Source organism: Oncorhynchus keta, chromosome 12, assembly GCF_023373465.1.
Source record: "Oncorhynchus keta strain PuntledgeMale-10-30-2019 chromosome 12, Oket_V2, whole genome shotgun sequence".
NCBI lineage: Eukaryota > Metazoa > Chordata > Actinopteri > Salmoniformes > Salmonidae > Oncorhynchus > Oncorhynchus keta.
Window position 1 is genome coordinate 41,244,051 of NC_068432.1, and position 72,089 is coordinate 41,316,139.

The 72,089-nt window shown below is 42.5% G+C and overlaps 3 protein-coding genes and 1 long non-coding RNA gene across 4 annotated transcripts; 3 read left to right on the forward strand and 1 right to left on the reverse strand.

Moving 5' to 3' along the window:
* Positions 1 to 2,503: 2,503 nt before the first annotated feature.
* LOC118391505 (thrombospondin-4-B-like) lies at positions 2,504 to 24,756 on the forward strand. The gene is made up of 22 exons (XM_052458324.1): positions 2,504 to 2,811; positions 11,706 to 11,903; positions 12,384 to 12,631; positions 13,148 to 13,247; positions 13,560 to 13,642; positions 13,746 to 13,797; positions 14,036 to 14,187; positions 14,319 to 14,456; positions 17,683 to 17,760; positions 18,129 to 18,281; positions 18,454 to 18,558; positions 18,708 to 18,815; positions 19,274 to 19,433; positions 20,595 to 20,713; positions 20,870 to 20,922; positions 21,250 to 21,443; positions 21,990 to 22,168; positions 22,271 to 22,319; positions 22,433 to 22,629; positions 23,280 to 23,452; positions 23,565 to 23,704; positions 23,901 to 24,756. The coding sequence occupies exons 1-22, from the start codon at positions 2,733 to 2,735 to the stop codon at positions 23,960 to 23,962; spliced, it is 2,820 nt and encodes a 939-aa protein (XP_052314284.1). The 5' UTR covers positions 2,504 to 2,732; the 3' UTR covers positions 23,963 to 24,756.
* Positions 24,757 to 25,710: 954 nt separating this feature from the next.
* Positions 25,711 to 46,063, forward strand: LOC118391506 (fructose-1,6-bisphosphatase 1-like). The gene is made up of 7 exons (XM_035782971.2): positions 25,711 to 26,065; positions 27,708 to 27,870; positions 27,949 to 28,041; positions 43,633 to 43,773; positions 44,648 to 44,785; positions 44,964 to 45,083; positions 45,290 to 46,063. Exons 1-7 carry the CDS (start codon positions 25,896 to 25,898, stop codon positions 45,476 to 45,478), a joined length of 1,014 nt encoding a protein of 337 aa, XP_035638864.1. The 5' UTR covers positions 25,711 to 25,895; the 3' UTR covers positions 45,479 to 46,063.
* Positions 46,064 to 53,124: 7,061 nt separating this feature from the next.
* Positions 53,125 to 55,393, forward strand: LOC127906536 (uncharacterized). The gene is made up of 3 exons (XR_008061794.1): positions 53,125 to 53,781; positions 54,653 to 54,878; positions 55,046 to 55,393. It is a non-coding gene; the product is annotated as an uncharacterized LOC127906536 (long non-coding RNA).
* Positions 55,394 to 64,798: 9,405 nt separating this feature from the next.
* LOC118391507 (procathepsin L-like) lies at positions 64,799 to 68,849 on the reverse strand. Its single transcript, XM_035782973.2, has 8 exons — positions 68,681 to 68,849; positions 67,641 to 67,779; positions 67,305 to 67,427; positions 66,724 to 66,876; positions 66,269 to 66,493; positions 65,795 to 65,963; positions 65,445 to 65,562; positions 64,799 to 65,209 (listed from the first exon to the last, which is right to left on the reverse strand). Exons 2-8 carry the CDS (start codon positions 67,767 to 67,769, stop codon positions 65,110 to 65,112), a joined length of 1,017 nt encoding a protein of 338 aa, XP_035638866.1. The 5' UTR covers positions 67,770 to 67,779; positions 68,681 to 68,849; the 3' UTR covers positions 64,799 to 65,109.
* Between the last annotated feature and the right edge of the window lie 3,240 nt (positions 68,850 to 72,089).

Consider the following 72,089-nt stretch of genomic DNA (forward strand, 5'->3'; position numbering starts at 1 on the left):
TATATCCCCCCTCAAGCCGATACCACAACCGCGCTCAAAGAACTTCAATGGACTTTATGCAAACTGGTAACCACATATCCTTAGGCTGCATTTATTGTAGCTGGGAATTTTAACAAAGCAAATTTGAGGAAAAGGCTGCCAAAGTTCTATCAACATACCGACTGTAGTACTCGCGCTGCTAAAACACTCGACCACTGTTACTCCAACTTCCACGATGCCTACAAGGCCTTCCCCCGCCCTCCTTTCGGCAAATCTGACCACGACTCCATTTTGCTCCTCCTTTCCTATAGGCAGAAACTCAAACAGGAAGTACCCGTGATAAGGACTATTCAATGCTGGTCTGACCAATCGAAATCCACACTTCAAGATTGTTTTGATCACGCGGACTGTGATACGTTCCAGGTAGCTTCAGAGAATAATATCAACGAATACGCTGAGACAGCAAATTAGTTTATCGGGAACTGTATAGGAGATTATATACCCACTATGACTATTAAAACATACCCTAACCAGTTTGTCAGAATTTGTGGGGTTTTGTTTGTCCACCCGCCTCTTGAGGATTAACCACAAGTTCTCAATGGGATTACGGTCCGGGGAGTTTCCTGACCATGGACCCAAAATATCTATGTTTTGTTCCCCGAGCCACTTAGTTATCACTTTTGCTTTATGCAAGGCTCTCCATCATGCTGGAAAAGGCATTGCTCGTCACCAAACTGTTCCTGGATGGTTGGGAGAAGTTGCTCTCGGAGGATGTGTTGGTACCATTCTTTATTCATGGCTGTGTTCTTCGGCAAAAATTGTGAGTGAGCCCATTCCCTTGGCTGAGAAGCAACCCCACACATGAATGGTCTCAGGATGCTTTACTGTCATGGAAGGACAGTGGCATGACACAGGACTGATGGTAGCGCTCACCTTGTCTTCTAAGGACAAGCTTTTTTCCAGATGCCCCAAACAATCGGAAAGGGCATTCATCAGAGAAAATGACTTTACTCCAGTCCTCAGCAGTCCAATCCCTGTACCTTTTGCAGAATATCAGTCTGTCCCTGATGGATTTCCTGGAGAGAAGTGGCTCTTTGCTGCCCTTCTTGACCTCAGGCCATCCTCCAAAAGTCTTCGCCTCATTGTGCGTGCAGATGCACTCACACCTGCCAGCTGCCATTCCTGAGCAAGCTCTGTACTGGTGGTGCCCCGATCCCGCAGCTGAATCAACTTTAGGAGACGGCCCTGGCGCTTGCTGGACTTTCTTGGGCACCCTGAAGCTTCTTCACAACAATTAAACCACTCTCCTTGAAGTTCTTGATGATCCGATAAATGGTTGATTTAGGTGCAATCTTACTGGCAGCAATATCCTTGCCTGTGAAGACCTTTTTGCGCAAAGCAATGATGATGGCATGTATTTCCTCGCAGGTAACTATGGTTGACAGAAGAAGAACAATGATTCCAAGCACCACCCTCCTTCTGAAGCTTCCAGTCTGTTATTCAAACTCAATCAGCATGACAGAGTGACCTCCAGCCTTGTCCTCCTCAACACTCACACCTGTTGTTAACGAGAGAATCATTGACATGATGTCTGCTGGTCCTTTTGTGGCAGGGCTGAAATGCAGTGGAAATGTTTTTGGGGGGGTTCAGTTCATCTGCATGGCAAAGAGGGACTTTGCAATTCATCTGATCACTCTTCATAACATTCTGGAGTATTTGCAAATTGCCATCATACAAACTGAAGCAGCAGACTTTGTGAAAATTAATATTTGTGTCATTCTCAAAACTGTTGGCCTCCACTGTACAATGTAGAAAATAGTACAAATGAAGAAAAACCCTTGAATGAGTGGGTGTGTCCAAACTTTTCACAGCTCATTACATTTCTCCAGTCCCATCCCTGAGCTTTATAGCAAAACCAAGTGGCGGGGCTGCCTTTTTCCTGATAAAATGAATTTCGGATTTCAGATTTGGGTTTCAGATCGCTCATTTCCTGTCAAAAGCCTGTAGATTAAAAGGAAGTCGGGATGCAGGGGAAAGGTGTTACATCTGAAGCCCTGAAAAGCTGAAAGAATCCCTAACAGTGTTTGGGAGGAGGAGGTGTGGGCCAATAAAATGCCTCCTGACTGCCAGGAGACTGACTTTATTGCTGTACTATTAACACACGTTTTTTTCTAAAAAGTCTGAAGAGTGGCACAGATCAAAAAGTTACACATTGTTTAGTCTGGCTTACTGTAAGTACAGAATGTTCACTGCCCACAATGAGGTCGTGAACCATGGAAGAACCCCTGCATGCATATACACACACACACACACACACACACACACACACACACACACACACACACACACACACACACACACACACACACACACACACACACACACACACACACACACACACACACACACACACACACACACACAGACACACATTAATGGGAGCCAATACGGTGGAGAATGTTTTGGTCACTCCTCTGCATGTGGCTGTATGAAGAAAGCTTAAACCATCTCCGGCCCTGCTCCTCCTCCCTCAGTCAGCCTCCCGTCCTCCCCATTCAGCCACACACACACACAGACAGCAGCTGTTCCGTGCCTCACTATGACAGCCTAGCCTCACCTCTGTCTCTACTGTGAGCCATTCACACCACACACATCCCAGGCAACAAACAGTACAGGAGGACCAAGAGCACTACTCTGCCTGATAAGGATAAGTCACTCCAGAGAAACAGGTCTGGGAACAGTGAGAGGACAGAATGGGGTTGTGGACGACACTGATCGTGGCTTCGCAACTGATCTTGAACCTGTGTTCGGAAGTGGGAGCCCAGGGCTCAGGTGAGTGTAGCTGACAATGACTTTCTTAAATTATTACTGAATGTGATGCCAGTATGATCTTGATGTGGTCATTGAAGTCTATTTAAACCATGCAATTGCACCACAAAGTACTTTTAAGGTATTGCTTTGTAATCACAGGACACAACCGCTAAAAGTAAAAATTCAACAATTTGATCTTAGCCAAAGACATACAGTTTCAGCTTGACATACAAACCAACTGTGATGTCATCTTCAGATGCCTTTTATCAGTCTACTAAAGCTCTCAGCACTCTACCTCAGAGTATTCCAATCGAGAACCATGAAGCTCTGAGGTAATGATTGATCTAACAGACACTGTGATTGAGAATATCACATACATTTTTCCCCAAAAGTTTAAGGTAACAAAATCAGTCAACACAAAAATCTGTATAGCTCTTATTTGGATTGAAATCACCATTGTACAGTTGCTTTTTTACTTTGTAAAACGAGAATATCATATTCATTCACACTCAAGCCAATATACACAGAGGGCTAGACAGGACATTTGATACTCTGTTGAGTAAGAATAAATGTTCTGATAAATAGTCCTCTGTGTCCTGTGTGGTAAGAATATTGAAAATACATGCTTCATAAGAATGTTGTGTACTGACTTTAGACTGAGGAAGAGTAAGAGGTGATGACTGAGATGTGACCTCTGTATTAATTAAGTGTGTGTGTGCGTGTGTGTGCGTGTGTGTGTGTGTGTGTGTGTGTGTGTGTGTGTGTGTGTGTGTGTGTGTGTGTGTGTGTGTGTGTGTGTGTGTGTGTGTGTGTGTGTGTGTGTGTGTGTGTGTGTGTGTGTGTGTGTGTGTGTGTGTGTGTGTGTGTGTTTAGTGGGGGGTCTGGGATCTGGAGTCTGGATATGATTTAAAGTACCAGCTATAGCACACACATGGGAATAATCACTAATGGTCTGCATGCAATTTCGGAGTCTGAAAACACACACACAGACATGCACCACAACACACAGGCCTTTAAATGGCATCTACACTGAGGTACAGGCCATAACTGTCACATTATTTTACAAAATATATTCACAGCTATACTGCACACAGTTGTTGCCGTTGATAAATAGTAAACATTTGACTCACTAGCAGTTCATACAAATATAAATTATTGGCAATTATTGCATGAGGTTTCACTATAAACAAACAAAAGTTTGGACTTATTAAGTAAATTGTCAATCATATGCCTTGTGTTTACAGTACAACTTTGTTATTACTTATAATAATACAATATATACTATTTTGCAGACACTTTTATCCAAAGCAACTTACAGTCATGTATGGTATCGAACCCACAACCCTGGCACCACGCTCTACCAGCTGAGCCATACAGGACTTAAATGGATTATTTATCTATTAAGGCACAATATGCATATCAGACAACAATAATGCAGTTGTTTATTATCTACTGCATCTAGGTGATTTTACTGTCACTTTATGACTTCAATTGACTTTATGTGGTAGATCATGTCACATGTGTCATACTGTATGTGAGCTGTTCAGGTGAATTTGAGATGAATTTGGTTTTGTGTAGCTTAACAGATCATGATAGGACAAGCGGTGGCTCTGGGGATGAAATCTAACCCTTTCTCATGGAACTTTGGGAGGAGACCCTGACACACAGATGGAAGAGAGAGAGAATGTGTATAGTGTGTCTAAACAGACAGATGAGAATAGAAAAAGAGTTGGTTTGTTTAGACTGTTTTATTGGTGCACCCCCCCAGTCCCAGTTTGCAGGCCAAGTCAGGTTGGACCAAACAGAGATCTATCTGTTAGTGTTTGCCTAACCTCCCTCCTCAAGTGACGGAGACAATAGTGATGCTGAGGCCTTTCACAAACCAGGCATCAGTGTGTTTGTAAAGGTGAGATTGAGTGCAGGAAACGGCATGAAAAGGAGGCTCCAGTCACGTTTAACCACACACCTTTAAAAGCACCCGTGCTGCTCCCTGGTGAGCTGGAGCAGATTGAGGCCAGGCAGGGGGAACGGGAGGAAAGACTAGAGGCAAGAGAAAATAAGAAAGATGTCTGAAGCTGACAGACACAGATGGAAGCCCACGCACGCGTGCGCACCCACACACACACGCACACACACTGAGAAGAGAGAAGATGAGAGCAATTTTCTAGAAGCATTTGGGAGCAATTTGGTGCGTGCCTTCATTACACTGTGCCTTGTAGACGGCAGCTGGGACACTTGTGTATTCATGTACGGTCTCAGACTGGCGGGGAGGGATTCAAGGCACATCCTCCCGCGGCCTGCTGTGTCCCGGAGGGACTTTATTGGAATAGAATTGTAACCTTGAGCTTAACCGTCCACTCAAGAGAAAGCTTCTCACTGTAACCAGTGACTGTAATCTGGTTCAGGTTATTAATCAACCTACCAGGTTGTTTATAAACACTACAGGGACAAGATTATCCACATGTATCGATCACATTTTAACTAATAGTGTAGAACTTTGTTCTAAAGTTGTATCTGTACCCATTGGATGCAGTGATCATAATATAGTGGCTATATCCAGGAAGGCCAAAGTTCCAAAAGCTGGGCCTAAAATTGTGTATAAGAGATCATACAAAAGATTTTGCTGTGACTCTTATGTGGATGATGTTAAAAATATTTGTTGGTCTGATGTGATTAATAAGGAGCACCCAGACACTGCACTTGATGAATTTATGAAATTACTTCTTCCAATTATTGACAAACATGCACCTGTTAAGAAACTGACTGTTGGAACTGTTGAGGCTCCATGGATTGATGAAGAAATTAAAAACTGAATGGTTGAAAGAGACGAGGCGAAAGTAGTGGCTAATAAGTCTGGCTGCACATCTGACTGGCTGACTTATTGCAAATTGAGAAATGATGAGACTAAACTCAACAACAAAAAATAAGAAACTGTATTGTGAAGCCAAGACCATGATATAATGGGCAAAAAAAATAATTATTGGCAGAAAGACAAATTCAACTCCATATTTTATCGAATCAGATGGCTTATTCATCACAAAACCATTTGATGTTGCAAATTATTTTAATGATTACATCATTGGCAAAGTGGGCAAATTTAGGAAGGAAATGCCAACAACAAACAATGAGCCATCATATTCATGCACAAAAAACATTATAATGAAAGAAAAGCATTGCAAGATTGAATTTTGTAAAGTTAGTGTGGGAGAGGTGGAAAAATCATTGTTAACGATCAACGATGACAAACCTTCTGGCATTGACAACTTGGATGGAAAGCTACTGAGGATGGTAGCTGACTCTACAGCCACTCCTATCTGTCATATATTTAATCTGAGCCGAGAGGAAAGTATTTGTTGTCCGGCCTGGAGGGAAGCCAATGTAATTCTGCTACCCAAGAGTGGTAAAGCAGCCTTTACTGGTTCTAACAGCAGACCTTTAAGCTTGCTGCCAGCTCTTAGCAAACTGTTGGAAAGAATTGTGTTTGACCAAATACAACGCTATTTCTCAACATGTACTGCACTGAAACAAAGCTTCTTTAATGTTAAACATGTCAAGTGTGGTGTACCGCATGGCAGGTATCTAGGCCCTCTACCCTTTAAAAAAATGTTTTTTACCAATGACCGTCCACTGGCATTAAACAAAGCATGTGTGTCCATGTATGCTGATTATTCAACCTTAAAAGCATCAGCAACCACAGCTAATGAAGTCACTGAAACCCTTAACAAAGAGCATTGTATTTGGTAGCAATAGTAGACCTCAGCTGAATCTGGTAATGAATGGTGTTGCTGTTGAACAAGTTGAGGATAATAAATTACTTGGCATTACCATAGATTGTAAACTGTCATGGTCATAACATATAGATTCAATGGTTGTAAAGATGGGGAGAGCTCTGTCAGTAATAAAGAGATGCTCTGCTTTTGTGACATCACATTCCAAAAAGCAAGTCCTGCAGGCTATAGTTTTGTCTTATCTTGATAATTGTCCAGTCGTGTGGTTGAGTGCTGCAAGGAAAGACCTAGTTAAGCTGCAGCTGGCCCAGAACAGAGTGGCTGTAACGGCGTTCTTCGTTTGTCGAATGAGAGTCGGATCGAAATGCAGCATGGTTGTTACTCATGTTCTTTAATGAAGAGAATGACGATACATGAAATAACTTATAGATACAAAAAAACAACAGACGGAACGTGAAACCTAATACAGCCTATCTGGTGAACACTACAGAGAGACAGGAACAATCACCCACGAAATACAAAGTGAAACCCAGGCTACCTAAATACGGTTCCCAATCAGAGACAACGAGAATCACCTGACTCTGATTGAGAACCGCCTCAGGCAGCCAACCTATGCTACACCCCTACTCAGCCACAATCCCAATACCCACAAATCCCCCAATACGAAACACAACGTTAAGCCCATGTCACACCCTGGCCTGACCAAATATATAACGAAAACACAAAACACTATGACCAAGGTGTGACAGAACCCCCCCACCTAAGGTGCGGACTCCCGGACGCACCTCAAAACCATAGGGAGGGTCCGGGTGGGCGTCTGTCCATGGTGGCGGTTGATGATAGCGCTGAACGGACAGGAGACTCCGGCAGCGCAGGAGAGGCGAGGCGCACTGTAGGCCTGATGCGTGGTGCTGGCACTGGTGGTACTGGGCCGAGGACACGCACAGGAAGCCTGGTGCAGGGAGCTGCCACCGGAGGGCTGGTGTGTGGAGGTGGCACAGGATGGGCTAGACCGTGAAGGCGTACTGGAGATCTTGAGAGCAGTGTTGGCACAGGACGTGCAGGCTGGCACATTTTTCACCAGCCGACTAACACGCACCTCAGGACGAGTATGGAGCACTAACCCAGGTGCCATCAAATCCCCGACACGCTCCGTCGGACGAATATCGTACCTATAGCACCATACTAACAACTCCCTCATTACTCTCTCCTCCACTTTTCCCATTAGCTCCTTCACAGTCTCTGCTTCGCTCACCTCTAACACCGGCTCTGGTTCTGGCCTCCTCTTTGGCTCCTCACGATAAACAAGGAGAGTTGGCTCAGGTCTATCTCCTGACTCAGCCACTCTCCCTCTGAGCCCCCCAATACATTTTTGAGGCTGCTTTTCGGGCTTCCCTCTGCGCCATCGTGATTGCCTCTCCAACTCCATTCTCCTATAGCCCTCTTCGCACTGCTCCAGCGAATCCCAGGCGGGCGCCGGCACTCTCTCTGGGTCGACCGCCCACCTGTCTATTTCTTCCCTCGTAGTATACTCCATACTTCTGCTGTCCATAACGTCCTCCCTTCGCTGCTCCTGCTGCCTGTTACCACGCCACTCGGTCCGTGTGTGGTGGGTGATTCTGTAACGGCGTTCTTCGTTTGTCGAATGAGGGTCGGACCGAAATGCAGCGTGGTTGTTACTCATGTTCTTTAATGAAGAGAATGACGATACATGAAATAACTTATAGATACAAAAAACAACAAACGGAACGTGAAACCTAATACAGCCTATCTGGTGAACACTACACAGAGACAGGAACAAAATACGGTTCCCAATCAGAGACAACGAGAATCACCTGACTCTGATTGAGAACCGCCTCAGGCAGCCAACCTATGCTACACCCCTACTCAGCCGCAATCCCAATACCTACAAAAACCCCAATACGAAACACAACATTAAGCCCATGTCACACCCTGGCCTGACCAAATATATAACGAAAACACAAAACACTATGACCAAGGCGTGACAGTGGCACGTCTTGCTCTTCATTGTAATCAGAGGGCTGTTATCAATACTATGCATGGCAGTCTCTCTTGGCTAAGAGTTGAGGAGAGACTGACTGCATCATTTCTTCTTTTTTATAAGAAACAATGTGTTGCAAATCCCCATTTCTTTGCATAGTCAACTTACACACAGCTCTGACACACACACACACCAGACATGCCACCAGGGGTCTTTTCACAGTCCCCAAATCCAGGACAAATTCAAAAAAGCGTACTGTATTATATAGAGCCATTATTGCATGGAACTCCATTCCATCTCATTTTGCTCAAAGGAACAGCAAACCTGGTTTCAAAAAACAGATAAAGCAACACCCCACGGCACAATGCCTCCCCTATTTTTTAAAATGTTTATTTAACCTTTATTTAACTAGACAAGTCAGTTAGGAACAAATTCTTATTTACAATGACGGCCTACACCGGCCAAACCCGGACGATGCTGGGCCAATTGTGTGCCGCCCTGTGGGACACCCATTCACAGCCAGATGTGATACAGCCTGGATTCTAAACCAGGGACTGCAGTGACGGCTCTTGCACTGAGATGCAGTGCCTTAGACCGCTGCTTCACTATTTGACCTAGATAGTTTGCGTGTATGTATTGGTATTGATATATAGGCAACCTGTGACTTTAAAAAAAAGATATTGATGTAGTTCTGTCCATGAGGTATTCTTGCCTATTAATGTTTTGTATTATGACATGTTTCATGTTTTGTGTGGACCCCGGGAAGAGTGGTTGCTGCTTTTGCAACAGCTAATGGGGATCCTAATAAAATACCAAATACCAATACCACTACAATATTTGCACCGAGAAAACTCATTTTGATCTTGATCTTCCAGCCCATTCTAGTCTACTGACAAAGTATTGTCTCGGAACATCAAAACTACTAGCTCAAGATTGATCAAAATACCATACATTCTGATAAAAGGGAAAATGTTTTACCCCAAACTCATACTCTGCCTCATCTGCCTCATCAACAACTAGCCTACTCTCTCGTGACGACCAGCATCTTCTCAGCACTTTAAAACCTCTAGCTCAGCAATCCTCACCATTCAGGTTGATGTGATCAAGTGGACACTACAGGCCAGGCAATGTAACATTTCTCCCCAGCTAGCCAAACTCACTGTGATGTTCCAGCCCAGTTCAGTCTATAAAGTATTGACGTACCCTTTCCCCCCGATACATCCAAAACACTGTCGTGTCTTTACTATCATGAAATGAAGACTTTTAGTTTTTATCAAAGATTCTCTGTAATTAGTATTATGCGATTAAACTGATTATTCATGTAACTGTAATTAACTAGGAAGTTGGGGCACCAAGGAAAATATTCAGATTACAAAGTTATAATTTCCTAATATAACTTTTCAGATATTTTATATCTGATCAATTTTATCTTTGAATGAATGAATTATTTACTTTACCTCACGTTAGTCTCATTCCAAACGTTGTAAAATGTTGGTTATCTGCACGAACCCAGTCTTCACTATGAGTCATCCATACATCAATTGTCTTAAATAGTTTATTTACTAAGTAATTCACAGAAGTGCATAAACAAACAAACAAAGTAAATATGGTTACAAGAAATGATAGGGGAATGTGCCCTAGTTGGCTAAACCGGCATGGCGGCTTGTTGAATTAAAATGTAACAAATGGACCAGTTCGTAGCTGGATACTTCACCGATCTTTTATACCTTCTCCAGGAACATACATTTTGTTCGGACCTCAAGTTCTGTGAGGTGGAAGAAATTCCCTTGTTCTCTATGAAACTTCACTCTGTCGCTATACTGTGTGGCCATGAGGCAGGATCTTCCTGGAATTTACGACCTCTCTGACCACAGCAGCCTAGTTGTAGGAGGCAGGGAGAGGGGGATGGGGCTTGCTGTACCCAAAGAGGGCAATGTCATGACAACACCTTGCTCAATAACCATCTTATTCATCTACACGTGTATTTATTCTCACTGTACCGAGCAGCAGAACTTTACTTTGTTACTTTACTTCCCCTCAAAGATTACTTTATTTTACTTTAGTTTATGTTTCCTTTTACAGTTATTTTACTCTATTTTATGTTTCCCTTCACAGGTATTTCACTTTACTTTATGTTTCCTTTTACAGTCATTTTACTATACTTTGTTTCCCTTGACATTTATTTTTCCTTTATGTTTCCCTTTACATTTATTTTACTTTATGTTTCCCTTTACATTTATTTTACTTTACATTTCCGTTTACATTTATTTTACTTTACATTTCCCTTTACATTTATTTTACTTTACGTTTCCCTTTACATTTATTTTACTTTACATTTCCCTTTACATTTATTTTACTTTACATTTCCCTTTACATTAATTTTATCTTACTTTACATTTCCCTTTACATTGATTTTGCTTTACATTACCCTTTACAGTTATTTTACTTTACATTTCCCTTTACATTGATTTTATCTTACTTTACATTTCCCTTTACATTAATTATTTCTTACTTTACATTTCCCTTTACATTGATTTTACTTTACATGACCCTTTACAGTTATTTTACTTTACATTACCCTTTACATTGATTTTACTTTACATTTCCCTTTACATTGATTTTACTTTACATTTCCCTTTACAGTTATTTTACTTTACATTTCCCTTTACATTGATTTTATCCTACTTTACATTTCCCTTTACATTAATTATGTCTTACTTTACATTTCCCTTTACATTCATTTTACTTTACATTACCCTTTACATTGATTTTACTTTACATTACCCTTTACATTGATTTTACTTTACATTTCCCTTTACATTGATTTTACTTTACATTTCCCTTTACATTGATTTTACTTTACATTACCCTTTACATTGATTTTACATTACATTACCCTTTACATTTATTTTACTTTACATTTCCCTTTAGATTGATTTTACTTTACATTAACCTTTACAGTTATTTTACTTTACATTTCCCTTTACAGTTATTTTACTTTACATTTCCCTTTACAGTTATTTTACTTTACATTTCCCTTTACATTGATTTTACTTTACATTACCCTTTACATTGATTTTACTTTACATTTCCCTTTACATTGATTTTACTTTACATTACCCTTTACAGTTATTTTACTTTACATTTCCCTTTACAGTTATTTTACTTTATTTTTTCCTCTGTAGTGTATGATCTCCTCAATTCCCCGGACTGTCTGCCAGACCTGCTGCAGGGTGGCTTAGTGGAGCAGGGCGTTAATGAGGCTTTCATCCTCACCACCTTCAAGCTGCAGCCCAAGACTGGCACCACAGTGTTCGGCCTGTACAACCCACGGGACAACAGCAAGTACTTTGAGTTCACCGTGCTGGGGAAACTCAACAGAGGTAAGGGGTAGGAAGGAGAGGCAGGGGCGTCATGCCCATTGAAACAGATGGTTTATCTACTTATACTTTGAAAATATAGAAGATATTGTTTATTTTACTCATTATTAATTCAAAGATATCGATTTCTGGCCACCATTTCCCCTCAAAGAAATGAGGTGCACAACGGGGAGAGGGATGCATAATACATTGGTCTTGCTGAATGCACTTTTCTGTACTATGTCAAATTAAATAACATTTTAATTGTCACACGCTTCGTAAACAACAGGTGTAGACTTACAGTGAGAAGAGTCTTAGTTCTCTCTCTTTTAATTTAATTTTGATTTAAAAATCATTATTTTTGCTCTCTGCTTCTACATTATTCATGTATTAATTTCATTGACGCATTTGCTGTGATTCCCTTTTCATCACATGTCCTTTTCCTTTAACTATCAAGTTATTCTCTTCTCTCTCCCTCTAATTCTTTCCCTTCCTCTCTCCCAGCCGTGCTGCGTTACTTGAGGAGTGATCGGAGGATGAGCTCCGTGACCTTCAACAACATCCCGCTGGCAGACGGTCAGCGCCACCGCCTCCTTTTCCACCTGAAGGGCATGCAGCAGGGACCTGGGGGGGTGGAGCTACACCTGGACTGCAGGCTGGTGGAGACGGTCCGGGATCTCCCCTCCGTGTTTCAGGGTCTGCCTGCAGGCTACGGTGTGGTGGAGCTGAAGAGCATGCAGGGCAAAGCAGAGGTGATGTTATTAGATATGTTTCAAATGGCAACCTATTGCTTTTATAGAGCACTTATTTAGACCATTGTCAAATTGGGTGCAGTTCAAATGTAGTGCATCATATGGAATAGAGTTATTATTTACTCACAGATCCAGACAAAATCACAGAACCTTCAACCGAGGATTGGTTATCAGTCTGTTTCCATTTAAGCCATTTGACCAGAGCTACCCAGACACTCCCCAAACCATTGCTTTTGTTGACTTTGTACTCAGGGAAACTATGAGTGATGTCACTTATTTACTCCTAGATCCTCCTTCCAAATTCAAATGACCCTAACCCCCTAGCCTGGGTGCCAGATAGTCTGTTTCTGCTTTGGCCAAATGCTTGTCCATTGGAAATTAGAGTTGGCTACAGCAGGTAAACATCGGGAAACAAATTTGGTAACCACCTTGTCCTAATCTAATCAAACCCATCCATCAGCATTCAGCACTGATTCCAACTAATGTGTCCCTGTTGTTGGACTTCTTCATAAACAGGAAGAGCTGGAGGAGCTGAAACTAGTGGTGGGAGACACGTTTGAGAACGTAGCTTCTCTTCAAAACTGCCACCAACAAGGAGACTCAGTGCAGACTCTGGGTAAGAGTTTATAACAAAAAAACTAAAATAAACCAACTTCTATTCCTGTGTGTTCCCTAGTACTGTTTAGTTTATACAGACAAAAACATTTTGAGGAAAGTATTTTTCTTGAACGTCGCCCAACTGTTTTTCAATAAGCAAATAAATGGTGATATATAAAGATATATATATATATATATATGTGTGTGTCTCTACTTTCGAATTCACACAAAAATAACAGTTACTGTAGATTGATGTTAAACAAGAACCCCTCCCCCCCTCGAGTCTGTTGGTATGACTAGTGTTCTTTTCCAATGCTGCTCTCCCGTGCAGGGGTCAACACAAAGCAGCTGTCCAATCAAATGCTTGATCTCACGAAGGTGATAAATGAGCTGAAAGATGTCCTCATTCAGCAGGTAACTATAGTGCTCAAGCTCATCTGGGAGCTATTAATAAACTGTACCTCCTGACCCACTGAGTGCATAAAAACTCAAAACATGTATATGTTGCTTTCTAAAGGTCAAAGAGACATCTTTTCTAAGAAACACCATCTCTGAGTGCCAGGCTTGTGGTAAGAACATCCACCATCACCACTATATTACAAATGACGTATTAAAGTTTTGTTATATGTTATTTATAGATTGGGCAAATAGCTTTTTCCTGATCATGAGGAAAATCACTGGGTCCTAGTAATAAAACTAGTTTGAAGTATGTTCGCTTATAACACATTCATTACTAATACATGAGAAACCACTGGTATTGTGGAAACGAGTGTCATAAAAATCTATTTCCTCTGGGTGTCTTTGAAGGACTGGGTGGAAGCGAAGTCATGAAGCAGAAGTGTGCCCCTGGCGTTTGTTTCCGCGGTGACATGTGTATTGAGACAGAGGACGGGGTTGAGTGTGGACCCTGCCCTGACGGATACACAGGGGACGGCTTCAGCTGTGATGATGTGGATGAGGTAGGGTGTGTTTGTGTCTGTATGTTATATTCAGGTGCATGTGTGTTTACTGTATGTATTTATAATGGTTGTAATAATTCTGAAACACTAACCAAGCGTCTTCTTTCATCTCTCTCTCTCTCTCTCTCCAGTGTCAATTTAACCCATGCTTCCCCGGGGTGAAATGTGTGAACACGGCTCCAGGGTTCCGCTGTGACGCCTGTCCTCTGGGCTACTCTGGTCTGGCTGTGGAAGGGGTGGGAGTGGTCTACGCACAGACAAACAAACAGGTCAGTCAACATAACCAACATCACCAAATACAGTCAAGGTCACCAGGTCAGTCAGCATCACCAAATACAGTCAAGGTCTCCAGGTCAGTCAACATCACCAAATACAGTCAAGGTCACCAGGTCAGTCAGCATCACCAAATACAGTCAAGGTCTCCAGGTCAGTCAACATCACCAAATACAGTCAAGGTCACCAGGTCAGTCAGCATCACCAAATACAGTCAAGGTCTCCAGGTCAGTCAACATCACCAAATACAGTCAAGGTCTCCAGGTCAGTCAACACCACCAAATACAGTCAAGGCCTACAGGTCAGTCAACATCACCAAATACAGTCAAGGTCTCCAGGTCAGTCAACACCACCAAATACAGTCAAGGCCTCCAGGTCAGTCAACATCACCAAATACAGTCAAGGTCTCCAGGTCAGTCAACACCACCAAATACAGTCAAGGCCTCCAGGTCAGTCAACATCACCAAATACAGTCAAGGTCTCCAGGTCAGTCAACATCACCAAATACAGTCAAGGTCTCCAGGTCAGTCAACAACACCAAATACAGTCAAGGCCTCCAGGTCAGTCAACATCACCAAATACAGTCAAGGCCTCCAGGTCAGTCAACAACACCAAATACAGTCAAGGCCTCCAGGTCAGTCAACAACACCAAATACAGTCAAGGCCTCCAGGTCAGTCAACATCACCAAATACAGTCAAGGCCTACAGGTCAGTCAACACCACCAAATACAGTCAAGGCCTCCAGGTCAGTCAACATCACCAAATACAGTCAAGGCCTACAGGTCAGTCAACACCACCAAATACAGTCAAGGCCTCCAGGTCAGTCAACATCATCAAATACAGTCAAGGCCTACAGGTCAGTCAACACCACCAAATACAGTCAAGGCCTCCAGGTCAGTCAACATTACCAAATACAGTCAAGGTCTCCAGGTCAGTCAACATCACCAAATACAGTCAAGGTCACCAGGTCAGTCAGCATCACCAAATACAGTCAAGGCCTCCAGGTCAGTCAACATCACCAAATACAGTCAAGGTCTCCAGGTCAGTCAACACCACCAAATACAGTCAAGGCCTCCAGGTCAGTCAACATCACCAAATACAGTCAAGGTCTCCAGGTCAGTCAACAACACCAAATACAGTCAAGGCCTCCAGGTCAGTCAACATCACCAAATACAGTCAAGGTCTCCAGGTCAGTCAACATCACCAAATACAGTCAAGGCCTACAGGTCAGTCAACATCACCAAATACAGTCAAGATCTCCAGGTCAGTCAACATCACCAAATACAGTCAAGGTCTCCAGGTCAGTCAACACCACCAAATACAGTCAAGGCCTCCAGGTCAGTCAACATCACCAAATACAGTCAAGGTCTCCAGGTCAGTCAACACCACCAAATACAGTCAAGGCCTCCAGGTCAGTCAACAACACCAAATACAGTCAAGGCCTCCAGGTCAGTCAACATCACCAAATACAGTCAAGGCCTACAGGTCAGTCAACACCACCAAATACAGTCAAGGCCTCCAGGTCAGTCAACATCACCAAATACAGTCAAGGCCTACAGGTCAGTCAACACCACCAAATACAGTCAAGGTCTCCAGGTCAGTCAACAACACCAAATACAGTCAAGGCCTCCAGGTCAGTCAACATCACCAAATACAGTCAAGGCCTACAGGTCAGTCAACACCACCAAATACAGTCAAGGCCTCCAGGTCAGTCAACATCACCAAATACAGTCAAGGCCTACAGGTCAGTCAACACCACCAAATACAGTCAAGGCCTCCAGGTCAGTCAACATTACCAAATACAGTCAAGGTCTCCAGGTCAGTCAACATCACCAAATACAGTCAAGGTCACCAGGTCAGTCAGCATCACCAAATACAGTCAAGGTCTCCAGGTCAGTCAACATCACCAAATACAGTCAAGGTCTCCAGGTCAGTCAACACCACCAAATACAGTCAAGGCCTACAGGTCAGTCAACATCACCAAATACAGTCAAGGTCTCCAGGTCAGTCAACACCACCAAATACAGTCAAGGCCTACAGGTCAGTCAACATCACCAAATACAGTCAAGGCCTCCAGGTCAGTCAACATCACCAAATACAGTCAAGGTCTCCAGGTCAGTCAACAACACCAAATACAGTCAAGGCCTCCAGGTCAGTCAACATCACCAAATACAGTCAAGGCCTCCAGGTCAGTCAACACCACCAAATACAGTCAAGGCCTCCAGGTCAGTCAACATCACCAAATACAGTCAAGGTCTCCAGGTCAGTCAACACCACCAAATACAGTCAAGGCCTCCAGGTCAGTCAACATCACCAAATACAGTCAAGGTCTCCAGGTCAGTCAACATCACCAAATACAGTCAAGGTCACCAGGTCAGTCAGCATCACCAAATACAGTCAAGGTCTCCAGGTCAGTCAACAACACCAAATACAGTCAAGGTCTCCAGGTCAGTCAACAACACCAAATACAGTCAAGGTCTCCAGGTCAGTCAACAACACCAAATACAGTCAAGGTCTCCAGGTCAGTCAGCATCACCAAATACAGTCAAGGTCTCCAGGTCAGTCAACAACACCAAATACAGTCAAGGTCACCAGGTCAGTCAGCATCACCAAATACAGTCAAGGTCTCCAGGTCAGTCAACACCACCAAATACAGTCAAGGCCTCCAGGTCAGTCAACATCACCAAATACAGTCAAGGTCTCCAGGTCAGTCAACACCACCAAATACAGTCAAGGCCTCCAGGTCAGTCAACATCACCAAATACAGTCAAGGTCTCCAGGTCAGTCAACATCACCAAATACAGTCAAGGTCTCCAGGTCAGTCAACATCACCAAATACAGTCAAGGTCTCCAGGTCAGTCAACATCACCAAATACAGTCAAGGTCTCCAGGTCAGTCAACAACACCAAATACAGTCAAGGCCTCCAGGTCAGTCAACATTACCAAATACAGTCAAGGTCTCCAGGTCAGTCAACATCACCAAATACTGACTCCATTTTAATTGGGTAAAAGAAAAAGCTGCACACTCTAGTAGGTCTGTTGTAATAATTGATTCACCAACGTTTCGACAGGAAGGTTTAAATTCAGTCAATGGACAATTCAAGAAGATTAATTTATACCCACCCGGTGACATTGTTATTAGGATAACTAATCATGGAACACCTTTTCAAGATATGTATCATAATAATCATCTCCAGTTTTGTACTTTATACGGTCTCTTAGGTCTGTGATGACATTGACGAGTGCAAAGAACCCAACAATGGACAGTGCACCGCCAACTCTCTCTGTCACAACTCTGCGGTAAGGCCTGAGTGTGTTACTCTGTCATAAATCTGCGGTAAGGCCTGAGTGTGTTACTCTGTCATAAATCTGCGGTAAGGCCTGAGTGTCTGTCTGTCTGATAGCCTGGTGGTCGACTAGATCGGTTTGTTGCTTCAGCCAACTCCTGACCTTCGTTTCCTTCAACAGAAATTGCTTGAATCACAAATAGATCTGGCACCAGGCTAGTATCTGATAGCCTGGAATAAAAAACGGAATATTGCTCAATTTAAACAATAATGCAAGGAGGGAACAATGTTAACTGGATTCCAAGTCTCTGACTGCCTGCTACAAGTACTACATTTATTCCTATGTCTCTCATTGCCTATTACCCTACATTATCCCTGTAGGGTTCATATGTGTGTGGGGGCTGTAAGACAGGCTACACAGGGGACCAGGTGAAGGGCTGTAAGCCAGAGAGGAGCTGTGGTAACAGTTTGACCAACCCCTGTGATGTCAACGCCCAGTGTTTCCAAGAAAGAGACGGCTCCATCACCTGTCAGGTGGGGTCCTAAGGATCACAAGCTGGTCTCCATTGACAGAACTCTCCCTCACACACACAAACACACGCACACATACACACACGCACGCAAACATACACACGCAAACACACACACGCAAAAACATACAAACACGCACTGCCTCTTAAGTGTTCTCTCTTCTTTCTCCTGTCAGTGTGGGATTGGCTGGGCTGGTAATGGCTACCTATGTGGAAAGGATACAGACATTGATGGATACCCTGATGAGAAACTTAAGTGCAAGGATATGCTCTGTAAAAAGGTAACCATGACAACACAAGAAATACAACTATCCTGGGATAACCCCCCCCTCCTCCTCTCCCTTTTCCCTTCCCTCCATCTTCTTTTTATGGTGTGTCTGTTAAAGTGATAACCATAAATCGGTCAATAAATAAATCTGTCTGTTTTCAGGATAACTGCATGCGCGTTCCTAACTCTGGCCAAGAGGATGCTGACAAGGACGGACAAGGAGACGCTTGTGACACCGACGCTGATGGTGACGGTATTCTGAATGAACAGGTAGACCTTATACACACACACACACACACACACACACACACACACACACACACACACACACACACACACACACACACACACACACACACACACACACACACACACACACACACACACACACACACACATTAAATTAAATTAAATGCATTTATAAAGACCTTTTTACATCAGCAGATGTCACAAAATGCTTATTTAGAAACCCTGTCTAAAACTCCAAACAGCAAGCAATGCAGATGTAGAACCACGGTGGCTCGGAAAAACTCCCTAGAAAGGCAGGAACCTAGTAAGAAACCTAGAGAGGAACCAGGCTCTGAGGGGTGGCCAGTCCTCTTCTGGCTGTGCTGTGCTGAGAATTTGAAGGAGCATACTTAAGTTCACACAGGACACCTGTTAAGACAGGAGATTTCACCAGATAAGACAGACTGATCCTATTCCCTCTGTGCCCCTCTCCCGTGCAGGATAACTGCTGGCTGAAGCCTAACGTGGACCAGAGGAACAGTGACAAGGACAGCCATGGTGACGCCTGTGACAACTGTCGCACGGTGGAGAACCCTGATCAGAGGGACACTGACAGTGATGGGAAAGGAGACGCCTGCGATGATGACATGGATGGAGACGGTACGTACAGCGACACATCACTACCACATAGCTACAGTCCGTCACAGTAGTATGTTCCAACAGCCGCTTGTCTAGAATCCTTGAACATACAGTACCCCCAAGCACTAACCCTACCCTGACCCAATGATTTATATACTAGATGATTGACAGGGGTGCTGTTTTGAAGCCACCATCTTGGCATTCCCCCACGAACGTAAAAAAAAGTTTTGGAAGCTATAGAAATTCATTAACTCATTTCTACGTTAATTATACAGACACCTTAATGCATACTTTTAAATTATAGAATGTGAGCTAAACATGAAAAATATCTATAAAAAAAAGTGTTACTTTCCCCACAAATTTTTTCAAATGTTAAATACATGTAATTTTGTCCTTGGCACATTTAATTTAAATACTGTAGCGTTCCATTCATTCCTATGGAGGACTGCTTCTTCTGGGGGGTGTCAATATGCCCAATCTGTGGCTTCAAAGCCTCTCACTAGCCAGTACATGAGTAGCATCAGCAATCCAGGGTTTATATACATAATTGCCATAACCCCACTACTAAAATTACCTCTCAAGTTAACAGAAACATACAGTATGCCTTTATCATCCTCACTCTTTAATAATGTAGATGACTGTCTGGGTTTCTTTTTATAGACCCTGTCTACAGATGGCTTGACCTTTATGCTACAACCACAGTACTGTTGCTTTCCAGAGATAAATGAGAAATGACACACACATGGCCTACCATATTTCAACAGTTCACTCAGATGACAAATGCAACAGTGCCTCCTTGTGGCACCACTATTGAACTATTAGAAACAGCATATCAATGGAAATAGAATCAACCACATGCAGTTTGCTTTTAAATCCCAATGCATTGATTCAACGTCATTGGTTAAGCCTTCAAATCATACAAATCATGTTTTATGACTTTCTCATGGGCCACACTTAAAGTTCACTTTTTGCATGTATCCAACCGAGATTCACACATGTTCTAAATGTGAAACATCTAGAACAGCCATTGCTGGTGTTCATACATCACAAAGCAGTGCTCCTAAAGGAGTCCACTTGAAGCTGAAGCACTCATGTATTTCACCAACACTTCTGCAGAGTGGTGGGATACTATTGGTCAGATAACTTTCCAAACTCAAACTTTGTAATTGAATTGGTCTCCAGGCTTGAAGAACTTCCTTGACAACTGCCAGCAGGTGGTGAACCTGGACCAGTTGGACCGGGATGGAGACGGAGTGGGAGATGCCTGTGACAGCTGCCCTGATATCCCTAATCCTAACCAGGTCAAACTGCTTCCACAGGCCTCCTTTAGGGTTCTGAGAACTGTTCAGTTTACAGATATAAAATGGGATATGGAGCAACTGAACTGTCCTACCCTGTAATAAATATTATACTGAGTAGTCAAAAAGTGTTTTAACAAATCTGTGCTCTAATTTTAGTCCGACATTGACCATGACCTGGTTGGGGATTCTTGTGACACAAATCAAGACAGGTACAAGAAAAACATATTTTAAAAGTATCTTACTTGAGAAAACATATGCTCTTAAAATATCCACTTCATGATTTAATTTATTTTAGTCAATTCATAATTGCAGTAGTCAATATATCCCTTTATTTTGACAAATATTCCTATTTTACTGTATATTTTAGTATACAGTGCATAAAGTAGGTTGCCAGTCCAATGTTACTTAACTGCCCAGATCTGTTTATGATGTCAACTCCATTGCTGTAAGCAACACTCAGGCTAAATCCATTCATGTGATGACCTGAACCTATCTTTTCTGTCCCTCCTCCCTGTGTGTCATTACCTGGTCTGTAGTGATGGCGATGGTCACCAGGACACCAAGGACAACTGTCCCAACGTGATCAACAGCTCCCAGCTGGACACAGACAAAGACGGCCTGGGGGATGAGTGTGACGATGACGACGACAACGACAGCATCCCTGACTTCCTGCTACCAGGACCCGACAACTGCAGACTGGTGCCCAACCCCGACCAGCTGGATGAGAACAGTGAGTCTTTAATATTTCTTTCAAATAATTTACTTTACTGCTTCAAACAAATTGCAGAGCAACGGGACAATCTGAATGTGAATTCTTGAGTCATCACGTAAAACCTATTGCCTGGTGATCCAGTCTGTTTGTGCTTTGGCCAACACCTCTCTGTGTTAGTTTGTGTCCTGCCAAACAGGCAGTAAATGGTGTGACAACTGTAGAAGAGTTGACTACACCAACAGTATGGGATCAGACTAGATTTTAAGTGAAAGTAAAACACAAGAAAGTGAGCTCCTATGCATTAACAAGGTTCTCTATCAAATTACATTTTATTTGTCACATGCTTCGTAAAACAGGTGTAAATAACAATGAAATGCTTACTTCACAATGACATCTGCCAATTTGTGGCAGGTAGCCTAGTGGTTAACCCTATAGCTCCTGTATGTTGCTCTGGATAAGAGTGTCTGCTAAATGACTCAAATGTAACTCTCCACTCTACCAGTGTATTGTCCATGCTTAGAACCTTACTGGGCATAATTTCCTTTGTGTATTCTCTCCTTCCAGGTGATGGTGTTGGAGATGTGTGTGAGTCAGACTTTGACCAGGACAAGGTGATAGACAGGATAGACAACTGTCCAGAGAACGCTGAGGTCACTCTGACAGACTTCAGAGCCTATCAGACGGTGGTGTTGGACCCGGAGGGGGATGCCCAGATTGACCCCAACTGGGTGGTACTTAATCAGGTCAGATGGTAATTTACTGGATAGACTTACAACACAATAAGTTCTACATGGCAGAAATGCTTTGACTTTGTCAACATGACTGACATTTAATCTCTCAAACAGGGAATGGAGATTGTTCAGACCATGAACAGTGACCCTGGACTTGCTGTGGGTAAGAAAGACTTCCAAATCGTTATCAGGTATCGAACCATGTTAACTCATATGGTATTGTATCAAGTCGTATCCTATTTTATCGCAACATTTTTGTTGTGTATTGCTCCCTAGGTTACACTGCGTTCAGTGGAGTGGACTTTGAGGGGACATTCCATGTTAACACGGTGACTGACGATGACTACGCAGGCTTCATCTTTGGCTACCAGGACTCCTCCTCCTTCTACGTGGTCATGTGGAAACAGACTGAGCAGACCTACTGGCAGGCGACACCCTTTAGAGCAGTGGCCGAGCCTGGCATCCAGCTCAAGGTGTGTGTGTGTGTGTGTGTGTGTGTGTGTGTGTGTGTGTGTGTGTGTGTGTGTGTGTGTGTGTGTGTGTGTGTGTGTGTGTGTGTGTGTGTGTGTGTGTGTGTGTGTGTGTGTGTGTGTGTGTGTGTGTGTGTGTGTGTGTGTGTGTGTGTGTGTGTGTGTGTGTGTCACACATGTGTACTATGGAGAGCCACCCAAAACACAATCTGTCTTGAGCAGACCTACTTGCTGGCCACACCCTTCAGAGCAGTGGCTGAGCCTGGCATCCAGCTCAAGGTGTGTTTGTACGATTGTATGTAAGATTGTGTTTTTGAAGTAAGTACGAAAAATAAAGATAGATTATATTTAGGGTGGCTCTGTACTGTTTAACACACACACGTGTGCTGTGGACAGCACAGGAGGTTGGTGGCACCTTAATTGGGGAGGACGGGCCTGTGGTAATGGCTGGAGCGGAATGGGTGGAATGATATCATGACATCCATGTGGTTGATACCATTCCATTTGCTCCATTCCTGACATTATTATGAGCCGTCCTCCCCTCAGCAGCCTCCACTGATGGAGAGCCACCCTAAGCCAAATCTGTCTTTGTACTTCTTAATTACCTTCTCTCCCTCGCCATCTCCTCTCTCCATCGCTCTCTCCCTCCCCAGGCTGTGAAGTCTAAGTCAGGTCCAGGGGAGCACCTGAGGAACTCCCTGTGGCACACAGGGGACACCAACGACCAGGTGCGTCTGCTGTGGAAGGACCCCAGGAACGTGGGCTGGAAGGACAAGGTTTCCTACCGTTGGTACCTGCAGCACCGACCCCAGGTCGGATACATCAGGTGAGACAGCTGAGAGAAAAATAGAGAGAGAGAGTGTGTGTGTGATGTCATGGCTACATCTAATACACAATGGTGTACAACAATGGCTAATGTCTGTTGGGTGTTTGGACAGGGCCCGTTTCTATGAGGGGACAGAGCTGGTGGCTGACTCTGGTGTGACCATCGACACCACCATGAGAGGAGGCCGACTGGGCGTGTTCTGTTTCTCTCAGGAAAACATAATCTGGTCCAACCTAAAGTACCGTTGCAATGGTAAGCAGCATGCTTTATTCGAGTGTTCCAGCGGTCTTAGGCACTGCATCTCAGTGCTGGATAAAAACAAACAAAATTAACAATTGTTTTGAACTCAAATTAGTCAAATTCATCAACCAAAGTGGCAACCTTAATTTAACTGACTCTTGGTAGAACTTGACTTTGATCCTTAACCTCTGACCTCTAACCTACACAGATACCATCCCTGGGGACTTCCAGGAGTTCAGCATGCAGCATGGCGTCGTTGACGGTCTCTAAGCATACAGAGAAAAACTGTAAGAGAGACCGTTTCTCCAGATGTGTTTGGAATGTACTGTATGTGGTGTGTGCGTTTGTGCACAGTGGCAATACTGTATGTATGTGGTCTGTTTCCATGTCTACCCACTTCCCCAACAAAAATCTAATCAACTTGTCTTCATGAGTGTTATAATCAGTGTCCTCGGTGGTTTAAATTAGGACTACTAGAGTAAAATAAAATTCACATTTCACACTTCAAACTTAAGAATTTATTATTTGAGCTCATTTTGCAATAACATCCACAAACAGAAACATCAGCCATTGATATAAGCTTCCTTCTCTCTCCCTCTCTCAGAGCTTTGATTCTCAGTGTGTACCAGCCCCACACAATGTCATCACACAATATAGACATGAGAGCAAACACAGGAGATGAATCAGACCATGGGGACTTGGTCATGCCTGAGCATATTCCATTGTCTTATACCCTGGTACCAGATCTGTTTGTGCTGTCTTGTCCTGTTGGAAAGACAGCACAAACAGATCTGGGACCAGGCCAATTGTCTTGGCCCTGTGACCTCAATCCTCCCCAGAGGCCTAGTCTTGACCAAGAGTTTTGTTATCAGTGAATATCCCGGCTCCTTAAAACAACTCTCTAGAGGCCAATAGAAAGCGATTTGAAAATGATTCCCAAATAAACTCCACTCTTCTGCCTGGTTTAAGTCTTAGACTTAGGTGTTTGTAAGTTTGAAATGTTGATTCTTTTATAAGTATAATGCTATCAACAAAGGAATTTCAAATAAAAAAATGTGATAAGAGATATTGTATTGTGTTTTTTTGGTCTTATTTATCAGCCTTATTGAATGTGTTTCTCCAGATTTTCATCGGCCAGTCTCTCAGTTCATGTGGCTGAAAGAATAAAGAGCAGTGAGGAAACAACAATATTGACCTGTTAACCTAGTATTATTATTATTGCCGGTGACCATGTGGCACGGGCATCCATAAGGTATGCTAATATATTTTAAAAAACAAATCTAATCTCATTCCATAGTCACCCTCATATTTTGGTCATGCCTCCGAGCGAGTTGGTAGGGGCGAGGTGGTGGTTTGGGATGTATGACAAGTTATTTGGCTATAGAACTTCAGTGATAACAAAGTCCTGAGGGACATTATGTGGCTTAACCCAACACTAAATGACATATAAGACCCCACCAGACACCAGAGACACTGAACATCTGAAACCAGCTACAGAATGGTTTCTCTCATAACATTTGTACAAGTATTGGATTCATAGCCTGTCATTGTATTGTAGGCTAGGCCTACAGTACATAATCCCACGTAAATGTAATTTGTGGCTTGCACTAAAACTAGTTCTCTCATTCAAAATGGATCTAACTGCACACTATCCGCATTCTCCATTTGATCTATTTATGGATCATGTAGGCCTATCCAATGGATGACCTATATAGCGTGCTGACAAGTCTCGTTCCATTTCAGCCAGCATCATCCCTTTATTACTTAATTGTTCACTAATCTGAAAACCAAATGCCAAATGACAGATGTGGATAGGTGAAAGCAACCATATTGAATGGCCATTGGCCAGGTGCAGCCATCAACATATTGCTTACCAGTCCTTTCAGATGTGAAATCCCCCCAAACGGGTTAGGGAGAGAATGGGTGGAGTAAATGGACAGTTTGGAACCAGGTCAACATTTTTGCTAACCTGTTTATACCTCTCAGCCAGTGCTCAACCACGCCCCTCCCGGTGAAAGGCCAACTGTGATTGGTTCAAACACCTGCACACCGTTTAGTTCAAACACCTGCACATCCTCTCAACTCTTTAGTTCTATTTTAACTTTAGGGTGAGGCTTTGAGGAACTCATCTGTCCCGGTCCCCCAATCAGCAGGAATAGGTTGCGCGGCAAACAAGCTCAAAGAACCAGTACAGTTCGTCACCATGTCCGAACGATGCGCGTTCGATACTAATGTCGTTACCCTCACGAGATTCGTGCAGGAGGAGGGAAGGAAGGCGAAGGGAACAGGAGAATTGACCACCCTCCTCAACTCTATCTGCACAGCCGTTAAAGCTATCTCCACCGCTGTCAGAAAAGCTGGGATTGCCAACCTGTAAGTTTCTGTGTATGCATGTGAAAGTCTTGGTGTCCATTCAATTGGTCCTGTGTTGCTCAGTTGGTAGCGCATGGCGCGTGTAACCCCAGGTTTGTTGGTTCGGTCCTCACAGGGTGAAGTAGAAAAATGTATGTACGTTAAATGACAATGTGAAATGGCGACCGATTAACATGAGAATATTTAAAAAGCCACATGGATTTTTATTTATTTTTTCCATCAGAGCTGTTTCCATCAAATTGACTTGTTGCGGATAAAAGGCTGTCCGTGATGACGTAGTGTACATAAAATACTTATTGCGGTTGAATTGCCATGTAAGCTACCCAAAAATAGTGCTAAACTCCTTAATGTGCAAATATTGATATAAAAACATCCTATCTAAATAAATGTGGAGTCACGTGCTATGTTGTGGTCCTCCCACGACAACTCGGGAAAGCATGCAGTTGATTTAACTTCACAGGGTGGTGAATGGAAAAGGGGATGAGCTTGATGCTCCTTTCCAATAAATAGAGGGTCTTATTCTGGTGGCATGATGGTGAGTGCTTGGCTGCCGTTTTACAAATAAAAATAATATTGCTCTTCTCTATAATAATCTCATAATGTAGGCAGCCTACCTGCACTGTATCAGCGAGCTGTTGGTTAAAGCACATGAGCCAACACCAGAATGGACACATTTTCTATATAATTAAACCGTTTTTGTGACAACCATCAGTAGAGTTTAAAATGTGATGGACACCCATTTAACTTACATTTTTATTTTTGGTACATGGGAATTTAAAGGCAAAGTTATTTGTGCATTACGTCATCACGCACAGCATTTTAAACCGTTTGTTTTAATGGAAATAACAACTTAGATTTTTGAATATTCGCATAAAAATCTGTCACAAATTGGATGGAAAACTAGCTAGTGATATGGTCTAGCTAGTGATATGGTCTAGCTAGTGATATGGTCTAGCTAGTGATCATTTTTGGCGCATTATGATGCTGCAGAAAATGTGAGTTGTGGATTCTTATCCCCTCTGTGCTGTATGGTAATCACAAAGCACTGGCAATAAGTGAATGATTATATCAATAGCAGGGACCGTCCAACCAACCATATGCCGGGTAGGGAGACTAAATCAAATATTTACCTAGTCGGATATTATGCATGAGTCTGACAGTCCAGCTAATTGGGTAATACTGTTGTCAACTTCGACTCGGGTCAATGTCCATCCGATTCTTTCTTTGGACTCAATGTTGTTTTCATAAATGCAAGCCAGAGCTATTGTAATGCAATAGGCTACTCCCAAATCATTCATTTCCTCTTGAGACATGTCTATTGTCTTCATTAGGAGGAAGTATAGGCCTATTACCAATTTATTAGGAATTTCTTTAGTCCTCCATTGTCAGGAATTTCCTTGATGACTGACAGTCAATGAAGGCCAAAAGATGGTATCACTCTCTGTGCCCTGTGAGTTGAACCAGACACTGCATGCCCACTATCACAGAGCCATCCTAGAAACACTTTACCCTTGTCCCTCCCTCCTTCCAATTGTGACAGAAATAGGCCTACTATGGTTATATTACTACTCGCATGTCTGCCCCCTTCCCATCTCTCTATTCCTTCCTTCCTTCTCTCTCCTCTTCTCTCCCTCCCCTCCAGCTATGGCATTGCTGGGAGCACCAATGTGACCGGTGACCAGGTGAAGAAGCTGGATGTTCTGTCCAATGACTTGGTCATCAACATGATCAAGTCGTCTTTCACCTCCTGTGTCCTGGTGTCAGAGGAAAACGAGAGGGCCCTCATTGTGGAGCCAGAGAAACGGGTAGGGGTGTGTGTGGTCCAGATAGAAGTTGAGATATGTCTTGCAACATCAATGTGACAACATCCTCTTGTTTCACAGGGAAAATATATTGTGTGCTTCGACCCACTGGATGGCTCGTCAAACATTGACTGTCTTGTATCAATTGGAACCATTTTTGCCATCTACAGAAAGGTTGGTGACTCTTTTGTTAATATTCCTCTACGAAGCCCTTAGGCCCAAGGCAAAAAAAAATGTACGAAGTTGTTCAAATTAAATATTGTTGTTCAAACAAGTTACTAAGTTGTTTGAACAGGTGATCTCGTTTGAATGACTCAGCTGTATAAGGAAATAAGAAAACAGGAAACCACTCACCCAGAGGTGGAGCTCCTAGTGGCCAGAGGCTTTAATGCAGGGAAACTTAAATCAGTTCTACCTCATTTCCATCAACATGTTTAACTTCACTAGGGTAGGGGCACTATTTTCACCTCTGGATGAAATGCTTGCCCAAAGTAAACTACCTGCTACTCAGGCCCAGAAGCTAGGATATGCATATAAATGGTAGATTTGGATAGTTTCCAAAACTGTTAACATAATGTCTGTCAGTATAACAGAACTGATTTGGCGAAAACCTGAGAAAAATCTATCCAGGAAGTGGGATTTTTTTATGTTTGTAGTTATTCTATTGAATGCCATTACAGTATCATTGATTTAGGACTCAAATTGCACTTCCTATTGCTTCAACTAGATGTCAACAGTCTTTAAGAATTGTTTCAGGCTTGTATTCTGAAAAACGAGAGAGTAGACCACTCTGAATGAGTGGACTCTACAGTGTCCCAGAGGTTTTTAATGCGCGCGACAGAGTGCGCCTTTCTTGTTTATCTTTTATATTGACAACGTTATTGTCCGGTTGAAATATTATCGATTAAGCTAAAAACAACCTGAGGATTGATTATAAACATCGTTGGACATGTTTCTACGAACTTTACGGATACTATTTGGATTTTTCATCTGCCTGTTGTGACTGTTTGAGCCTGTGGATTACTGAACAAAACGCTCTAAGAAAATAGGTTTTGGGATATAAACAGGGACTTTATTGAACAAAACAAACATTTATTGAGTAAATGGGAGTCGTGTGAGTGCAATCATATGAAGATCATCAAAGGTAAGTGATACATTTTATCGCTACTTCTGACTTGTCCTCTACGTGGCTGGTAACTGTTTGTAATGATTTGTCTGCTGGGTGCTGTTCTCAGTTTGCGGACGACACTACAGTGGTAGGCTTGATTACCAACAGCGACGAGACTGCCTACAGGAAGGAGGTGAGGGGCCTCGGAGTGTGGTGTCAGGAAAATAACCTCGCACTCAACGTCAACAAAACAAAGGAGATGATTGTGGACTTCAGGAAACAGCAGAGGGAGCACCCCCCTATCCACATCGACGGGACAGTAGTGGAGAGGGTAGTAAGTTTTAAGTTCCTCGGCATACACATCACGGACAAACTGAATTGGTCCACCCACACAGACCGCGTTGTGAAGAAGGTGCAGCAGCGCCTCTTCAACCTCAGGAGGCTGAAGAAATTTGGCTTGTCACCAAAAGCACTCACAAACTTCTACAGCTGCACAATTGAGAGCATCCTGTCGGACTGTATAACCGCCTAGTACGGCAACTGCTCCGCCCACAACCATAAAGCTCTCCAGAGGGTAGTGAGGTCTGCACAACGCATCACCGGGGGCAAACTACCTGCTCTCCAGGACACCTACACCACCCGATGTCACAGGAAGGCCATAAAGATCATCAAGGACAACAACCTCCCGAGCCACTGCCTGTTCACCCCGCTATCATCCAGAAGGCGAGGTCAGTACAGATGCATCAAAGCAGGGACCGAGAGACTGAAAAACAGCTTCTATTTCAAGGCCATCAGACTGTTAAACAGCCACCACTAACATTGCGTGGCTGCTGCCAACATACTGACTCAACTCTAGCCACTTTAATAATTGAAATTGATGTAATACATGTATCACTAGCCACTTTAAACTATGCCACTTTATGTTTATATACCCTACATTACTCATCTCATATGTATATACTGTACTCTATACCATCTACTGCTTCTCGCCTATGCCGTTCTGTACCATCACTCATTCATATATCTTTATGTACATATTCTTCATCCCTTTACACTTGTGTGTGTGTATAAGGTAGTAGTTGTGAAATTGTTAGGTCAGATTACTCGTTGGTTATTACTGCGTTGTCAGAACTAGAAGCACAAGCATTTCGCTACACTCGCATTAACATCTGCTAACCATGTGTATGTGACAAATAAAATTTGATTTGAGATAATCGCATGGTGTGCTTTCGCCGTAAAGCCTTTTTGAAATATGACACCGTGGTTGGATTAAAAAGAAGTTATTCTTTAAACCGATGTATGATTTATGAATTTTTATCATGAGCATTTCTGTTTTTGAATTTGGCGCTCTGCAATTTCACTGGATGTTGGCCAGGTGGGACGCTAGCGTACACTAGTGAGGTTAATGTGTAACCAGAGGGGGAAAAAAATTCCAGATCACCTGTACTCCACACACAGAGACTCATACAAAGCTCTCCCTCGCCCTCCATTTGGTAAATCCAACCACAACTCTATCCTCCTGATTCCTGCTTACAAGCAAAAATTAAAGCAGGAAGCACCAGTGACTCGTTCTATGAAAAAAATGGTCAGACGAAGCAGATGCTAAACTACAGGACTGCTTTGCTATCAGACTGGAACATGTTTTGAGATTCTTCCGATGGCATTGAGGAGTACACCACATCAGTCACTGGCTTTATCAATAAGTCCATTGAGGATGTCATCCCCACAGTGCCTGTACGTACATACCCCAACCAGAAGCCATGGATTACAGGAAACATTCGCATTGAGCTAAAGAGTAGAGCCGCCGCTTTCAAGGTGTGGGACTCTAACCCGGAAGTTTATAAGAAATCCTGCTATGCCCTGCGATGAACCATCAAACAGGCAAAGCGTCAGTACTACACTGGCTCCAACGCTCGTCTTGTGTGGCAGGGCTTGCAAACTATTAAGACTACAAAGGGAAGCACAGCCGCGAGCTACCCAGTGACACGAGCCTACCAGACAAGCTAAATCACTTCTAAGCTCGCTTCGAGGCAAGCAACACGGAGGCATGCATGAGAGCATCAGCTTTTCCTTACGACAGTGATCATGCTCTCCGTAGCCAACGTGAGTAACACCTTTAAACAGGCCAACATTTACAAGGTTGCGGGGCCAGATGGATTACCAGGATGTGTGCTCTGGACATTTGCTGACCAACTGGCAGGTGTCTTCACTGACATTTTCAACATGTCCCTGATTTAGTCTGTAATACCAACATGTTTCAAGCAGACCACCATAGTCCCTGTGCTCAAGAACACGACCTGCCTAAATGACCACAGACCCGAGGCACTCACGTCCGTAGCCATGAAGTGCTTTGAAAGGCTGGTCATGGCTCACATCGACACCATTATCCCAGAAACCCTAGACCCACTCAAATTTGCATACAGCCCAAACAGATCTACAGATGATGCAACCTCTCTTGCACTCCACACTGCCCTTTCCCACCTGGACAAAAGGAACACCTATGTGAGAATGCTATTCATTGACTACAGCTCAGCGCTCAACACCATAGTACCCTCAAAGCTCATCACTAAGCTAAGGACCCTGGGACAAAATGCATCCCTCTCCAACTGGATCCTGGACTTCCTGACGGGCCGCCCCCAGGTGGTGAGGGTAGGTAACAACACATCTGCCGCGCTGATCCTCAACACTGGAGCCCCCGGGGGTGCGTGCTCAGTCCTCTCCTGTACTCCCTGTTCACCCACAACTGCATGGCTAGGCACGACTCCAACACCATCAGTAAGTGTGCAGATGACACAACAGTGCCTGATCAACGACGAGACGGTCTATAGGGAGGAGATCAGAGACCTGGCCAGGTGGTGCCAGAATAACAACCTATCCCTCAACGTAACCAAGACTAAGGAGATGATTGTGGACTACAGGAAAAGGAGGACCGAGCACAACCCCATTCTCATCGATGGGGCTGTAGTGGAACAAGTTGAGAACTTCAAGTTCCTTGGTGTCCACATCACCAACAAACTAGAATGGTCCAAACACACCAAGACAGTCGTGAAGAGGGCACGACAAAGCCTATTCCCCCTCAGGGAAATGAAAAGATTTTTTGGAATGGGTCCTCAAATCTTCAAAAGGTTGTACAGCTGAAACATCGAAAACATCCTGACTGGAACGGCAATTGCTCGGCCTCCAAACGCAAGGCACTACATATCTACATGTACATACTACCTCAATCAGCCCAACTTACCGGTGTCTGTATGCAGCCTCGCTACTGTTATAGCCTCGCTATTGTTTATTTTTCACTGTCTTTTTAACTGTTATTTCTTTACTTACCTATTGTTCACATAATACCTTTTTTGAACTGTTGGTTAGAGCCTGTAAGTAAGCATTTCACTAAGTTTGTTGTCACGTGCGCAGAATACAAACTTTTGATTTGATTTATTTGGTCTTTTCTCTAAGCATAACTTGTTACGCAGCTTGTCAGACTGTTCATTTGTATTTATACAACTTTAAACACATAATACATTCTCAACAGATTTCACAACACATCACTGATTTCATGATTATTCATTAACTGTTCTTTGATAACCTAAAGCAGGGCTGCTTCTGAATGCCATAACTTTTAAGTGAGGAGCAGAGCGTAATTCGAGCAGATCCCTCTCCTGCTCCAATTTTGCTCTGATACTGCTCAGCCACAAGGTCTGGGTGTGTTCTGCTGAGCATTTTTTGTTTCCTTTATCACTCTTCTTTATCACCTCTTACTGGGACCCTATCCACAGTAGCCTATATCTAGTTTACAGCAGTGGTGTAAAGTACTTAAGTAAAAAATACTTTAAAGTAGTTTTTGGGGGTATCTGTACTTTACTTTCCTATTTATATTTACTCGTTACATTTTGAATGCTTAGCAGGACAGAAATTGTCTAATTCACACACTTATCAAGAGAACATCCCTACTGCATCTGATCTGGCGGATTCACTAAAGAGATGCTTCGTTTGTAAATGGTGTGTTGGAGCATGCCCCTGGCTATCCATAAATAAATCCAAGAAAATTATTGCCGTCTGGTTTGCTTAATATAAGGAATTTGAAATTTATACTTTTACTTTCGATACTTAAGTATATTAACCAAATGCTTAGACTTTTACTCAAGTAGAATTTTGCTGGGTGACTTTCACTTCTACTTGAGTCATTTTCTATTAAGGTATCGTTTCTTTTACTCAAGTATGACAATTGGGTACTTTTTCCACCACTGGTTTACAGTGCCTTCAGAAGGTAACTCAGACCCCTTAACTTTTTCCACATTTTGTTACTTTACGGCCTTATTCTAAAATGTCTTACATTTATTTTCCTCAATCTACACAATGACAAAACAGGTTTTTAGAAATGTTTGCTAATTTACAAAAAAAAAACTTAAGTATTCAGACCCTTTACTCCGTACTTTGAAGCACCTTTGGCAGCCATTACAGCAATGTGTCTTGGGTATGACGCTACAAGCTTGGCACACATGTATTTGGGGAGCTTCTCCCATTCTTCTCTGCAGATCCTCTTAAGCTTGTTGTCTTGGCTGTGTGCTTAGGGTCGTTGTCCTGTTGGAAGGTGAACCTTCGGCCCAGTCTGGGATCCTGAGCACTCTGGAGCAAGTTTTCATCAAGGATCTCTCTGTACTTTGCTCCGTTCATCTTTGCCTCGATCCTGACTATTCACCCAGTCCCTGCCGCTGAAAAACATCCCCACAGCTTTATTCTGCCACCACACCATGCTTCACCGTAGGGATGGTGCCAGGTTTCCTCCAGATGTGATGCTTGGCATTCAGTAGAGTTCAATTTCGGTTTCATCAGACCAGAGAATCTTGTTTCTAATTGTCTGATAGTCTTTTAGGTGCTTTTTGGCAAACTCCAAGCAGGCTGTCGTACTTTTTTATTTTTTACTGAGTGGCTTCCGTCTGGCCACTCTACCATAAAGGCCTGATTGGTGGAGTGCCTCAGATGGTTGTCCTTCTGGAAGGTTCCCCCATCTCCACAGAGGAACTCTCGAGCTCTGTTAGTGACCAGCGGGTTCTTGGTCACCTCTCTGACCAAGGCCCTTCTCCCCCGATTGCTCAAGCTCTAGGAAGAGTCTTGGTGGTTCCAAACCTCATCAATTTAAGAATGATGGACAATTCCTTTGACCTCATGGCTTGGTTTTTGCTCTTACATGCACTGTCAACTGTGGGACCTTTTTATATAGGTGTGTGTGTGTGTATGCCTTTTTCAAATCATGTCCAATCAATTGAATTTACCACAGGTGGACTCCAATTTGTAGAAACATCTCAAGGATGATCATTGTAAACAGGATGTACCTGAGCTTTCTTTTTGTCTCATAGCAAAGGGTCTGAATACTTATGTAAATAAAGGTATTTCAGTTTTTATTAAAAAATGTTGCTTTGTCATTATGGGGTAGATTGCGGAGTTAATACATTTTATTATTTTACAATAAGGCTGGAATTTTAAATCTGGAAAGTCTAGGCCTAAATACATGGTATACTCTACTTTCTAACATTAGGATATGTAGTTTCTATTTGGAAGGACTTCAAATAGAAAAACAAATGTTTTATGTAGGCACTACATAGGCTACTGTCAAATGTATTTGAGTTTTCCTTGGAATAGAATCACCATAATATAAATAAATGTAATTAAGCTAAAATATCAGCAATACATTTACATTGGAGTCATTTATCAGACGCTCTTATCCAGAGTTACTTAGTTAGTGCATTCATCCCAATGAAGGAACTCGGCGACGTCAGAGCTAGAAAGAGGGAAAAGAGTCAAAAAGAGTTTGACATCGGCGGGGTTGAGTGTTTTGTTTCTTGAGGAGGGGAGTGACTCAGGCCATTTTGAAGTCAGAGGGGATGCAGCCAGTGGTCAGGGATGAGTTGATGAGTGACGTGCGGAATGGAAGGTCTCCAGAGATGGTCTGAAGGGAGGGGTTGGGGTCGAGCGTGCAGGTTGTCGGGCAACCGGACCTCACTAGTCGTAAGATTTCTTCTGGCGTGAGAGGGGAGGAGAAAAAGGTCAAGGCGTAGGGTAGTTATGTATGAGTGGGACTAGTTGATTTCAGTAGGCTGAGTGAATAAAGAGCGGATGAAAAGAAGGTTGCTGACAGTGGTTGGCGGGGGGGGGGGTGTAGGATTAAGGAGGGAGGCGAAGGTGAAGAGTTTCCTAGGGTTGGAGGGAGGCGAAGGTGAAGAGTTTCCTAGGGTTGGAGGCAGAAGCTTGAAATTTAGATAGAAAGTGGCTTTAGCAGCAGATAGGTCTTCCGGAAGTTTAGTTTAGTTTTCCTCAGCTGACTGCAGCCCTGTTCTGTAAGGTTGCACGGAGGAAAGGGGGAAGTGCGAGTTATAGGCTGTGGAAAGGGAGGATGGTAGGCTTGACGAGGTAGAACCAGAAGGGAGGGATTTAGCAAAACGGAGAGATGATAAGAGAAGATTGTGATGGCGGATGAGATTAGTAGGCCAACAGCCTCAAGTAAAGATGAGGTCAAGCGTATTGCCTGCCTTGTGAGTGGAAAGGGTGAGGTCAAGCGTATTGCCTGCCTTGTGAGTGGAAAGGGTGAGGTCAAGCGTATTGCCTGCCTTGTGAGTGGAAAGGGTGAGGTCAAGCGTATTGCCTGCCTTGTGAGTGGAAAGGGTGAGGTCAAGCGTATTGCCTGCCTTGTGAGTGGAAAGGGTGAGGTCAAGCGTATTGCCTGCCTTGTGAGTGGAAAGGGTGAGGTCAAGCGTATTGCCTGCCTTGTGAGTGGAAAGGGTGAGGTCAAGCGTATTGCCTGCCTTGTGAGTGGAAAGGGTGAGGTCAAGCGTATTGCCTGCCTTGTGAGTGGAAAGGGTGAGGTCAAAAGAGGCAAGGAGGGAAAGAAATTAATTGAAGGCAGACGTCGGGAGGTTGAAGTTGCACAGTACAAAGGGCGCTGAGCCAACGTCAGGAAAGTAGCTTATCAAGGTGTGAAGCTTATTGATGAACTCTCCAAGGGAACCCGGTGGGCAATAGATGTCCACTCAAGCATAACATTGTTGTCAAGTGACAGTAACCGCATGGAATTCAAATAAGGAGAAGGACAGGTGAGGGAGTCAAGAGAATCTCCATTTAGGAGAAATCAGCAGCACTGTGCCACCACGGTAATGAACCGATGCTCTCAGACTATGAGAGAGAACAGTCCGGTGAAGAGAGCAGCTGGAGTAGCAGTGTTCTCTGGGGTGATCCATGTCAACGTCAGAGCCAAAAAGTCGAGGGACTTAAGGGCAGTATAGGCTGAGATGAAATCTGGGTTCTTGACCACAGACCAGCAGTTCCAAACGCTGCTGAAGAACAATAATTCGACAAGAGTTGTGCAGGCAGGGTTCAGAAATTAGAAGGGGTTGCAGCCAAGGGGTGGGGAGCGTCTGTAAAGCCTGCAGGGAGAGGAGCGTCTGTAAAGCCTGCAGGGAGAGGAGCGTCTGTAAAGCCTGCAGGGAGAGGAGCGTCTGTAAAGCCTGCAGGGAGAGGAGCGTCTGTAAAGCCTGCAGGGAGGGGAGCGTCTGTAAAGCCTGCAGGGAGAGGAGCGTCTGTAAAGCCTGCAGGGAGGGGAGCGTCTGTAAAGCCTGCAGGGAGGGGAGCGTCTGTAAAGCCTGCAGGGAGGGGAGCGTCTGTAAAGCCTGCAGGGAGGGGAGCGTCTGTAAAGCCTGCAGGGAGGGGAGCGTCTGTAAAGCCTGCAGGGAGGGGAGCGTCTGTAAAGCCTGCAGGGAGGGGAGCGTCTGTAAAGCCTGCAGGGAGGGGAGCGTCTGTAAAGCCTGCAGGGAGGGGAGCGTCTGTAAAGCCTGCAGGGAGGGGAGCGTCTGTAAAGCCTGCAGGGAGGGGAGCGTCTGTAAAGCCTGCAGGGAGACAAAACACAAAGCTACAAAAGCTACAAAAGAACAAAATGAGAAAATAACTGTAAGATACACAAGTGGTTGGGAGCCTTCCTTTCTTTCCTTCTTGGAATAACTCTGCATATGTCACCAATTGCCATTCGAAAAATAATATATATATTTTTTGTTGTAGGGAATTTTGGGGAGGCATATCTTTTACGTAATGGTGGTGCTCTAAACATGGTTAAAATCCCATAGGAACACAGCCATTTTAAAAGCGCAGGGCTTGTGCAACGTTCCATGACTACATTTTTTGTCTTACAGGAATGATATACATACATATGAGGAGAAGGCTGAAGTCGTAACCTTTTCACGGATGTAATATGATCTTGTCTGATTTCGAGTTCGTCCACTAGATCACATGACGAGACTTGGCCACTTGAAACCAGATACGTCTGTCTGGTTTGATCTGGTTTGGGTAGTACTTCACTGCGAAAATTGCGGAAATAACAAGCATACGGGTGAGGTAAACATCAATATTGTGCCCATTGGAAACAAGTGATAGTTAGTTCTATTAATGGATGTGTTCAAGGTAATGTCATGTTAAATGGATTTCATTACGACCACCACCAGGGTGTACCCTTTCCATGCATACAACATTTTGTACAACGTTTGTACTTTTGGTGACTTGATAGTCAGTGTGATTTGCTCATGTATTATTTATATATTTCTGTAAACAGTATATTGAATTTGTGGAGAACGTGGGAAATGCACAATACACATGTGAAACATGTTGGTACCTGCTTCTGTAAACAGTATATTGAATTTGTGGAGAACGTGGGAAATGCACAATACACATGTGAAACATGTTGGTACCTGCTTCTGTGAACAAATCACTTGACCGCTGCAGTTTGAGATTTATTCCCTTTTATTTATGAAAAGAAGCTGATACTAGCCTTTTATTATTATTATTATTTAGTCTAGTTAATAAATCAATTTGTTTATATTAAAATACATTTTACAGTAGTCTATGTATTGCTTACCAAAAACATCTGTTAATACATTTGAAGTCCTTCAACAAAAGTGACTTATCCTGATGTTAGAAAGTAGAATATAAACGCAACAATTTCAACGATTTTACTAAGTTACAGTTCATATAAGAAAAACAGTCTATTGAAATAAATTCATTAGGCCCTGATCTATTGATTTTTACATGACTGGAAAAACAGATATGCATCAGATATGCATCACAGATCCGAAAACCAGTCCGTCTCTGGTGTGACCACCATTTGCCTCATGCAGCGCAACATATCTCCTTTGCATAGAGTTAATCAGGTTGTTGATTGTGCCATGCTGTCCCACTCCTCTTCAATGGCTGTGTGACATTGGTGGGAACTGGAACATACTGTTGATGCAGAGCATCCCAAGCGTGCTCAATGGGTGACAGCCACTGCTTGATTCGTATGCAGGCCATGGAAGAACTGGGTCATGTTTCAGCTTCCAGGAATTGTGTACAGATCCTTGTGACATGGGGCAGTGCATTATCATGCTGAGACATGGTGATGGTGGCAGATGAATGGCACGACAATGGACCTCAGGATCGCGTCACAGTATCTCTGTGCATTCAAATTGACATTGATAAAATGCAATTGTGTTCGTTGTCTGTTGCTTATGCCTGCCCATACCATAAACCCACCATGGGGCACTCTGTTCACAATGTTGACATCAGCAAATTGTTCGCCCACACAATGCCATACACATGGTCTGCGGTTGTGAGGCCGGTTGGACATACTGCCAAATTTTCTAAAATGACACTGGAGGTGGCTTATGGTAGAGAAATTAATGTTCAATTCTCTGGCAACATCTCTGGTGGACATTCCTGCAGTCAGGATGCCAATTGCACGCTCCCTCAACTTGAGACATCTGTGGTGTTGTGATACAACTGCACATTTTTAGTGGCCTTTTATTGTCCCCAGCACAAGGTGCACCTGTGTAATGATGGTGCTGTTTTATCAGCTTAAAATTGAAAAGCTGAAATGTTTTTATTTATTTTATTTATACCTTTTTATTTAACTAGGCAAGTCAGTTAACCTCTTGCTCCTACCCGACACGCAGGCGTCCCATCTAGACATCTGGAAATGCAAATGCGCTACGCTAAATGCTAATAGCACTCGTTAAAACTCAAACGTTCATTAAAATACACAGGCAGGGTACTGAATTAAAGCTACACTCGTTGTGAATCCAGGCAACAAGTCAGATTTTTAAAATGCTTTTCAGCGAAAGCATGAGAAGCTATTATCTGATAGCATGTAACACCCCAAAAGACCCGCAGGGGACATAAACAAAATAATTAGCATAGTCGGCGCTACACAAAACGCACAAATAAAATATAAAACATTCATTACCTTTGACCATCTTCTTTGTTGGCACTCCTAGATGTCCCATAAACATCACTATTGGGTCTTTTTTTTCGATTAAATCGGTCCATATATAGCCTAGATATCGATCTATGAAGACTGTGATCAATGAAAAAAATAACGTTTTATAACGTAACGTCATTTTTTTTAATTAAAAAAGTCGACGATAAACTTTCACAACACTTCGAAATACTTTTGTAATGCAACTTTAGGTATTAGTAAACGTTAATAAGCGATATAATTGATCACGAGGGGATGTATATTCATAGCTGTACGTCTGGAAATAGAGACCGGAAGAAAGGCGCTACCTTTTGTCCGTTTGATCAAGAAACAAATCGTAGGCAAATGACAAGACTGTTGACATCGTGTGGAAGCTGTAGGTATTGCAACCTCGGCCCCATTTAATGTGGATCACATTCAATAATGGGTTCTAGTGGCGCATGGATATATTTTCCCATTTTCAGTGATCAGATTTTCCTGCGCTTTTCGATGAAACGCACGTTCTGTTATAGTCACAGCCGTGATTTAACCAGTTTTATAAACGTCTGAGTGTTTTCTATCCACACATACTAATCATATGCATATACTATATTCCTGGCATGAGTAGCAGGGCGCTGAAATGTTGCGCGATTTTTTTTTAACAGAATGTTCGAAAAAGTAGGGGGTAGGAGTAACAGGTTAAGAACAAATTCTTATTTTCAATGACTGCCTAGGAACAGTGGGTTAACTGCCTGTTCAGGGGCAGAATGACAGATTTGTACCTTGTCAGCTCAGGGGTTTGAACTTGCAACCTTCCGGTTACTAGTCCAACGCTCTAACCACTAGGCTACCCTAAAAGCTGAAATGTCTTGTCAATAAGTATTTAATTCCTTTGTTATGGCAAGTCTCTAAGTTCAGGAGTAAAAATGTGCTTAGCAAGTAACATACTAAGTTGCATGGACTCACACTGTGTGCAATAATAGTGTTAAAATGATTTTTGAATGCTACCACATCACTGTACCCCACACATACAATTACCTATAAGGTCCCTTAGTCGAGAAGTGAATTTCAAACACAGATTCAACAACAAAGACCAGAGGTTTTCCAATGCCTCGCAAACAAGGGCACCTATTGGTAGATGAGAAAAAAATAAATGGAGACAAAGCAAACATTAAATATCTCTTTGAGCGTGGTGAAGTTATGAATTACACTTTGGATGGTGTATCAATACACCCAGTCAGAAAGTAAAACTCCAAAAATGTGGCTAAGAAATTAATTATATCCTGAATACAAAGCATTAGGTTTGGGGCAAACATGACATTATCACTGAGTACCACTCTTCATATTTTCAAGCATGGTGGTGGCTGCATCGTGTTATAGGTATGCTTGTCATCGGTAAGTGTGTGTATATATATATATATATATATATAATAAAAAAGAAGCGGAATAGAGCTAAGCACATGCAAAGTCCTACAGGAAAACCTGATTCCGTCTGCTTTGTAACAGACACTGGGAGACACTCACCTTTCAGCAGCACAATAACCTAAAACACAAGGTCCCAAGACGACATTGAATGTTCCCGAGTGGCCTAGTTACATTTGACTTAAATTGTCTTGAAAATCTATGGCAGACTTAAATGGCTGTGTAGCAATGATTCACAACTAACTTGACAGAGCATGAAGAATTTAAAAGAATGTGCAAATATTGTACAATCCAGGTGTGCAAAGCTCTTAGACTTACCCAGAAAGACTCACAGCTGTAATTGCAGCTAAAGGTGGTTCTAACATGTATTGCCTCAGGAGTGTGAATACTTATGTAAATTAGATTTCTGTATTTAAATTTCAATACATTTGAGCACATTTCTAAAAACAGGTTTTCACTTTTGCCTCTTAAGGATCCGCCCCTTTTTTTCCATTTCTGCCTAAAATGACATCTAACCAAATCTAACTGCCTGTAGCTCAAGACCTGAAGCAAGGATATGCATATTCTTGATACCATTTGAAAGGAAACACTTTGAAGTTTGTGGAAATGTGAAATTAATGTAGTAGATTAACGCATTAGATCTGGTAAACGATAATACAAAGAAAAAAAATATATATATATATTTTTTTGTACCATCAAATGCAAGAAAGGGCATAATGAATTATTCTCGCCCCTGCGCAATTTATACTTAAGCGACTAGATGGCAGCACTGTATGTGGAAAGTTTTTTTATTTTTTTTTATTTTTTTTTTTAAGAGCGATCCAGTGAAATCTTACATATCTATGTAAAATGTTGTTTCAAGACTAACCAAATGTGCCTAATTGGTTTGTTAATTGTGCACTCTCCTCAAACAATAGCATGGTATTATTTTACTGTAAAATGGACAGTGCAGCTAGATTAACAATAATTTAAGCTTTCTGCCCATAACAGATATATCTATGTCCTGGGATTTTATGTTTCTTACAACCTCATGCTATCACATTAGCCCACATTAGCTCAACCGTCCTGCGGATGGGACACCAATCCTGAAGAAGATTTGTCGGGGGGTTTATTGTGTACATTTAGTCAATTTTGAATTCAGGCTGTAACCCAACTGTGGAATAAGTCAAAGGATATGAAAACCTTCTGAGGGCACTATATATTATGAAGGCTACAACCTTCTGTCTAACGTCTATTGCATTTGCACAAGCAGGATGCAGTCCCTACACTTTGGGAATATTTTGTGTGATGATGTAGGCCAGTCTTTGTAGTTGCTGCCATATCTTAGTTCCTGGTAAAATAACACTACTTGACTGCCTGTCTGTCTCCTGTGCAGCTTAGCCAATGTTTGTAATTAAGATGAAAAAATAACATTCAATCACTAATTGGACTGCATGTCTGTGTCTTGCTGCATTCCACCTCTGGGCAGCCGACCGTTCATGTATCCAGACCGGTAAAAGGAGTCTGACAATAGGCAAGTTAATTTTGCATTGCCTGATACCATATATGCTGATATTGTGGCGAGAGGAAATGGCTGCATATAACTCAACAGCTAAGAAGAACATGAAATCGATAGACTGCCTGTCTCTGTCGTGTTTATGTTTGCAATACTGACAACATTTTGTATGAATGCTTCGATTAATGTATTTTTTATAAAGCCCCACTTTACATGCTATGGCACTCAAACAGCCCTATTTTAGGCTATCAAAGAACTGTCAATGAACAATCCTATCAATGGATGGAATCGGTGAATGAATGGCTGCAGCAACCATTACACGGTCTGACGATCTGTATGACAAATGAGGCCTAATTAGACAAAATAACAATTACTCTCCTTTGACCGACTTGTGTTCAAACAAGATACTATGTTGTTCAAACAAGAATTCCAAGAGGCACATTATAAAAAAAAAATTGAAAAAAAGATATTGCCTTGGGCTTCAGGGCTTCCTAAAATTGATTTAAATTGTTTATTTTCCCTTGGCAATCTACACACAATACCCCATAATGACAAAGCAAAGACAGGTTTTTAGAAATGTTTGCCAACTTATACAAAAAACAACTGAAATATTACATTTACATAAGTATTCAGTACTTTGTTGAAGCACATTGGCAGTGATTACAGCTTTGATTCTTCTTAGGTATGATTCTACAAGCTTGGCACACCTGTGTTTGGAGAGTGTCTCCCAATCTTCTCTGCAGATCATCTCAAGCTCTGTCAGGTTGGATGGGGAGCTTTGCTGCACAGCTATTTTCAGGTCTCTCCAGAGATGTTCGATCTGGTTCTGGCTGGGCCACTCAAGGACATTCAGAAACTTGTCCTGAAGCCACTCCTGCGTTGTCTTGGCTGTGTGCTTAGGGACGTTGTTGTGTTGGAAGGTGAACCTTCGTACTTTGCTCCGTTCAGGAGCAACTGAGTTCTTGGGGACCTTCAATGCTGCAGAATGTTTTCGGTACCCTTCCCCAGATCTGTACCTCCACACAATCCTGTCTCTGAGCTTTACGGACAATTCCTTCGACCTCATGGCTTGGTTTTTGCTCTGACATGCACTGTCAACTGTGGGACCTTTTGTGAAGACGTGTGTACCTTTCCAAATCATGTCCAAACAATTTAATTTTCCACAGGTGGAATCCAAGTTTGCAAAAATGTCTAAACCTGTTTTCACTTTGTCATTATGGGGTATTCTTTGTAGATTGCTGAGGATTTTTTACAAATGTATTCATTTAGAATAAGGCTGTAACGTTACAAAATGTGGAAAAAGTAAAGGGGTCTGAATACTTTTAGAAGGCATTCTATACTCTCGGACATTCCGTAACAGTTCCACACATTTGTTTCGTTCTTAGACACTTTGTTTCAGTATGTCAGATTAGTGTGCCAGTTTCTACTGTAGTTAGTTACTGTTTCACTGTTCTTCTGTTATGTTTGGTAACAACTAACCACGTGTTTTTCTCCCAGACAACAGATGATGAGCCCAATGAGAAGGACGCGCTGCAGTCTGGACGTCACGTTGTTGCTGCCGGTTATGCCCTCTACGGCAGCGCCACCATGATGGTGCTCTCCACAGGTCAAGGGGTCAACTGCTTCATGCTCGACCCTGTAAGTTTCAAATCAAATCAAACCTAGAGGTGAACTGCTTCATGCTCAACCCTGTAAGTTTCAAATCAAACCAAGAGGTGAACTGCTTCATGCTCAACCCTGTAAGTTTCAAATCAAACCTAGAGGTGAACTGCTTCATGCTCAACCCTGTAAGTTTCAAATCAAATCAAACCTAGAGGTGAACTGCTTCATGCTCAACCCTGTAAGTTTCAAATCAAATCAAACCAAGAGGTGAACTGCTTCATGCTCAACCCTGTAAGTTTCAAATCAAATCAAACCAAGAGGTGAACTGCTTCATGCTCAACCCTGTAAGTTTCAAATCAAACCAAGAGGTGAACTGCTTCATGCTCAACCCTGTAAGTTTCAAATCAAACCTAGAGGTGAACTGCTTCATGCTCAACCCTGTAAGTTTCAAATCAAATCAAACCTAGAGGTGAACTGCTTCATGCTCAACCCTGTAAGTTTCAAATCAAATCAAACCAAGAGGTGAACTGCTTCATGCTCAACCCTGTAAAATCCAAATTGAACTTAAAAAATGTAAAAGTGCATTTTTGAAATAGCAACACACTACAGTAAAACTATATAAAATGGAATATATAACAAATAAGAAACACCAGTAAAAGAACATGTAAACACGTCTAAATCAAATAGTCGATGAAGAGACACATGAGGTGCCCTTCATTGATTTATAGTTCATCCATGAGGTGCTCTTTGATCTTCCGATTAATTACTATAGAACAAAAAATAAGTTAATGCTGGATGGTAAACAAAGCCTTTGTGCAAACAAACTTCCAGAAGTAATCAAGACAGTTACATGTAGTGGAAAAAAGTCAAGGAAGTTGCTGAGTCAGGTCCCTGTTCTGTATGTTTTTAGTCTATCGGGGAGTTTATCCTGACAGATAAGGATGTGAAGATCAAGAAGAGGGGGAAGATCTACAGTCTGAACGAAGGCTATGCTCAGCACTTCTACCCAGACATCACAGAATACCTGAAGAAGAAGAAATATCCAGAGGTAATTTACTAACTATACACCTGAAAGGGCTTAAACTATAATTCTGGCACCACTAACTCACTCTTTAGGTACTATGAAGTGACCAATGCAGTTAATGAAATACGCCTCGTGGTTGTCTGTCTTACTTTTAAATGCACCTATTGTAAGTCGCACTGGATACATTGCTTTTTGTTTCCAGGATGGGAGTGCCCCCTATGGTGGGCGTTATGTTGGCTCCATGGTGGCTGATGTGCACAGGACCTTGGTGTACGGAGGAATCTTCTTATACCCTGCCAATGTCAAGAGCCCCAAGGGCAAGGTGAGTGAGACAGAGCTCTTCAGGTCATATAAACATTATATATATACATTTTTTCTTCAAAGTAGATATGTTACATACAAGTAACCAGAAGTAGAGTGCTGGCTGTGCTCAAACAATCAATGATAGAAGGTAGAATGAACTAGACCATTTCTCGGTATATATTGAAGTGACTAACCATCGTCTCTCTTTCACTCCATCCGGTGTAGCTGAGGCTACTGTATGAGTGCAACCCCATGTCTTTCATAATCGAGCAGGCTGGAGGCATGGCCACCACGGGGGAGATGAATGTCCTGGACATCAAGCCAGAGAACATCCACCAGCGAGTTCCTGTGGTCCTGGGCTCCCCTGAAGACGTCCAGGAGTATGTCGCCATCTACAAGAAGACACGCATGTGAGGCTGCGCTGGGAGCCTTCTCTGGATCCACCATGACCTGCTTGTCCTCAAGGGTCGACCTTTGACCTGAGCTAGTAATCTTTGTATCATATGAATGGAGCTGTGTATATACAGTATATATATATATCATTCCCAGTTGTTTAGAAGTTGAGGTGATTGGTTGATCAGATAATTGGGGCAGTGCTTTTCTCTGGCTGATCCTTTTGAACAAGCGGAGTAGTATTTTACCTCCACCATCTGACCAACCAGATCTGGGACCAGAGATGCTTCAGGGGGAGAAAGTAGGGAGGAGACTTTCAATGACCTGGGCCGATGTCTTAATAGTTTACAGTTTCTTTCCCTATTTGTTTCTCCTTCTGGAACTGTGCTGATCTAGCAAGACAGGATAGGGGAGAGGAGTCCAATTTAGATGATTGGAATGCAACCCTTCAGCGTCTTACTGTTTGGATCCCTGAACTGAGAGACCCCTCATGGACAAATATTAGGCCTACCTCAGCCTTATGATGTAGTATATTGTAGGGTTGTTGTGTCATTTCCACTGGTGGACCTAAAATATGTTTTGAATAAAACCCAATGTTAAAATCCCTCCACTTGTTGTCCATGTTGTGTTGCTGACCCACTAGCAGGGGGACGTAGTACTCCTTCATAGGCATACAGCATATTACAGTGTGTCAAACCATGAGAAGCTGGTTTCTAATATTATCAACACCAGGTGGTGTAGTGGTAATTCTTTGCTTCAGTTGTCAATCAAAAAACAATCTCAGACGATACTAATTTGTGGTGGGTGCAAAAGGAAACAGCAGGTTATAAAGAACAAAAAATGTAGAGTAGGCCTACTCATGTAATAACAATTATACCACAGCTGTGTATGTTGTCAATCATGTACATTTGTTTAATTGTTTTATGTTGTACATTTACAGCAATTTTGTTCAGGAAAGTTAAACAAACTACAAATATATATTTTTAAAGAAGTGAAACTGATGACTAAAAGTGGATGTCTCTTGTCTTGACAATGCTTGGCATGTGATTGTAGAGTACACAATATGACACATCACTCTGCTACATGCTCCATCAGCTGACCGAAGCCAAGCCGCGTCATCCTGGGGCCTAGGTGATGGGGGTTGTGGTCATACAGAACCGCGTTTGGGAAGGTAAAAGAGGAAAACCTTTTCTAATCAAGTAAGAGGAACTATGACACGGTAGAAGAGCAGGAAGACAGCGTGTGCTCTCGTGTTCTTTTTAGCGTGATTAGTCATGTAGCTGAACAAGCAGAAACAATACCCTGTGACAAGCAATCATCACAGCGCTGCTGAAAAGCCAGACTTGCAGAAAGTAGGCCTGACTGGACAATGCCTATCGTAGTCATGGAAGCCTATTATCAGCCTATGAATGTGTGATGATAGGGGAAAAGTATTCAAATAGGGGTCCTGTTACCAAGGTGTTGTTGATCTTGCTATACAATAGGTTTACGAGTTACTTAGTACCCTACTTGACGATAAGATCTAATCCTATCTACTCTCAGGTGCTTTCTTGTACAACATTACAATGCATGTTTGTTCTTTGTGTTGCAAAGGTAAGGCTAGTATTTATCAAGTGCCATTCGCTGGCAAGCAAGACTGGCATAAGAAGGTTTGTAAATGGTGAGGATGGGAGAGGGAGAGTGTATTGGTATTGGGTAAGAAGAGGAAAAACACCTAGAGTAGCATAACCTTTTCCCCTTACTCATTTCCCCTAGACAAGACGTTGTCAGTCAATCGCACAACATCACGAAAACCACAAAATACCAGTTTTGTTTTGCTATCACAAATGCATCCAAACAAACGGTATAGATTGAATTAGTCTTACGTTTCTCTCAGTCCTTACTCACAAAGTAAGCAGCAGCCACTCCCCCATGGTCAACTTTGTTACCCAAACAGCTCACCATTCATGAAGCACCCACAATGTTTCCCATTCAATGTATTTTGGAGATCCATGGGGACAACACTCCATTCATATGAATGAGAGATTATGCTCTACTGTATTTGAACTGAATACATTTAAGAACAGAGGCTGCATAAGTATCAGTGTCCTGCATAGAAAACAGGTTATTAATCAAAGGCTGTTGCTCTGGCTCTTAGCTGTAATGCCTTTCCTAGATCCATAATGTACTGGAGCCAAAAATGTTTTTAAAGTGTTCAATTATCCTTGCTACACATTTGTGACTTTCTCAACATTATAAATGTGTGTGTGTCTGTGTGTATGGACGTGTTTAACTATACTTTAACTATAAGACTAGTAAACAAACACACATTTGTCCAACTGGGGACATTTTGTTAGTCCCCACATGGAAAAAGGCTATTTCTAGGGGGTTTGTGGTTAAGGTAAGAATTAGGGGTTAAAGGTTAGGTTTAGGGTTCGATTTAGAGTTAGGGGTTAGGGAAATTAGGATTAGGAATGGGAATGAATTGTGTCCCCCCACAAGATTAGTTAAACAAGAGAGAGAGAATGTGTCGTAGAACAGAATGTCCTACAAATCCTCCCACGACCATGAGGCATAACAGTCTCTAGATTGGAAGGCTCTTGTCCCTGCATGACCGTACAGCAGCTTTACTCAACAAACACTAGCTGCAGATAAAGAATAGTACAGAGGAAACCCTTTCTCTCCAACTCATGTTTTCGCTGCTTTTCACATACAAACTCAGACATTTCAGAGCTCTAGTCTTCCTCAATGTCTTATCACTCTCAGTGGCTGTTGGTCTCAGCTTCACACATAAGGCTCCATTTAAAAATAGACTGTACCTCATGGGTATCATGTGTCTATAACAGTGTTGTAAACAAACAAACCGTAAGCACAAACTGACTTCTTACGTGACAGAGAATGAGGTCTTGTTGATCTTGACCTCATTAAGTAATGCTTCAAATAAACTGAACACTGATGGACAAGGAAGGTCTCTTAATTAACATACTGTTGATTGTGTTAGCAAAGTCACACAAGCTCATGTAGTGAGTAAGAGAGGCTTCATGGCCATAGGGGGCACAGGGGCACGTAACCCACGTCGTCCTTTTAAATGTTTTTTTTAATGGATCAGGACCTTCCTGTGTGAGGTAGGGTTGTACTCTACAGATGTTGTAGAGCAACCTGCAGTAGCGGGTCACTGCTTTGTTTGCAGAGAACGACAGGGTGTTGTCCTGGGTCACACCAAGGTTATTTGCACTTTGGGAGGGTGACACTGTGGGGTTGTCAACCATGATGGAGAGGGCTTTGAGTTGGCAGGCCTTTCCCGGGAGGAAGAGTAGTTCCGTCTTGTCGAGGTTGAGCTTGAGGTGGTGGGCTGACACCCAAGCTGAGATATCTGCCAGGCACACAGAGATGCATGTCACCACCTGGGTGTCAGAAGGGGGGAAGGAGAAAAGTAGTTGAGTGTCATCCGCATGGCAATGATAGGAGAGACGTGAGGATATGACAGAGCCGAGTGACTTGGTGTTTAGAGAGAAGAGGATAGGGCCTAGACCCGAGCCCTGGGGGACACCGGTAGTAAGAGTACGTGGTGCAGACACAGATCCTCTCCATGTCACCAGGTGGGAGCGGCCTGCCAGGTAGGATGCATCCAAGAGTGTGCAGCGCCTTAGACGCCCAGCCCTGAGAGGGTGGAGAAGAGGATCTGGTGGTCCACGGTGTCAAAGGCAGCGATAGATCTAGAAGGATGAGAGCAGAGGAGAGAGAGACAGCTTTGGCAGTGCGGAGAGCCTCTGTGACACAGAAAAGAGTAGTCTCGGTTGAATGACCTGTCTTGAAGAGATAACAAGAAAGTTGATCAGAGACAGCACGCTCAAGTGTTTTGGAAATAAAAACAAAGAAGGGATACACAGGTCTGTAGTTTTTGACGTCAGATGAGTCGAGTGTTGGTTTCTTGAAGAGGGGAGCAACTCGGGCCATTTTGAAGTCAGAGGGGACGGCGATCTGTCACTCAAATCGCTTTGAGAAACAGAGCCTTCTAATTAGCCTTCTTACCTAATGAAAGCCTGTATAGTTTACATAACAAAACAATACCTTTACATTCAATATTATTTAGATAATCAAATAGTTTAGGCCTAATTAAAACTTAAATAAACCATTCCCAGAATATAATATTGGCTGCAAAAACAGGCCACATTTATTTAGAATGCTACTCAAACTTTTACAAGCCACACCAGTTTACATGGCCTGCATATGGTCTAATGAACAAATTCCTGAATTAAGGAAATAATTTACTGATAAGAATGATCTAAAATAAATAGGCCTACCTGCTTGCACTTTGTTTGCTTGCACTTTGTGCAGGCTGTGTAACCATTTACAGCATGGTTGTTGTTACAAACTGGGGATTTCACTCGCACAGCACGTTTCCACGATGATACTGTAACCTATACCCTTATCATAACATTTATACATTTCTTTGCCAAATACAATAGCTGTAGACTACCGTAAAATGCTTGCTCATGAGCTCTTCCCAACGATGGATAGTTAAAACATAATACAAAACACAAATAATAACACAAGGAATAAAATACACAAGCATTAAAAGTATATACAGGGAGTATCAGCACTAGATGAATGTGCAGGGATACGAGGTATTTGAGGTAGATATGTACATAAAGGCAGGGTAAAGTGGCTAGGCAACTAGACAGATAATAAGAGTTAAAATAAAGAACAGAGTAGCAGCAGCGTGTGTGTGTGTGTGTGTGTGTGTGTGTGTGTGTGTGTGTGTGTGTGTGTGTGTGTGTGTGTGTGTGTGTGTGTGTGTGTGTGTGTGTGTGTGTGTGTGTGTGTGTGTGTGTGTGTGTGTGTGTGTGTGTGTGTGTGTGTGTGTGTGTCGGTATGCATGTGCCTTACGTGTGTGGGTTTTTTGTGTGAGTGTCAGTGTAGTGTACAGTATAGCTCCACTACAGCCCTGTCAATGTAGATGTGGCATGCTCTCCCTTCTTTATCCAAAATCAGTTCATTCGTCTTACCGATATTGAGGGAGAGGTTGTTGTCCCACAACAATCCCAAGTCTCTGACCTCCTCCCTGAAGGCTGTCTTATCGCCGTTGGTGATCAGGCCTACCACCGTCGTGTCATAAGCAAACTTTATGATGTGTTGGAGTCGTGCGTGTCTGCTCAGTCGTGGGTCAACAGGGAGCACAAGAGGGGACTAAGCACACACCCCTGTGGGGCCCCCGTGCTGAGGGTCAGCGTGGCATAGGTGTCCTTGCCTACCCTCACCACCTGGGGCTAGCCAGTCAGGAAGCCCAGGATCCAGTTGCAGAGGGAAGTGTTCAGTCCCAGGGACCTTAGCTTAGTGATGAGCTTGGGGTGCACTATGGTGATGAATGCTGAGCTATAGTCTATGAATAGCATTCTCATGTAGTTATTTTCCCTGTTGTCCAGGTGGGAGAAGACAGTCTGAAGTGCAATTGAGATTGCATCGTCTGTGGATCTATTGCGGTGGTATCAAATTGGGTCCAGGGTCTCTGGGATGATGGTGTTGATGTGTGTCAGCACAGATATTGCCTGAAATCTATGGTTTTTGGTTGGGATACATCCGTATAGTTTCTCCGGTTAGGCCTACTTTAGCTATTTTCTTTTGAGCTTGGCTATCCAGTGAAAGTGTGTCATATTCTCACATGGCAGGGAAAATAAACTTGGCAATGTGTCATATTCTTATTTTGGGGAGAGGGAACATAAACTCTGCGCATAGACAAATAGAACGTTTTAGCACCACACAAATTGTCACGACTTCTGCCGAGGTCGATACCTCTCCTTTTAATTTTTTACATTTTTTAAATTAATATCAAATCAATACATAAAGCACATGAGGGAACACAAACATACATAGATTACAAACAATAGACAATCGAGCTAGGGGGTACAATATCACATTACAATTACACAAGGACCTTAAGGGACATGCATATACTTACAATTCTAAAAGCTTTTTTGTTAGTAGAGCATTTAACCGTCTTAAAATACAGTTCAATTTCTTTTTGTAGGATATGAAAATGTGGTTTCCTGTTTGTAAATTTACATTTGTGTATATGAAATCTGGCCAAAAGAATAATGAAATGAATTACGTAAAAATGATTGCGCTTATTTCTATTGTATGTAAAGAATCCAAACAGTACATCTCTCCACAATAGTGTAAAATCTTCATAAATGTGTTCAATTATAAACCTACTGATGTCTTGCCACAGTTTTCTTACATGCATACAATGCCAAAAAAGATGCACAACTGTTTCTGGGTGGTCATTACAAAAGGAGCAATTTGAGTTTATGTTTTCCATAAACTTCTTCATATAGTGGTTGGCAGGATAATATTTATGAATAATTTTAAAGGAAACTTCCTTAATTTTGTTAACAAGTAGGTATGTGTGTGGCAACATCCAAACTTTTTTCCAACAGATATTATCAATAAATCAATTCCAATAAGGCATACCTCTCCTTTTTTTAATTTTTAAAAATTTTTTTTATTAACAACAAATCAATACATAAAGCACATGAGGGAACACAAGCATACATAGATTGCAAACAATGGACAATCGAGCTCGGGGGTACAATATCACATTACAATTACACAAGGACCTTAAGGGACATGCATATACTTACAATTCTAACAGCTTTTTTGTTAGTAGAGCATTTAACCGTCTTAAAATACAGTTCAATTTATTTTTGTAGGATACGAAAATGTGGTTTTCTGTTTGTAAATTTACATTTGTGTATATGAAATTTGGCCAAAAGAATAATGAAATTAATTACATAAAAGGCATACCTCTCCTTGTTCGGGGGTTGCTCGGCGGTCGACGTCACCCGCCTTCTAGCCATCATTGATCCATTTGTCATTTTCCATTGGTTGTCTTGTCTTCCGTCACACCTGGTTCCAATCCCATTCATTACATTACGTTGTGTATTTAACCCTCTGTTTACCCTCATGTCCTTGTCAGAGATTATTTGTATATTCGTGTATTATGTATTTGTGCGCGACGGGTTCATGTACCCACTTTTATTTTATCTTGTATTTTTTACTATGGATTTTTGTCAAGTATATTAAACGACTCCATTTATCCCAAGTTCGATTCTACTGCGCCTGACTTCCCTGCCACCTACACACACGACATTACACAAATAATGGACTCGATGCGTGCGTGGCTGGTAGCCTTATGTCTGCCTCACCGCTCACAGAATGGAATACACAACACAATGCAACACAACAAGCCCCTGGGCTTTTTAAAAAGTGTATCTTTATTAAAAATGTTTCTGACCAGCAATGTAATTGTTCTGAACCACAAGCCGACCCACGGGTTGAAAGAATGTTTTCATTCCACCCGCCTGCTGATTCTTTTGTGGCTCATCTGTAGTGAACCATGGGTATCTGACCTGATGCAAGACTACATATCGGTAAGCAAGAGAATTGCTCATCTTTACTGTGTCTTAGTCTGTAAAAGCAATTTATAGTTTATCTTCCCCCCCAAAATATGTCTTGTGGGTTACATACGTTTCCCAAACCCAGGATGCACCCAAGTTGATCACAAGGAGTGCCATTTGCAGAGCACATTTGGCAGGAGAGTGCTTAGCCTGTTAGTCCACTAGGGGCATTATTTCATTTTTGGATAAAAATACGTGCCCGTTTTAAGCGCAATATTTTTTCACGAAAAGATGCTCGACTATGCTTGGAATTGATAGTTTTGGAAAGAAGACACTCTGACGTTTCCAGAATTGCAAAGATTTTCACTGTGAGTGCCGTTGAACAAAAGCTTCAGGCAAAACCAAGATGTTTGAGCGCCCAGGAAATGAACAGGATTTCTGAAGCTACGTTTTCCATGATCGCCTTATATGGCTGTGAATGCGACAGGAATGAACGGACACTTTCTATCGTTTCCCCAAGGTGTCTGCAGCATTGTGACGTATTTGTAGGCATATCATTGGAAGATTGACCATAAGAGACTACAATTGCCAAGTGTCCCGCACGGTGTCTGCGTGGAAATTGGTGCGCAAAAGTCAGCTACCAGTATTTTTCCATCCGAATCAGAGAAGAATGCAGGCTTCCAGGGACGGCATTTCAATGAAGAGATATATGACAAAACACCTTGAGGATTGATTCAAACAACGTTTTCCATGTTTCAGTCGATATTATGGAGTTAATTCTGAAAAAAGTTTGACCTGTAGGTGACTGAATTTTCGGTTAGTTTCGGTAGCCAAATGCATAGTAACAAAACGGAACGTTGTGTCCTACACAAGAATCTTTCAGGAAAAACTGGACATCTGCTATGTAACTGAGAGTCTCCTCATTGAAACATCTGAAGTTCTTCAAAGGTAAATTATTTTATTTGATGCCTTTGCTGGTTTTTGTGAATATGTTGCGTGCTAAATGCTAACGCTAAATGCTAAGCTAGCTATCACCACTCTTACACAAATTATTGATTTTCTCTGGTTCTAAAGCATATTTTGAAAATCTGAGACGACAGGATTGTTAAGAAAAGGATAAGCTTGAGAGCAGGCATATTTATTTCATTTCATTTGCGATTTTTAGAAATCGCTAACGTTGCGTTATGGTAATGAGCTTGAGGCTGTAGTAACGCGACCGCATGCGGGATGGGGCGGACTATGAGGGAACCTGCTGCAAAAAAATATTGGGTATGTTATGCTTCTCACCGATGCATTCCCAGCACTTGACTGGCCACTGACAGTCCCAACAACAAGCGTGAATCACAATGTATCACAACATAGAATAGTAGAGATTATTAGCTAGCTAGTTAATACATTTGTCAATAAACTAATGCTATATTTACATCTCTTTCGGTGCATAAACAATCTAAATAAGACTGTAAAATGTCTTGTCCTTTGAGTCATAGAAATGGTAATGATAGCTATATGCTACTAGAGATGTGTTGTGCTATTTTTATGATTTGGAAGGAAAATTGTTTATAAATGTTAGGCAATATGGTGGAAGCTGCATGATGCACGGAAGTAATGTAATTGTCATATTTTATAGTGTTTGATCATCATTCAGATACACAAACATTCCAACCAATAAACAGAGATTTTTTTATATGCATATTTCCTGTAGACTACACATCTCCAGAAAAGACACTATAGAATACTTTAGCATCATAACTCAGAACAGTAAAGCAAATACAATTCACTACCACTTAATCTACAATATTCCTTTTCACAAACATTACAGTCCAGATAGACTGCTGGATTTCATCTTCAATGCGGTCACCCCCTATCTGTATGTGGAGGAGGTGTGTGAGTTCGCCATCCCAGAACCCCTGTGTGCCCAGTACGAGAGACCTGACAAGTAGGAAGCCATCGCTGGATTTGTGTCCTCCTTCAGCAATCTAGGGTGAAAGTGAAGACTCTGGGCTCAATAGGTTCTTGCACCATAGTCACCGGAAGAGATGGCGTATGTACGTTTCCAATGCACTGACTAATTGTTCCATCTTTAAACATCTGTTTATGACCAAGATTATTAATTTAGACCTGATGCTCACATATACACACAAATACATACTCTTAAACCTCACACTAAACTAATCTCTCTCTTCTCTGTCTCTCATGCCCATCCTCGTCCTAGACCTGTGTGACCACACCAAGGTGTTCAAAGATGGCAGATGCCTGCTGACAGATGACAGTTTTGTCCTGGTGGGCTCCTTCTTGGCCTTCTTCGTCCCCCTCACCATAATGGTGGTAAGCTACTTACTCACCATCAGTGCCCTGCAGACTGATGCTACCATCTGCCTGGACCAGCTGTTGTTCCGGCCCAAGTGAAGTGCCACCCTGACCCTGGGCTTCTTCCTTCGGGTTCTCACACTCCTGCTCTTCTTCAGGCGTTCACTAAGCCGTGACACAGGAGGGGTTGGCAGGGCAGAAGGCCTCCCAGCTTCTGGTCATGGTCTTCTTCCTGATCATGGTCATGTTTTGTCCCTTCGTCATCACCAATGTGTGTGGGGGGGCTGCTGAGTGTGTTTGTGTTGGTGGCTACCTCTCCTCAGCCTCTGGTATACACTCTGGTCAAAATACAGTATAGCAGCATTCTCCTGCTACATAAGCTGTCAGTGGTCAGTTTTGGTCTACTCAAGGTGGTGGCTCTCCCATAGACACCAATGCGATAGCAGCTGGGGCTGGTCTACTTAGCTCATTTGACCTCCATTGACACAGAAAACATTTGTATGTGTCACTTCCTTTTCCATCTCTGCTAGTAACACCAGAAAAGAACAACTGAGCCAATGCTAAAGTATGAGCAACAGCCAAGGGGCACGCAGAGATACGTTTCCCACCAAAACAATCATACACCTAGCTGGGTACCAGTCTGCTTAGCTAACGTTCCACTACTTGTACTCTGTGTCATGTTTCAATTTTGTTTTGCAATGACACAGAGTTCAAGGAGTGGAATGTTGGCAAAACAGACACCATATACAAATCAACTGTTTATTTGTATATATGTCATAAGGCGCTGCTGCACCTTCTTCACCACGCTGTCTGTGTGGGTGGACCAATTCAGTTTGTCCGTGATGTGTCCGCCGAGGAAGTCCTCCTCCCTGTAGGCCGTCTCGTCGTTGTTGGTAATCAAGCCTACCACTGTAGTGTCGTCTGCAAACTTGATGATTGAGTTGGAGGCGTGCATGGCCATGCAGTCGTGGGTGAACATGGAGTACAGGAGAGGGCTCAGAACACACCCTTGTGGGGCCCCAGTGTTGAGGATCAGTGAGGTGGAGATGTTGTTACCTACCCTCACCACCTGGGGGCGGCCCGTCAGGAAGTCCAGTACCCAGTTGCACAGGGCGGGGGTCGAGACCCACATTGATACAGAGCATCCCAAACATGCTCAATGGGTGACTTGTCTGGTGAGTATACAGGCCATGGAAGAACTGGGACATTTTCAGCTTACAGGAATTGTGTACAGATCCTTGCGACATGGGGTTGTGCATTATCATGCTGAAACACGAGTTGATGGCATGACAATGCGCCTCAGGATCTCATCACGGTATCTCTGTGCGTTCAAATTGCCATCAATAAAATGCAATTGTGTTTGTTTTCCATAGCTTTTACCTGCCTATACCATAACCCCACTGCCACCATGGGGCACTCTGTTCACAATGTTGACATCAGCAAACCACTCACCCACACAAGGCCATACACGCTGTCTGCCATCTGTCCTTTACAGTTGAAACCGGGATTCATCTGTGAAGAGCACACTTCTCCAGTGTGCCAGTGGCCATCAAAGGTGAGCATTTGCCCACTGAAGTAGGTTATGACGCCAAACTGCAGTCATGTCAAGACCCTGGTCAGGACGAGAAGCACGCAGATGAGTTTCCCTAAGACGGTTTCTGACCGTTTGTGCAGAAATTCTTTGATTGTGCAAACCCACAGTTTCATCAGCTGTCCGGGTGGCTGGTCTCAGACGATCCCACAGGTGAAGAAGCCGGATGTGGAGGTCCTGGGCTGGCGTGGTTACGTGTGGTTGTGAGGCCGGTTGGACGTACTGCCAAATTCTCTAAAAGGACGCTGGAGGCGGCTTATGGTAAAGAAATTAACATTCAACTCTCTGGCAACAGCTCTGGTGGACATTCCTGCACCCAAAACTTGAGACATTTGTCGCATTTTGTTGTGTGACAACACTGCACATTTTAAAGTAGCCTTTTATTGTCCCCAGCACATGGTGGACCTGTGTAATGATCATGCTGTTTGATCAGCTTCTTGATATGCCACACCTGTCAGGTGGATGGATTATCTTGGCAAATGAGAAATACGCTTTTCGTGCGTATGGAACATTTCTGGGATATTTTATTTCATCTCATGAAACATGGGACCAACACTTGACATGTTTGGTTTAAAATTTTGTTCAATATAGATTGCAAACATAATTTGTAAGCAGTTAGGGAAATACTATTGACATTACTTGAAACAATGCGACAGCTGACAATAGCAAACCTGACAATAGCAAACCTATCAAAATGAATTAGAATATATTCTCAAACTTCTTAAAGCACTGGTTTATCCCTCATTTATCCCATGTAGCAACAGCTATATCAGAGAGTATCTTTAGCTATACAGAGTTACAATATCCTATCAGTTACCACGTGATAAATACAAAACAAACCACATACAGTATCTGTCTGAGTTATACAGTTATGAGGATACAGTATCTGTTATATAACTGATTTATCTGTTTGCTCTTGTCAACTATAATGGAAGTCGTTTCTCACTGTCTTTTGGAGTGTATGTCTGTGTCTGCCTGAGTGCCCGTGTTTCATCGCGAGTCATGCTGGGTCTTCCACGGAATGGGTGCCTTTTGCGTCCCGTTTATATTTTAATTTAAGTAGAAATTGTGAACCAATATTGAATTTTAAAAGCCTGTTTCACCATCATTGTAAAGCCCTAGTTATTGATAGTCAATTTTGAATATTATTATTTCTTTAAATATGATTAGTGATTAATTAATGTCTGTCACTCATTTTAAGGTCAACCCTGTTATGTGAACTGAATTTTCATTTTAATATGTTGAAACTATTCCTTTTGAAATATTTATTTCAAAATAAATGATTGAACATCTAACTCAATAGTCAAATCATAGTGTAAAAACAGGTGAACTGGTTCTCCTGTTTTTGGTAATTTTCTGGTGTTTTCTGCTAGAAAAAGAAGCAGGTTAAGCATAACACTTCAACCCTATTACCCATAGATCGACAGGCTAGAAATGTTAACAATTGCATTTTTTTTTGTGAAGCTTGCATTTAATTGCCAATCACTGTTGCACACAACAATTATTTTTTTAAATGCTTACTTACGAGCCCTTTCCCAAAAACACAGAAAAATACAATTGTAACCATAAAATAACTAGGCTGTATACAGGATATACAAGTTATATACAAGGTGTACCGAGTCAGTGTACTGGGTTACGAGGTAGTTGGGGTAATTGATTGAGGTAACATGTGCATTTGGTTTGGTTGGGTGATTGATTGAATGTCTGTAAGGGGTGAAAAGCAGAAAGTCCGGGTAGCTGTTTAATTAACTGATCAGCAGTATTATGGCTGTTCAGGAGCATTCTGGTCCCAGACTTGGCTCTCCAGTACTGCAACCATCTGGGAACAGAGAGAACAGACTGTGGCTGGAGTCTTTGACAATTTTTCAGACAGCGTCTGGTATAGAACTTCTGTATGGCAGGGAGCTCGGCCCTAGTGATGTACTGGGCCGTACGTACTACCCTCTGTAGCACCTTACGGACGGACGCAGAGCAGTTGCCATACAAAGCAGTTATACAGCCAGTCAAGATACTCTCAATGGTGCCGTTGTATAACTTTTTGAGGATCTGAGGGCCCATGGCAAATCTTTTCAGCCTCCTGAGGGGGAAGAGGTGATGTGGACACCGAGGAAATATAAGCTAACGACCCGCTGCACTACACTCTTGTCGATGTGAATGGGGGTGTGTTCGGCCCTCCGTTTCCTGTAGTCCACGATCAGCTCCCTTGTCTTGCTGACGTTGAGGGAGAGGTTGTTGTCCTGGCACCACACTGCCAGGTCTCTGACCTTCTCCCAATAGGCTGTCTCATCGTCATTGGTGATCAGGCCTACCATCATCGTTTCGTAGGCAAATTTAAAGATGTTGTCGTGGGTGAACAGGAGGGAACTATGCACACACCCCAATATCCTTAATTTCATTTAAGGAGCTAAGAGCTTCTCCATTATGGGACAGTTTCTACATGCATCCAATCCAGACCTCAGAAATCTTCCTGACACGATATGAGTCCAGGGAGACATTTGACATTTTAGCAGACATTCTTATCCATAGTGACTTACAGCAGTGAGTGCATGTATTTTCATACTTTTTTTTCGTACTGGACCCCCATGTAAATTAAGCCCACAACCCTAGCATTGCAAGTGCCATGCTTTACCAATCTCCTTCACATGTAGGTGATGTATCTAAGCATACATTTGCACCACATTCAGTAGTAGGCTATACAAGGTATGGAAAGGCAAACATCATTTTATTTTATCCAAGTTGCTATTTCCAAAGCACATCTTTGCTATTTCTGCAGCATAGCAAATCCAATCGCAACACGTTTTTTTTGTAAAGATGCAACATAGGCCAATCTTTTTTAAAATGTTATTTTATTTATTTAACAGAAAATAAATTGCACACCCTCAATACCCCTGCCTGCCCTGTTTGTTATGGACGATGAATGCAGATTTGGTTGTCAGCAGCGGTTCCTCGCAGTCCAGACCCAACGTTAACTGTCACCTTGAGGCTTGATAGGGGGTACAAAAGAAAACCTGAAGGCAATTTTGTTATTTGTTAACTAGCGAAGTCTACAAGTTAGCTTATACATTTACATTACATTTAAGTCATTTAGCAGACGCTCTTATCCAGAGCGACTTACAAATTGGTGCATTCACCTTATGAGATCCAGTGGAACAGTCACTTTACAATAGTGCATCTAAATCTTAAAAGGGGGGGGGGGGGTGAGAAGGATTACTTATCCTATCCTAGGTATTCCTTAAAGAGGTGGGGTTTCAGGTGTCTCCGGAAGGTGGTGATTGACTCCGCTGTCCTGGCGTCGTGAGGGAGTTTGTTCCACCATTGGGGGGCCAGAGCAGCGAACAGTTTTGACTGGGCTGAGCGGGAACTGTACTTCCTCAGTGGTAAGGAGGCGAGCAGGCCAGAGGTGGATGAACGCAGTGCCCTTGTTTGGGTGTAGGGCCTGATCAGAGCCTGGAGGTACTGAGGTGCCGTTCCCCTCACAGCTCCGTAGGCAAGCACCATGTTCTTGTAGCGGATGCGAGCTTCAACTGGAAGCCAGTGGAGAGAGCGGAGGAGCGGGGTGACGTGAGAGAACTTGGGAAGGTTGAACACCAGACGGGCTGCGGCGTTCTGGGTGAGTTGTAGGGGTTTAATGGCACAGGCAGGGAGCCCAGCCAACAGCGAGTTGCAGTAATCCAGACGGGAGATGACAACATATACCCCAACATCAAGCCTATCTAGCTAGCAAGCCCTACTTACTGCAAGTCAAATTAGCAGACATTCTTGAATCTAGTTAATAAGATAAATAAAACATCTCAAATTAGCTACTTGCTTTGGAGTAAACTCTTTTGAGGTATTTGCTGAACAGCTTCTCAATTCATTGTTTCTCCATTTGTCAGTTCCACCACACACCATTTACACACACATTTATGGTGCCCAAATTCAGAAATGACAGTTGGAACTCCACAACAGAAAATATGTGATTCCAAAATGTAATATTTGTCAAATTATTGAGCATGTCCTCAAAACTCAAATAAGCATCAGAAATTGACCTTATTGAGCACATCAAGATCCTGATATGGACCTCAGTTAAGAGCATATGCATTGTATGTACTGAGAAAATACAGTGTTTTCTCATCAATCTACACACAACACCCCATAATGACAAAGAAAAAAACATTGTTTGGAATTTTTGCACATTTATTAACAAATAACTGAAACATAACATTTACAAAAGTATTCAGACCCTTTACTCAGTACTTTGTTGAGCACCTTTGGCAGTGATTACAGCCTCGAGTCTTCTTGGGTATGACGCTACAAGCTTGGCAAACCTGTGATTGGAGAGTGTCTCCCATTCTTCTCTGCAGATCTTCTCCAGCTCTGTCAGGTTGGATGGCACAGCTATTTTCAGGTCTCTCCAGATATGTTCAATCGGGTTAAAGTCCGGGCTCTGACTGGGCCACTCAAGGACATTTAGAGACTTGTCCTGAAGACACTCCTGCGTTGTCTTGGCTGTGTGCTTAGGGTCGTTGTCCTGTTGGAAGGTGAACCTTCGCCCAAGTCTGAGGTCCTGAGCACTTTGGAGCAGGTTTTCATGAAGGATCTCTGTACTTTGCTCCATTCATCTTTTCCTCGATCCTGACTAGTCTCCCAGTCCCTGCCACTGAAAAACATCCTCACAGCATGATGCTGCCACAACCATGCATCACCGTAGGAATGGTGCCAGGTTTCCTCCAGATGTGACACTTGGCATTCAGGCCGAAGAGGTCAATCTTGGTTTCATCAGACCAGAGAATTTTCTTTCATGCAAAGATTTTGCATGAAAGAAAAATATAGAAAAATATAGATTTCATATTTGTCAATTTTTTGAGCGTGAAAACTTAGAAATGTATCAGAAATTTTCCTTATTTTCAGTATATGAATAGCATATCAAGATCCGGATATGGACTTTAGCCAAGAGAAGCATATCTGGAATCAATATAGCTTCATATCTTAAATATGATGAGAAAACAAAGATGTGCTATGTATAGTCAGTATTTGTCAACATGAAGAGAGAAAATAGGATGTCGCATATCTCAGGCGATTGAATGAGTCCATATCTGGCCATATTCGGAGTACTCCCAATATCATATATGTCTAAAAGACACATCTGGATCCACAAAACTGAAAAACATGCATTGGAAATGGTCTGTATTCTGAATAATTGCAGAAAAAAATTAGTAACTCGCAAAATGTATTATTTACTTTTTCTAGCATGAGAGCTACTTTAAAAAAATAAAATGTGGAGAGCTACTTTAAAAAAATAAAATGTGGAGAGCTACTTTAAAAAATTAAAATGTGGAGAGCTACTTTAAAAAATTAAAATGTGGAGAGCTACTTTAAAAAAATAAAATGTGGAGAGCTACTTTAAAAAAATAAAATGTGGAGAGCTATGGAAAAAAAATTCTAGCTTTCAAATGGGCACATTCTTCTCTCCCCTGCAACTCATCCCCGGGTGATTAGTGCACAAGAGAAAACAGTGCATTATGTTTTCTGTCAATACCTGGTAAAACAATGGTTAATAAACAACTTATTTTATTGAACCTTTATTTAAATAGGCAAGTCCAGTTAAGAACAAATTCTTATTTACAATGACTGCCTACACCAGCCAAACCCAGACGACGCTGGGGAAATTGTGAGCCGCCCTATGGGACTCCCAATCACTGCTGGTTGGGATACAGCCTGGATTCAAACCAGGGTTTCTGTAGTGACACCTCTAGCACTGAGATGCAGTGCCTTAGACCGCTGCACCACTCGGGAGCCTCAAATGTAGAATTGCTCATAGAGAAACAAGGAAATTGGATGTTCTGAGGCCATGTCAATGCTTAAATCACATTTGTTTTAGGACTGGAAGAAAACGAACACATTTAGATTTTTGAGTGTAATTCCCTTTTAATTGCGCATCTGGCCCTTTAATTGTGCATCTAACGAGTGAGGAATGTGCCTTCTAACTGCTGGTCTAGTGATGGTTCTATACTGCAGCTGCTCATTTCATGGCAAAGTTTATAAATAAATAACACATACAAATATATGACTCATGATATAGGCTAATCTCCCATGTAAGCCAACTTTGCAGTTAAAATTGAATTATGAAAGGTGTTGGGGAAAGTATCTCTGTCAACCCACAAGACGGTTATCACATCAACTGGCTACACACGGAGTGAAAGTCAAACGGGCGCACCACACAGACAGACGGGCAATTTTGCTGTAAATTAATTGGCAGATATCGTTTGAGTTTCTAAGCCAAAAGTAGTCAAGGATGGGATAATGTTCACGTTGTGTTGATTAGATAGTAGCTGGGAGCTTGCATTCTCTGATTCTTGTGAGGTTTATGATAGTTTGCAATGGAACGTGAAAATTGCATATACTTTCAGAATTGTTTGGCGAGCTACTTAGATGGGTTGCAATCGACCTGTTGGAGACCCCGGCTTTAGAATATCAAAAATGTTTCATGTAAAGATATCCCGATATGGACCTTTTCGCCTAGTGGTTGGAGACTGAGCTGTAGGCCATGAACAACATTCTCAAATAGGTGTTCCTCTTGTCCAGGTGGGAAAGGGCAGTGTAGAGTGCAAAAGAGATTGCGTAAACTGTGGATCTGTTGGGGTGGTAAGCGAGTTGGAGTGGGTCCAGGGTGTCTGGGGTTAGCTAGGCGTTCTTGGGCACAGGGCTATGGTGGTCTGCTTGAAACCTGTAGATATTACAGACTGGGTCAGGGAGAGGTTGAAAATGTCAAGGAAGGCACTTGCCAGCTGGTCAGCACATGCTCTGTGTACGCGTTCTGGTAATTTGTCTTATGAATGTTGACCTATTTAAAGATCTTACATCGGCTACGGAGAGCGTGATAACACAGTCGTCGGAACAGTTGTTGCTCTCATGCATGGTTCAGTGGTGCTTGCCTCAAAGCGAGCATAGAAGGCATTTAACTTCTCTGGTAGGCTTGAGTTACTGGACAGCTCGCGGCTGCGTTTCCCTTCGTGATAGTTTGCAAGCCCTGCCACATCTGTCAAGCGCCAGAGCCGGTGTAGTAGGATTCGATCTTAGTCCTGTATTGATTCTTTGCCTATTTGATGGTTTGGAGGGCGTAGCAGGATTTATTAGTGTCCCATTCCTTGAAAGCGTCAGCTCAAGCCTTTAGTTCAGTGTGGCTGTTGCCTGTAATTCATGGCTTCTGGTTGGAATATGTACGTACGGTCACTGTGGGAACGACGTTGTCGATGTGCTTATTGATGCTGGTGACCTCAATCCTATCGGATGAATCCTGGAACATATTCCTGTCTGTGCTAGCGTAACAAGTCCTGTAGTTTAGCATCCGCTTCACTGGTACTTCCTGTTTGAGCTTTTGCTAGTAAGCAGGAAAATAGTTATGGTCAGTTGCTTCTGTGAGAGAAAGTGATTTGCACAGGTGACATGCTCGTAGAAATTAGGTAAAACTGATTAGTTTTCCTGCATTTTGTTTGCTTATGGCCAAAGTTAAACGCAATATTGCTCCTCACACCAATCCAAGAGTACAGCCTCACTGATTGTCAGATGACATAGGGTTAGTACAAATTATATTTTTTTAGGACCATTTTAGCTGGGAAATAACTGCATTCCCTTTCATTGGGAGCAGCTACACATACCCAATACAGTACACACAAATGTCACAAACTACCAGTCAAGCCCCAGTGTTCTTTTTCTATAAAAGTTACTGGATCTGTGGCCAGACTTAACCAGTTGTTTTGGAACCCACCAGGCTACAATTGGGTCTTATGAGCCATGAGGACCTTGCTCCCCATCTTATCTGCTCTGAGATACCTACAATACAGCAGCAGTTTGAGTGAGTCAGGGTTTTTCCCTGATCTATCTGGAATAAACTTGTGGGTGTACCCAAAGGGTGGGGGCAATATGGCTTCTAATACTGGCAATACGGGACAGCTGTGTGCAGTAAGCCAAGTTAAATGACTAACGCAAACAGTGACAGCATTGACCAAAGGGCACAAAATCACGTGGCAAAGTTTTACAGTTTGGATAGGATGACTTAGCAATTTTGCAGTTTGCCATGTAAACAAATCCATTTTAGAAAGAGGTTTATTTTGCTCATATGTACAACATTTTTACAGAACAGGTGTAAAAGCAGTAAACTAGGAATGTACACAGAGGTCACACCTGTAACATTTACTTGACTCAACTATATATCAAATCAAGTATAAAAACAAACTAGGTAGAATTTCATAGATTCCCTAAAACGGTCTTTAAAACCCATGCAGCAGGATTCACTAGTGCCTTTCACAGACTTAATAAGGCAGCACTGTAGTCATCTTTGCCCTTTATGAACATTTTTCAAACATAAAAAGTCTAGAACACATCCAGGTTCTAAAACACTAGACCAGTGGGTAGCTGGATGCCGTGGCGATACCACAGTGGTTCTTCCTGTCTTTGGCCATGTAGATATAGCCTTTGTCTCCCCATTTCTCACTCCAGCTGAGGAAAATACAAACAATCTGTTAGCTTCTCTGGGAGGAGTTAGTTGGGAAATTATACAAAATGTGATTTACTGCCACTTTAGAGAAATTCATGACTTAAACCAAAGTACCAGACGAACACCATATTCAAATGAAGGCAATGGTATTGTAGAGGTATATTCCCTGACGAATAAGTGAACCATTCCTGTGGTGGAAACGGTCAAACAAAAAGATCCCAGAAAGAACCTCTGTACCTGTTCTTGACAATCCAGTATTTCTTGCCATCCACATCCTCTCCTTCAAAACCATATCCCACCACTAGAACACCATGGTCCAACTCCTCACTGCTGCACTCCTTCTCATAGTAGATCCCTAGAGGGAGGGCATATAGTTACATTAGTTGGGCAAAAAAAAGAGTTTACCTCAGCTGTACAACCATCTGATATATGCTAAAGCTGCTAGCGGGCAAAGTGACAACACTTTACTTAATAGCTTTGAAAGAACCATTATTAGCTAGTGTGAACAGGACAGTGGACCAGTGAAGCTCAAATAAATCCAAATAAAGTTGAAGTAACATACGTTGCATTGCCTTTTTGCTACTAACCAGACTCATAGAACTGAAAGGACTCGTGGCCGGCATCGATGGCAACAGAGACCGGACCGACTGCAGCCACAGCCTTCATCATAGCATGCTCCTTGCCACTGGGGATGTCCACAAAGCCAGTCTCGTTGGCAGCACTGAACTCTGGCTTGTAGTGGCAAGGGTCCTCATCCTGGGCGAATAAGAGGATCAATAGTAAAAAAAAATGATATATATATATAAAAACAAATTTTAAAATAACTTGTGAATAATTATCCAATGAATCAAGTCATTCTGGTTGAAATGGCCTAAATCTCAGTTCAATAAAGACCAGAAACCTTCATTTATTTTACAGAATTCTGTCAGCACCTCACGCAACAAATCCAGATTTCTAAACAGATTTCTATTGCCATGCCAAACATGACTACAACCATAAAAGTTGGTTGTACAGCTTGAACAGATCTGAGACCAGGCTAAAATAACAGAAATGGGTCTTACAGTGCCGACGTAGGGGTAGGACTCCTCTGTGTCCAGGCCAGCGTTGTCCTGGATGTACTGGAAGGCCTGGTCCATGAGCCCACCATTACAGCCCTCGTTGCCCTCCGGTCTGGAGCAGTCCACCAGGTTCTGTTCACTCAGAGACACCAGCTTGCCAGTCTTCCTGAACTGCTGGCCCTCCATGGCCCCGGTGGTGCTAAACGCCCAGCAAGACCCACATGATCCCTGAGGGAGGCAGAGATTGTGAATAGCTAGCATGTGTATAACAAAGAAAGTAAAAATAATTGCGAAGTAGGGGTGTAAGCAATGCATTTACTGCAACTATAAATATCCTGTGTACACAACTTGTGGCAACTTGGAATGGGTTAACTGCAAACCTCAGTCATGTTTAAGTCAGTGACACAGCTGTGTATGGTTAAGAATGAGTCATGGCTCATGAGTGACTGAGGTCTCACCTGGTCCTTGACGGGAGTGACGTAGCCCTTCTCCCTCCAGTCAACAGCTTTAGGTGCCTGCAGGTAGTTGGGTTCCATGAACAGAGAGCCCTTGAACTTCCTCTCAGTAGTCTGCTTGTAGCCGTTCATCGTCTGCCTGAACTCTTCATTGGTCTAGGGAGGAAGGAATCAGTAAGGGCATGTTGAAATGTATGTCATTCCTGGCCAGGTGTGCTTTTTAAAGTTCCTATCTGAATAGAACATTGAGGGGTTTCCAATGTCTAAGAACTTTTTTTTTTTTTTACGTATGCATAAAGATGAGTAAGTTTCAGTTCCCTTCTCAGGATCACTATTCTGTTCCTGTTTCTTTAGTACGTGCTAGTGGAAGAAACCCAACCTGCGAGTCTGGCAATGAAAGCAGGAATGTGTTCAACGCTGACACCTGTGGCTATGTTTTCATAGTGCCTGTGAAATATTTCCTCATTCCGTAATGTGTCACAGACCACAAAATGATTCAGTTACAGCAAACACTATGGGACAAGGCTGCTGACATGCATCTCCTGCCCCACAGTAAAAGGTCTCAGCAAGGAGCTTGTTCTTACCATGTCACCAAAGTGGTTCATGCCCAGACGGTGGGAGTGTTTTCCCATGGTGTGTTCGAGGTTGTGAATCTCAATCTTCTTCAGGTTTTTCTCCCAAACCATCCTCCTCCAGCCCTCCTCGCTCTGAGAAATTAGTGTACTTGGTCAGAGAATGGACATAAAAATCATACAGTCCCAGAACTACAAACAAAATCCAAGGAAAAATAAGTCACTACATTTTGCAATAATACAGGCCTACATGGAATGTACACTTGTCAAGGCACCAAATAATTAATTTGAGACTCACTAAGACCTTGAGGCGATATGGTGCCCTACTTGCATTTCAATAACACCCACCGCATGGTAGTTCTTGCTGTGCCAGTTTTTCCACAGGTGCCAATGGTCCTCCAACTGAGAGTCAAACCTAGGAGCCGCACACACAGCACTCACACAGAGCACCAACACTGCCAAGTACAGTGCTGTCATGGCCAAACAGCTGTGAAGGGAGCGAGAAGAGCCATCAGTCAGCCTTGTATTTCAGCGTGAAGAAGCTACATTTATATATAGATTGTTATTGCCACAGGCAGTTTGGTTGACTGACATGTTAAGTGTGTGTTACGTTTATCTAGAACCAACGGAACAGGAATATCAAGGGCTATAGATTCTGCTCTGTGAGGAAGACATTGGAGCATAATGCCTGAATCAGAAGTCATATAACAACTCATAATAAACCAACTAGCTAATTTCCTTAATTGAAGACTATGCAAATGGCAGACTGCAGCCGTCTGAGCCGATGTTCTGGTTAGAATGCTGGGTATGCAAACACAAAGGGAGTCTGCGCAAAGTGGGACTTGGTTGGTTGCATCATTCCTGTTTTTCCTAGTTTGGCTTGAATCCTGATCACAAGATGCGGGCGGATCCAAAGCCGCTGAATCATTCTCTGAACATGGACAAAGCCCAAGGAAAATAGAAAAAGAATTCGAATCTCCCACATCACCATTTCCAAACATGTAACGGGTTCGCTATAATATATAGCAACCTATTAACGATAACATTCGCGACATACATTTGAACACTATGTTCCCTTTGTGAGAACAAAACAAAGCCCTCTAGCGCTACCCAAAAGCACTCGACTCATGGAGGGGTAAAAAGATAACGTTTTATAAAATGACCGTTTTACTGCTATACCTTTTCAAATTATATCAAGTACTGTAATGTTGATATCCACGAAACTAGTCGAGGGAATGTTAGGTAACAGCAGGTATCAAAAACATAAGAAACCAGAGCAAATGCCCGGGGTAAAGGCCATAACCCAAGTAGACTTACCTAATGTAGCAGGCGTAAATAGACAGGCCTAATATTGTACAAACAACGAGAAATACTAGAGAAATACTTACTTAATGTATTGTCAATTTGCAGTAAAAGTGTGAAGGTCCCTGCTGTCGCGTGTCGATCAATAAATAAATAGTGTAGACACCTCACTTTATACAGACGGTTTTTTTTTGTATACAGTAGGAGGGGCCTGTGATTGGTTGAATGGGGACCGTGTGTCACACAGGAGGGTATATGATTGCCTGAAATTGGACTTTATAACCCGCAGGTCCCGCCCCGAGTAAATATCCCAGCATGTGATTCCTGCCCACGTGACCGTCTTATCCGGCAGCGGAACTGCTGGCATGTTACAAAGTAACAGTTAGTCGTTTTCCCTCACCTTTCTTTACTTTTCAGATAGGCTACTTTGTAACAGTTCTCCCATGGATACAGAAATTACAAAGAAATTGTCAGAAAAAAAGTAAAGCCATGTTCACAGCACAAGGACGACATGCATTACGGAAGAAATGGTAGTCATGTGATCAATAACACCGCACTCACGTGAGACACACCTTAATGTTAGTCTTGGGCCCTAGACAAATGTTTTGTAACAATTTTTTGTGTGGAAAAAGTACTCAATTGTCATACCTGAGTAAAAGTAAAGATACCTTAATAGAAAATGACTAGTAAAAAGTGAAAGTCACCCAGTAAAATACTACTTGAGTAAAAGACAAAGTATTTGGATTTAAATATACTTATGTATCAAAAGTAAATGGAATTGCTAAAATGTACTTAAGTTTCAAAAGTAAAAGTATAAATAATTTCAAATGTCTTTTATTATTGACGAATAGCAGGGGCACACTCCAACACTCGGACATAATTTACAAACAAAGTATTTGTGTTGAGTGAGTCCGCTTGATCAGAGGCAGTCGTGATGACCAGGGATGTTCTCTTGATAATTATATGAATTGGATCATTTTCCTGTCAAAATATGAGGAGTACTTTTGTGTGTCAGAGAAAATGTACGGAGTAAAAAGTATATTATTTTCTTTAGGAATGTAATGAAGTAAAAGTTGGCAAAAATATGAATAGTAAAGTACAGATAACCACCCAAAAACGACTTAAGTAGTACTTTAAAGTATTTTTTTTTTACTTAAGTATGTTACACCACTGCAAAAAAGGTAGGCTTGAAAATATTTGTACCGCAATCTCGTTCACCAGACACTTATGCCTATGTGCAATTGCAACCAAGCTTTAACTTCCTGACAGATGTCTTGAGATGTTTCTTCAATATATCCACATAATTTTCCTCCCTCATGAAGCCATCTATTTTGTGAAGTGCACCAGTCCCTCCTGCAGCAAAACACCCCCACAACATGATGCTGCCACCCGTGCTTCACGGTTGGGATGGTGTTCTTCGGCTTGCAAGCATCCCCCTTTTTCTTACAAACATAACGATGGTCATTATGGCCAAACAGTTCTATTTTTGTTTCATCAGACCAGAGGACATTTCTCCAAAAAGTACGATCTTTGTCCCTGTGTGCAGTTGCAAACCGTAGTCTGGATTTTTTTATGGCAGTTTTGGAGCAGTAGCTTCTTCCTTGAGGAGCAGCCTTTCAGGTTATGTCGATATAGGACTCGTTTTACTGTGGATATACAGTGCCTTGCGAAAGTATTCGGCCCCCTTGAACTTTGCAACCTTTTGCCACATTTCAGGCTTCAAACATAAAGATATAAAACTGTATTTTTTTGTGAAGAATCATCAACAAGTGGGACACAATCATGAAGTGGAACGACATTTATTGGATATTTCAAACTTTTTTAACAAATCAAAAACTGAAAAATTGGGCGTGCAAAATTATTATTATAATAAATTATAATTTGCTGCGATTACAGCTGTAAGTCGCTTGGGGTATGTCTCTATCAGTTTTGCACATCGAGAGACTGAAATTTTTCCCCATTCCTCCTTGCAAAACAGCTCGAGCTCAGTGAGGTTGGATGGAGAGCATTTGTGAACAGCAGTTTTCAGTTCTTTCCACAGATGCTCGATTGGATTCAGGTCTGGACTTTGACTTGGCCATTCTAACACCTGGATATGTTTATTTTTGAACCATTCCATTGTAGCTTTTGCTTTATGTTTTGGATCATTGTCTTGTTGGAAGACAAATCTCCGTCCCAGTCTCAGGTCTTTTGCAGACTCCATCAGGTTTTCTTCCAGAATGGTCCTGTATTTGGCTCCATCCATCTTCCCATCAATTTTAACCATCTTCCCTGTCCCTGCTGAAGAAAAGCAGGCCCAAACCATGATGCTGCCACCACCATGTTTGACAGTGGGGATAGGGTGTTCAGGGTGATGAGCTGTGTTGCTTTTACGCCAAACATAACGTCTTGCATTGTTGCCAAAAAGTTCAATTTTGGTTTCATCTGACCACAGCACCTTCCACATGTTTGGTGTGTCTCCCAGGTGGCCTGTGGCAAACTTTAAACAACACTTTGTATGGATATCTTTAAGAAATGGCTTTCTTCTTGCCACTCTTCCATAAAGGCCAGATTTGTGCAATATACGACTGATTGTTGTCCTATGGACAGAGTCTCCCACCTCAGCTGTAGATCTCTGCAGTTCATCCAGAGTGATCATGGGCCTCTTGGCTGCATCTCTGATCAGTCTTCTCCTTGTATGAGCTGAAAGTTTAGAGGGACGGTCAGGTCTTGGCAGATTTGCAGTGGTCTGATACTCCTTCCATTTCAATATTATCGCTTGCACAGTGCTCCTTGGGGTGTTTAAAGCTTGGGAAATCTTTTTGTATCCAAATCCGGCTTTAAACTTCTTCACAACAGTATCTCGGACCTGCCTGGTGTGTTCCTTGTTCTTCATGATTCTCTCTGCGCTTTTAACGGACCTCTGAGACTATCACAGTGCAGGTGCATTTATACGGAGACTTGATTACACACAGGTGGATTGTATTTATCATCATTAGTCATTTAGGTCAACATTGGATCATTCAGAGATCCTCACTGAACTTCTGGAGAGAGTTCGCTGCACTGAAAGTAAAGGGGCTGAATAATTTTGCACGCCCCATTTTTCAGTTTTTGATTTGTTAAAAAAGTTTGAAATATCCAATAAATGTCGTTCCACTTCATGATTGCGTCCCACTTGTTGTTGATTCTTCACAAAAAAATACAGTTTTATATCTTTATGTTTGAAGCCTGAAATGTGGCAAAAGGTCGCAAAGTTCAAGGGGGCCGAATACTTTCGCAAGGTACTGTAGATACTTTTATACCTGTTTTCTCCAGCATCTTCACAAGGTCCTTTGCTGTTGTTCTGGGATTGATTTGCACTTTTTGCACCAAAGTACGCTCATCTCTCGGAGACAGAACGCGTCTCCTTCCTGAGCAGTATGATGGCTGCTATGGTATTTATACTTGCGTACTATTGTTTGTACAGATAAACGTGGTACCCTAGGGCATTTGGAAATTGCTCCCAAGGATGAACCA

Coding starts and splice junctions, on each gene's coding strand:
- LOC118391505 (XM_052458324.1), top strand. CDS start 2,733: ATGGGGTTGTGGACGACACTGATCGTGGCTTCGCAACTGATCTTGAAC. Junction 14,188..14,318: donor GCTGTGATGATGTGGATGAG/GTAGGGTGTGTT, acceptor CTCTCTCTCCAG/TGTCAATTTAACCCATGCTT. Junction 17,761..18,128: donor CTCTCTGTCACAACTCTGCG/GTAAGGCCTGAG, acceptor TTATCCCTGTAG/GGTTCATATGTGTGTGGGGG.
- LOC118391507 (XM_035782973.2), bottom strand. CDS start 67,769: ATGACAGCACTGTACTTGGCAGTGTTGGTGCTCTGTGTGAGTGCTGTG. Junction 65,964..66,268: donor CCTACCCCTACGTCGGCACT/GTAAGACCCATT, acceptor TTATTCGCCCAG/GATGAGGACCCTTGCCACTA. Junction 65,210..65,444: donor TACTGGATTGTCAAGAACAG/GTACAGAGGTTC, acceptor TATTTTCCTCAG/CTGGAGTGAGAAATGGGGAG.
- LOC118391506 (XM_035782971.2), top strand. CDS start 25,896: ATGTCCGAACGATGCGCGTTCGATACTAATGTCGTTACCCTCACGAGA. Junction 27,871..27,948: donor TTGTGGAGCCAGAGAAACGG/GTAGGGGTGTGT, acceptor CTTGTTTCACAG/GGAAAATATATTGTGTGCTT. Junction 44,786..44,963: donor AGAAGAAGAAATATCCAGAG/GTAATTTACTAA, acceptor TTTTGTTTCCAG/GATGGGAGTGCCCCCTATGG.